Source organism: Adiantum capillus-veneris, chromosome 12 (genome assembly GCF_014529385.1).
Source record: "Adiantum capillus-veneris isolate H3 chromosome 12, ASM1452938v2, whole genome shotgun sequence".
In the NCBI taxonomy this organism is placed as follows: Eukaryota; Viridiplantae; Streptophyta; class Polypodiopsida; order Polypodiales; family Pteridaceae; genus Adiantum; species Adiantum capillus-veneris.
The window spans coordinates 128,927,677-128,999,765 of NC_140942.1; the positions used below are offsets into that span (position 1 = coordinate 128,927,677).

The 72,089-nt window shown below is 43.1% G+C and overlaps 3 protein-coding genes across 4 annotated transcripts; 2 read left to right on the top strand and 1 right to left on the bottom strand.

The window, feature by feature from the left end:
- Window positions 1-27,136: 27,136 nt before the first annotated feature.
- LOC147446499 (BTB/POZ domain-containing protein At1g01640-like) lies at window positions 27,137-30,010 on the bottom strand. Its single transcript, XM_086525717.1, has 3 exons — window positions 29,448-30,010; window positions 28,156-28,329; window positions 27,137-27,945 (listed from the first exon to the last, which is right to left on the bottom strand). Exons 1-3 carry the CDS (start codon window positions 29,670-29,672, stop codon window positions 27,469-27,471), a joined length of 876 nt encoding a protein of 291 aa, XP_086381843.1. The 5' UTR covers window positions 29,673-30,010; the 3' UTR covers window positions 27,137-27,468.
- Window positions 30,011-30,223: 213 nt separating this feature from the next.
- On the top strand, window positions 30,224-31,467 carry LOC147446500 (uncharacterized). Its single transcript, XM_086525718.1, has 2 exons — window positions 30,224-30,510; window positions 31,103-31,467. Exons 1-2 carry the CDS (start codon window positions 30,483-30,485, stop codon window positions 31,462-31,464), a joined length of 390 nt encoding a protein of 129 aa, XP_086381844.1. The 5' UTR covers window positions 30,224-30,482; the 3' UTR covers window positions 31,465-31,467.
- A 279-nt stretch (window positions 31,468-31,746) lies between these two features.
- LOC147446501 (uncharacterized) lies at window positions 31,747-32,471 on the top strand. Of its 2 annotated transcripts, none has more exons than XM_086525719.1 (2): window positions 31,747-31,901; window positions 31,995-32,471. In XM_086525719.1, exons 1-2 carry the CDS (start codon window positions 31,748-31,750, stop codon window positions 32,174-32,176), a joined length of 336 nt encoding a protein of 111 aa, XP_086381845.1. In that variant the 5' UTR covers window position 31,747; the 3' UTR covers window positions 32,177-32,471. The 2 variants fall into 2 exon arrangements, 1 of the variants encoding a protein (XP_086381845.1); XR_015189878.1 differs by having other exon boundaries at window positions 31,764-31,901; window positions 31,992-32,126.
- Window positions 32,472-72,089: the final 39,618 nt, after the last annotated feature.

Here is a 72,089-nt window from a genome sequence, read left to right on the forward strand (position 1 = left end):
CAAATTATAGGGAAGTTTGGTTACTAGTAAAGACTTAAATGACACAGATAAATCACATGTACAACAATCAAGGCTTTGTAATTACATGATACCAAAATTATGCCAACATCCCACTAAAAGCACCAATAGCCAACAATATCACTTACAAGTTTGGTGTTCACGTTTGATTTAGTTCTAGCGTTCTAGATCAAAGAGTGTTGGACGTTTCGGCGAAAGGGGAGTCCTTTTTGGGACATTTACCCTTACAAGTTTGCACCAACCGAGGACCACCTCCATGTATACTCTTCAGAAGAGATTCATATGTTAAGGGACTATCACAACAGTGGTCAGTATCTTTGCTTGCAGCTCTGCACTTGGATCTATAGAGGCATATAGAACCTCTAGAAGCACCACCCCAAAGGAGTTCACTCATTTCTTTGTGAGCTACTCCCTATAGAGGTACTCTTTGATCAAGTTATACATACGCTACCCTTCACTTTTGTGCTTGGCTTTAGTGGGTTCAAGAAATGACCTTGTCTTTGAAAGCCCAAATGAAGAATTTTCCAACCAAATCCACATGAGATAGAATGTTGGTTGTTTTGACATCATGATGAATAATTTTAGTTGTCGCACTAATATGCAAGCTCGTGGGGGTCACTTGCAACAAATCGCCTATATCAGGTGCGTTCAAAGGACATTAGGAGAACCCCTCTATTTACATGCTCTGAGGAAATAAAACAACCCTTAAAAAAAAAGAAACGTATGGATTTTCTCCCAAAATGTGATAGCAACCCCTTCTGTTAATGTAATTTTGTTCATTTTTAAGAATTTTACCCAACAAAAAACCCTTTATTTTGAGCTTGTGTGCTATCCTTACATTTTTGGGGGTGACACCCCCGAGTATGCACACAATATTTGCAACCTCTATTTCCAAGAAAGAGACGACACCAACACTGTAAAAATGACCTCGATTGTTAAGCCATGGAATCATACACCAAGATAGTCTCAAAGTGATCCTTACAAAAAACCTCCCAAAAAGTGTTGGGTTCAATGGGTGAGAGTGATAGCCAGCCCACCAAGAGGTGCTGAGTAGACGGAAGGGTAATTTAAGTCCTCAAAGAGATTGCCCTTTTACAGAAACGCACTTAGGTCTCGAGTGTTTGAAATAAATCTCCCCCCCCCCCCCCCCCCCGCCCAAAAAAAAAAAAAAAAAAAACCATCTCAAGGGACTAGTTGCGTATGTTGATAAGTGGATGTAAACAGCAAGGTTAATTTACAAATGTAGGTGACTTGCATCCAATATCCAACGTGTCGAATGTGTATGTGTCTGTGCACCATTGCTCTTTGCATTCACTCTCCGAGTCACCAAATGGGCCCTCTGCAATGTGCAACACACTTTGAGTCTATAGGCCAAATAATAATAAGGAAAAATTACCAAAATACCCCTCCAATTTGTGGAAATTCCCAAAACACCCTGTATCTATTTTTGTTGGATTGTTCAAGATTTTTAATCTTATTCCTTTTTGACAATTGAGATCCGTTTTTGAGTGCTTAGAATGTAATTTGTCACAAATTACCTCGCAAAAAAAGGCAATTATGTCAAAAAATAATGAAGCAATTCATCTCCAAGACCTATATAACCAACTCAAATTCTACTTTTACCATCTTGTATTGATAGATAATCGATTGTCTTAAAAAAAGCTACAATTTTTTTTTGGTTTTGGAAACATTGAATCTCACAACCAGGAGTATTTTGGGAATTTTCGAAATGAGAATTTACGACAAAATATTGGGGGTATTTACAAGATTTTTGAAATTTGAGGGGTATTTTGGGAATTTCCACAAATTAGAGGCTATTCTCGTAATTTTCCCTAATAATAAACATTGTTGTCGAGGAAAATATCGACAAAAGGGGTTTGTTGCCAAAAAGGTGTCCAAATCTGTACACTCAAACACTAACTTACACCGAGTTCTGGCCCCTGGGTCTCATCAAATCCCTTCTTGTGTGATTGATTTACAAGAGGCTCAAGCGTGCTTCCAACTAGGTGAAGCTAGAAAAGGAAATTTCACATATTTGAAAGAATCATTTTTCTTGTAGCCATGCCAGTATGTGACCTTGCATCTGACCAAAGATAATGCAAACTACACACTCTATCCATTGTGTCATGATGTATTGAGAGGTGAATGAGGTATAGATCTTGACCAAGAAACTACTCTAGTAACTACACTCTACTATCTCTTAGACGTTATGGTAAGATTATCCTTGAGAAAAAAGAACCAAACATGTCTTTCAATAGAAGTTTACAAGATGATAGAAATCTTTTTTTCTTGGTGCAAAACTCACAATTGTGAGTGGATAGTATTAAGAACAGAAATATACACCAATCCTCAAGCTCAGACCGAGCCTTGAGGGTCAAAGGATTACAAGTAATCTGCTTGGCAGAGAAACCACTCCTACTCCTCGGCTTTACTTATTACAATATGTTATGTATTGTTCTAGACCAGTCCTCTGAGGCTTGTTTGCATCCGATCATGTGGATCATCAATCTACTCTCTTGCGTGATTTCACGAAAGCTTGCCACAGCTAGATGATAGAAATCTTAAACATGGAAGTACAAGTTGCACTACCATAGCAGACCATGCATGCTTTGTGAAAAAATGAAAAGCACCACCTATCACAAAAGTGCGCATTTGCACCTCATACCATCAAAAGTGCATCAAACAAATAATACCTTGAACAATTCCTCTTGAGTCCAACTAGCTCATTCACTCACCATATTTGAAAAGATACCATTGTGTTTTAAAAAGTAATGCCTTCATAGAGAGGTGGGGCCCCAAAAATAGGGCGCTCACTCTCAAGGGCCCTTGCACAAGACGTTTTGGACAAATTCTCACAATATTTCCCACATTGTGACTTACCTCAACATCATGAGCTTCTGTGAGTGAGGTGCCGCATACCTAGCCAGGTACGATTGGGGGCAGGGGACCATCGCCCCGGTGGTGCCGCATACCTAGCTAGGTACGATTGGGGGCAGGGTCCCACCGAGCCGGTGGGGCAGGGGACCACCGGCCCCACCGGGCCGGTGGTCCCTTGCCCCCAATCGTACCTGGCTAGGTATGCGGTGCCTCTCGAGCAGAAGCTCATGATGTTATGCATTGTATGAAAAACACTGAGAAAGACTTTGTTTTCCTACATGAGAAAATTTCTAAATCTTCTTGTGTTGGTGCATCAGCCTAGTGATGGCATGTATGCATCGTAAGCAAGGAAAGAAGAACTCACATCTTTTGTCAAGAGCTATTTTGGCAACATGTGGAGAAGAGAAAAATGATCGTGGTCCTAGGGCTACCCATTCTTGTGCCATCCTTGTTCGCTTTAGTGCCCCACTTCCATGGCTCAATAGTGATCTCACCATGTGGGTGATGTGTGGCTCAACAGTGCCCATAGATGGCACCGACAACTAGCCTGTGTAGGAAACTGCACCATAGAAGAGGATATACCTCTGATACCATTGAAACGCATTGTGCAAGACCAAGCCTCCATTTTTTTTTTTTTTTTGCAAAACTCACAATTGTGAGTGAATTATATTGAGCAGCTGAAAAAATTACAAGGTTTTGTCATGCTCATGTTAAGCCATGACAACATTCAGGAATCATAATTACAACGGCTATAAGGGCAACCACTCCTACTGATGGCCAAGGTTTGCCCGCGGTATTCCGTCTGCTTACAACAAGGCACAAGTAGTCCTAGACCAGTCCTCCGAGTGATGCTTGCGCCCGAGTGCCCATATTAGCACTTTGCTTTCCTGTATGATTTCTGCGAAGCTTGCCACCTCAAATCCTCCTTCAAACACACGGTGGTTCCTTGTTTGCCATACATTAAGAAGTATCTAACAATTTGAGGTGCTGACGAGGAGTGTAGGACTACCTGAGTTTTTACCTCCAAAGCATAGGTCAGTCTTGAAAAAACTAATTTTCCATGTTCTCTGGACCCACTTGCATACTTTCCCTACGAGGCCTTTTATAGCTGGGCAGTCCATGAAAAGGTGGGCCAGATCTTCACTAGTCAACCTGCACCCCAAGCATCGATCTGACCCAATCCCTCTCTCCTGAATCTTCACCCCCGTCGGTAGAGCACCCCAAATAACCTTCCATAAGAAAACCTTCATGTATTGTGGAACCTTTGGTTTCAATATGTTCTCCATTACATGCTCCCACCTTTCCTCCGGCCATTGCTTTTTCCATAGCTTATTAAGGGGGCTAGACCAATTCTTCTTTTGCATCATCGTCTGATAAATGATTTTAGTATGGGGTTTCCACAAGAGACTGCTTCCGGGGCATTTCCATGCTTTCCAGTCCAACTCCGAGTCACAGATTGGCATCACTAGATTGTCAAGTTCTTTCATCACTTTGTGGACAAGCAAGACCTCCAAGCTATTGAGTTGGTACTGGGAAATCATAAGGTCAATGGTTTTCCAACTCTTGTTGACACTGTCCCAGAAGTGCTCAAGTCGGATCAGAACCTTATTATTCAGCTTCCTTGCTGTCTCAATCCAATAGGGATTTTGTGGTGGATCTACAACTTTGAAGAGCTAGGGGGACCAATGTAAGATGGAGTTCTTGAAGTATCTGGCTTCTTCCCCCCACTTTAAGACTCCTGCTACTCTATTGCATTTTCTTACCAATTCTCCTGAGCTGCCCCCCAGTCTTAAGGTAGACCACGCCGAGGCAAGCGCTTGTCATGAACCTCCACCCCTCTCCACTTTCCTCCCTTCAAGCCAAGTTTAGCTGCTTCTATCATATCTCTAATCATAACTACCCAAACTTGATCCTGTTTAGCCAAGGAAACCACAAATTTGGCGCAACAAGCTTCTGCATGGGTCACAGGGTTAAGAATCCCGAGGCCTCCTTGATTCCCCGGCCAAGCAACCGACTCCCAACTGGCCCATTGCCATGGCCTGGAAGATTTCGTGTTATTTTTCCATAAAAATGTTTTTACTGGTTGTAAGAACTCTTTCCAGTGACACTTAGCCATCTTGAGAAGCGGGCTAGTGAAGGCAATATAAGGCATCATGAAGGCATTCATCACTTTTATCCGACTTGGGAATGGGAGAAGAGCATACTCCCACCTACTCATTTTTGTTTTGATTTTTTCAAGCACCCACTCGAATCTTTGCTTGTGAGTTACATCCACCCCCAAGGGGACTCCCATATGTCTAAAGATCTTTCCTTTTGTGACAATCTCCCCTGACCAGACAGAAGGATCAAATGAGTCATTTTCTGATAGGAAAATCATCCTTAACTTCTCTATATTACACTGGGACCCCGAAACTACCGAGAACATTTGTATAATCTCTAGAGCTTCTGATGACTTGGGAGCACGCCTTCAAGAAGAGGAGAGAATCATCTGCAAAATTTTTTGCTAGAAGTTGTCTATTTCTTGGTAAAACAAAGACTTGCACCTCCCCGCGCTCAGCACTAGCTTCGAGCGTTGTGATTAGAGGATGTGATCCTATGGCTAAAAGTAGGGGGGCAAGAGACATCCCTGTTTAATAGACCTTTTAACCGCAAAAGAGACCACAATTCTACTGTTAAATAGGAGCTTTGACTGGCTTCCAGCCCCCATTACACGAACCATCCGATAGAGGTGCGGCCCAAAGCCTAGAGCTTCCATGATGGCTTCTATATATGTCCATGTTATTCTGTCATAGGCCTTGTCTAGGTCCAACTGCAGTAGAATGCACTCCTGCTTTGTGACAGTTGCGTATTCTATGCCCACCATTGCTGCCAATATATCGTATATGGATTCCTTTAATGAAACCATGTTGATGGGGGGAGATGATCTTGGTTAGTAAGGGGGCTAGTAAGAGGGCCACTGCTTTAGCTATAATTTTGTTGGGCACCGACATCATCGTTATAGGGCGCCAATGTTGTAGTTTAGAGCAGCAGATCTGTTTTGGGATGGGCTTGATAAGCCCTCTCTTCACACTTGTCTCCAACGACCCTTCGACCATGGCTTTATTGGCCAAACTTGTGATTGGGGCCTTGAGATCATCCCAAAATTCTCCATAGAATTCCACCATCATCCCATCCCAACCAGGGGACTTTTCCTTGCCAAGGGCTTGCAATGCTAGTGAACATTCGTCTTCAGAAAATGCCCGTTCCAAGTTATTAGCTTATGAGCAGGGAATTTCCTTTTTAACACTCTGTAGTAAGGTCCCTCTGGCTTCCTCCACTTCTTGGGACCGGGTCTCCGGCCGTCCAATGATTTGACTGAGATAGCTCAGCATCATACCAGCCATTTCATCCTGGTTATGAACTGCTGTCCCTTTCTCATCATCGAGTGAGCGGACGTGGCCCCGGCTCTTCTTGATTTTTAGAGCAGACCCAGCCTCCATTTTAACTACACACAAGTATCAAAACACACTAAAGCTCCACCCAACCAACTCCTATCGGCTAGCCTTGCTCCCTATATATAGGACCTTGCAATTTTTGGAAATAGGATGCCCTTAAATCCCATTGCCATAGGGTCCTAGCCTCTAGGGTCGTAGCCATAAGACCCGTGTCTTGTGCCGTGACAGTATGACACTTGACATGATACTAGCATACATGTCCTATCAAAATAGACAGAAGAAATGGAAACAAAGGCATCATGATGCTTGACATAGTTAAATATGCAAAATGGCATGAAAAAAGACTTCAGCAAAGAAATTCCAAATGTGTTTTTGGTTGAAGCCTTTTCTAAGGATTATTTGCGAAACTCAAAGTACCCGTTTATGGAATTCAATGTTTACAAGTGAGAGACTTATTCTTGAACTATAGGGAGAAAACGTGAGGATGTGGCCATATATGCTTGATGTCAAGGATGTGTATTAGGTCTCCAAACAAATCGAATGTTATAAACAATGCTTTTCCTTCTGCGTGGCATCTACTTTATTAAATTTAAATCTACTAACATAATATGACGAAAGGGGGAGTCCTTTACACGTGTCGTAATTTGCGACTTAAAGGTTAAAGTCTAAAACTAAAAAAAACCCCTTTGCACGCGATAAAGAGGGAGAGAGGGGAAAAGAGAAAGACCGCCGAAGGCGACCGACTGTACTAGTATAGAATAATGGTTTGAGTATTCCAAGTTATAGATGAATTTACGAAGTTTAGGTCGGCTATGTACAATCAATTCTGCAAATTGAGATGTAATAAGTAGGAGAATACATTGTTACTACCATCTTCGCATGTGTAGATGCAAAGGTGATAATTAAGTGCATAGATTGTCCATGCAAGGCTAGCTAAGAGGCCACTTTCTCTAACAAATAAAAGTCGTTCATTATAGTGCCCACGAAAAACCCATTTCAAACATAATTTGGCTTAATGATCATTTGCAACATATTCTGCAAGTTTTACTGTTTAGAAGAAGTTCTTACATACGATCATCTAACCAGCCATTACTTTTGTCCATGTCATACTGTGACAGCGTGGTGACCAATGGAGGTCAGGGGAGAGAAATATTCAGGGACCATTCCCGACCGTCAAGGCCCGCCCGGGGGGGGGGGGGGGGGGGGGGGGGGGGGGGTTGTGTGTGTTGACAAACTGCCGCGTGGCAGTAGTAGGTGGCTCAGTACTCGGCACAGATAGGGAGTCAGACATAGGAAATTTCGTCTGCTGAGGTGTCAAGTGCCGCTGGAATTCCTCCCGCTCACGTGTTGATTGCGATGTTGCTTCTCGTATATTTTATGCCGTTTGTTAACGTGGCTGCCATCCTGCAATGCTGCACCTCATTATGGTGTAGGGAATGGCTTGGTGACCATTCCCTGTAATACTGCAACCAGTGGAGGCCGGGAGCAATATTGCATGTGAATGGCCACTTGGTCACCATTCACGGCCGTCGTCAAGGTCTCCGGGGGGGGGGGGATGAAGAGAGGTACATGGTACAGGGATCAGAACTCTCCAACTGCTGATGTGTCGGCACCGGAGCTAAGGAGGCGTTTATGGATTCCTGTTGCTGACATGTCGGGGTGCTGATCACATTCCTACTGCTGAGGAATGTGTTCATACAGCTATTCCAAGTTGGTACTTACAACTAAAGATGTCAGATTTAGAACATTCTGATCGTTGGAAGACAAAACTGAAACTAGAAAGACAAGGCATCGTAACTGAGACTGGAATTGGAATTGTATTTCAGATATTCAGAGTACAACTGGAGAGCGTGGCTAGATTTGGAATTACAGAAGAAGAGAGAGCATACCAAATGATTACAAGAGCACAGATGGCTCAAGATGTAGACAAGTAAGGATTCTAGAGCGTCTGAAGTCCCATGAAATGAATAATGGGTCCTATTTATAGGCTGTCGGTGTCTGACTGACTGTACAATGTCAGGTACTGTGGTAACTCGCTGGTTATCGCTTCTGGAAGTTTCCTCTGTCCGGCAGACCTGCTAACGGCAATTCTTGCCTTCTACATTCTTCCTCTCCTTTCTTGAATTTTAATATATACCAAAATTTCCAGGTAGTGATTTTCATACTGTTTTCCAATTGTCCAATAACGGTGACAAAAAGGTTTCCTAGTTGCTTGTTGCTTCTTTTGTATTTGAACAACCGGCTCTTCTATGTCAGCATAGGACTCCAAAGGTTCTGGCTGAATTTTCCACTGGCTCACTAACAATTGAAATCTGCGGAGGTCATCTAGTAGCTCACTGGCATAGTCTTCTGCAGTGCATCTTGCACTACTCGATTCCATGCCAGCCATTCCATAGTCACCTCCTCATACCATGTTTGGAGTCCATCTCCTATCTCCAGATATTTGTTCTGTCTACTGGCTTAGTGTAAGGTGGATAAAGAGATGGAAAGAAGCGAGATAACTCAACTTCTTTGACTGGGATGGCATAAGAAAAGCTGGAGAGTCAGGAACAAATTCTAGAAAGTTCAACACCGTCTCATTCTCCTGCTGCATCATTTTCCTTGTGAGTCTGACCATGTCAAACAGACTCTTCAGATGTGCCTCCTGTTCTCCGAGAGTCATTCTGGTCTTGGGTCCTCTACTGCTAGCCTTATTGCGTTCTAACAATTCCTCGACCCTAGGATCTGTATAAGCACCTCCTTCAGTTGTCGCTTGATTTGCGTCATACAGGGTATTTAGGCTTGTTGCCTAGCAGCATTTCCACTTGAAGCCCAAGTGACCTGAGGTCTGCTGTGGTTAAGTCTGTAGCCTTTGGATGCACTATTTTGTCATTACTGGTAAGGTCCCATTCTGGAATTCTTTCCAATGCTTGAACACAGGCAGGATGTGAAGTTTAACTAACAAACTATCTGGTCGTGGTAACTGACTGACTTCCAATCTGCAACCATCCGTCTTGCTCCCACATAGAGCATCTGAAATCAATCCAGATCTAAGTAGACTGAATCATCATCCAAAAACTGCTCAATCTAAAGACTTTTGGCTCTCCCCAAACTCTTGTTCAGTGTTAACAACTCAGTAGAGTGAGTGTGGTCAGATTCGGAGTCAGTAATGAGTAACACAACTTTCCCTTTATTCTGACTTGAACCCGCTTGATCTTCCTAACCTCCAGTCTGCTGAGGTGGATGTGGGTTTTCTCTTGTTGGTGGTTCATGATGCTCTGCTGGGTTACTTAAAGTTTGATCAAAAGACGTACTCCCATTTATTGTCCCCCCATTTGCTGACCAGTGGTATGACCACTTGCTCCATCCTCATCATCATCATCATCATTATTAGGTTTCCTTTGGTGTTGCTGATCCTGGTCCTGATCTTTCTCCTCCTCTTCCTCATAATCATCATCCTTATATTTATGGCTCAATGTACTCAATGATAGCTTCATTGACCAATGTTGTGTTGTATTGTCCCGCTTTTCCTCTGAGTTCTGCCTGGATTATAACAATGAAGGTTTCAATATCAGATACATTACGGGTAAGGTCCCCATTCTTATTGACAATCTGTACTAGATTGTGGTAGATGTATTTCTGGGATATAACGTCCTTTTTCACTTGATGTGCCTTGAATAAACCCCTGTAATCTGATCTCTTAGCCTCCAGCAACGTTTGGTGGCGATCAACATTCCTCAGAGCATCTTCTTTTGATTCTTGTATGATCTAGTTTTCCTGGAGAAGTTTATGAATTTTCTTTTCTAGTCCCTCCTTCACCCTCTTGTGTTGATGTTCTTGTATCTGCATAGGCAAGTTTTTGGATGCCCAATTGGTCTTTTTCTCCCTTAACTTCTCCAGCTCCTCCTGGGCCTGTTAAAGTTCTTGTTGAAGTGGCACTGGAGGTGGAGGTTTGAGCCTCCATCATCTGAACAATGGCATTGACTATTGTGTTCCATCGAGACTGAATGGCTGCTGCACATCCTTGGGTGATTACGTCTGGATCAATGTTATGTGTTTCATAGGCTGTCACCGGGAATGGATATGGTAAGGCAGATCTATTTGGTTTCTTTATTACCAGCCTTCCCTTAAGAGGTGTTGTCTGCAACCTTTGCAGTCGATCCAATTTTGCCAGATTAGTGGCTTCTGGTAAAGAGCTACTACCCGAAACTTGGGTAGCTTCTACAGTTCTGGTGGCTTCAGTTCGTTGCTCAATTGTGTTGTTAGTTTGATCAGATGGTGTCTACCTTTCCTGTGTACTCTTCTCAGTAGTACTCTCCGTACTTACTGGTTAGCAGGGCGTTTCTCCCCAACTAACTCTTTGCCCTTGCCTTTGTCATCGAAGGGTTTTGCTGGACTTTCCTTCCTCTGTGAATCAATTCTTTGTGAGTCAGCTCTATCTGAACAAGTTTGGTCCTCTGTTTCCTCATTAGATGAATCTAAGTTGATTTATTTTTCTCTGGAAGAAGATACTCTGTCCCAAACTGTATGAATAGTGACAGGTATTGCAGGTAAACTTGCACAGTAGACAAACTTGCACAGTAGACAAACTCCCTTTCAGTATTTCTTTATATTGCATCAACACAATACAAGCCGGTACTCCAGACTCTGCACCTTTTCTAGGAAGAGTGCCAGAGAATGAGCCCTAATCTCATATTTAAAGGCCCTTGGCCTAAAAAGCAATTACAGTGAAAAGCCTGCAAACTCAAAAGCATATGGTCCAAAAGCAAAACCAAAAAGCTGCTAGCACAATTTACGAAAATCCGTACAGTTTTGCCATGTCATCAGCCAACGCAAAACGCGGAAATCCGTACAGCCTGCCACATCATCATGTCAATGCAATTTTCAAAAATCTACCACGTCATCAATTTGTTTGGTGTGTGTGTGTGTGCAGGTCCTGCTTTATTTTAATCCTTTGTCACTTGGGGCCCCATCGGATGGGGTCTCATAAGTTGGTAGGACTTCTTCTTCTGTTACTTGTTCTTCTTAGGGTTTAGGCCCCTCGGTCGACATCTACAAGTTGGGTTCCTTGTTCAGGGCTTTGACACGTCATCAGTTTGTTACATCTCCCCTTCTTGAAAGAGAGTAATCGTCCATAATTACAACATATTTCCAAAACAACTCAAGTTAGCTCAAAAATTTCCGAGGGTCATTCTGAGAGACATTCCGTTTGCTCTTTTTTTTTGTTTTTTTTGTTAAGGAGTTAGCTTCTCCTTTCTGCTCTTTTGATCAAGGAGTTAGCTTCTTCTTTCCGCTCTTTTGATCAAGGAGTTAGCTTCTCCTTTCGTCCAGATCGGAACTCTTGATATTCCGGCGTAGTAAAACTAGCCATCACACCCATACCGTACTGATCTTCCATGGGTGTCTTGATGCACTAAAATCACATGCCAAGGAAATCTCATCCAATTAGGAATATCTAGTGGTTCGGCACATCACAATGCAACACAAATGCTCACATATGCATGTTACAAAACACAGAAACATAGAGCCGCCGATGAACACTCCTCCCGCATAACCTAACAAGGTTCGGACCAGGAGATATTTAACGACTCCCTCATCACTCCTCCCGTATAACTTAGAAAGGTCCGGGCCGGGAGACTCTAGAGGCCTTTACAACCAAACGCCCCCCTGATCGCAGCCTGAGTCGTTTGGAGGTGCTGAGAGTAACCACTGCTCAGACTTCTTAATACTCCTCCCGCATAACCATCCAGGTCCGGGCCGGGAGTCACAACAACAATATTTTACAAGCATATAACTAAACACTCCCCAGGCATCGGCCTGCGTCGTTCAGAGGTTTTCAAACATACAACGAAACACTCCCCAGGCATCGGCTTGCGTCGTTCCGAGGTTCAAACAATACCAAAACAATATTTCTCACTTCTCTACATGGGAGTAAAATCACCAATCAATGAAACCAGTATTAAAATCAGAGTCAAACATTTCAAATCGGCACCAAGACATGTTCAAAACAGCTACCATCCATTTTAAACACATTCGAAACAGGATCATCAAACAAGTTCAAACAAAACTCAAACTTAAAAAGCAATCTCGACATCAGCCGAGCTCGAAAAGTCGATTGACTTTCCATCCTGAAACCTGCACCAAAAATTAGGGTTAGGTTCCTTCCATGAGGTTATATCCAAGCACAGCATGGTCCGTCAACTCTTGGACAAACAGTGTTGCTTTGCCGGCAATGGTAGTCCCAAGATAGTGTTGGGGTAAAGCCCCATGTGGCCGGTTAGGCGAGATGCCCGCTCACTATACTTATTCATTATGTACATAATAGAATAAGGGGGCTCACATGTAGAGACCGAGTTTTTTAGCCCCTGCAAACACAAGGTCTCCTCTTCTCCTCTCTTCTCCATTGCTGCACACACTCACATACGCTCCCGCTCGTGCACTTCAATTGGTATCAGAGCTCAAGGATTGGGAGCTCCATTGGAGCTCAGCGGGGAAGCAAACAGAGAAGCGGTAAAAACTGCAGCACGTTTTTGCAGATCTGTTTTGGCCTACCAAAACGTCTTCGTTCAAGCCGATCCTCCTCTTCAACTTTGTAGAATAAATTTTTTTCAAAATCTTCACCAATTTTGAGATATGTCACTTAGACAGCTTGTAGGTCGTGAAGTACAAGCTGCAGACTTTTACAGATATGTTTCGACCTATAAAAACAACACATTTCAGGTCCATTCCCGCTACTTTCAACCGTTTTTGCATGGTCTAGAACTTTGCAGAAGGAAGTTTCTGCAAATTCTGAGCGGTTTGGAAGTCGGCTGCAGGGTATTCAAAAAGTTGAAGATTATGTGTGCCTATTGTGGTGATTTTCTACATTCGGAGAGCTCAGATTGAGCTTTGTCATTCTCTTGTTTTGCGCGTTGATGCTTTTCTCTCAGTGAAGAGAGTGGGTTGAGATTCTCAACACATTTATGCGCATACGTTGGGAACACTTTTGGATGTATGCATTGTTCTTGACTCTCAGGAATCGAGAGTGGATTCATCACAGGTTATGTATATTGACTTGTGCGATTAAGCAGATTTCAAGAGTGTGGTGCACGGATTTGCAGAGAGATTGGCAAGCATTTTTAGCATGATTGTGAGCTGAATTTTCAGCTGATTCGGATGCTCATTTGATACACATTTGGTACATGCTTGATGCACGTTTATATTTCCATGTGGATGCACATGATGTGCGCTTTTCGGCGGATGAGATCCTTCGCCTTGCAATGGCATATGTGGGCTGATTTTTAACTATCTTAAGCATCTATTTGTGTCATATCTTGGTTGGTTTGCATCCAAGTTTATGCTACTATTTATATGCCTCGCTTATAGAGTGCGGTTGATGCACTTTGTGTTTTGGATTGCAGGATTGTTTTCCAAGTTTAGGGAGTTCAGACTTTGGGGCAGCTCATGTATGCTTTAGTGCGGATTTTGCCGCATGATTTGCTCATGGTTTTGCATGTATGGTTATTATGGTTAGATATCCAAATACTGCCGGATTTTTCTTGCAAGTTTATTTGTTTATGCGCATGGTTTGCAGTCGTGTTTTGATTGCATTTGGCACTCAACGGTTGCTTTGCCATAGTGTTTTGGCATCACATTGTGAGAGTGTTTGCTCACCGGATTATGTCATTTGACATACATGTGGTAATCTCTTCAGGAGGGAGATTGTTGATGATAGTTTCATCGATTACCACATAGTGCTCTTGGATTAGAGCGAGTATTTTGACATCATTTGAGCGGTTTTGCTCACTTGTCGTTACACTGATCGCCATATTTGTTGACACTTCTCTTAGACAGCTTATGTCAACTTATGTTGTATTTTGATAGTGCTCAGTGTATGAGTTAGCCAGGCTTTGGCTATTGTCAGTTGATCGATTTGTGCTTGGTCTTGTCACAGGTTATTGCCATGGATTTGGCATGTCCATCATTGTCAGGGTTTGTGCTTTTCCATACAAAGTTTGATGGTTCAAACTTTGAGCATGGGAAAGCAGGTATGCATGATGCATTGACTCACTTAGGCCAAGTGTTGCCACTACAGGGCATGGATGCTAGGCAAGAGTCTATGACTAATAATGAGTGGGAGGACTTGGATGAGCTTGCACGCTCGATGATCAGGTTACACCTTGGTGAGTCTGTCTATCGCATTGGTTTGGATGCATGTACAGCTAGAGAGTTATGGCAAAGATTGTGCAATGCTTTTGGCACAAATGAGTCTAGAGAGATGCCTACAGTCAAAGGACGATCTTGCAGACATAGAGATGTTGTGTGTTGGCATTGTGGTCATACAAGGCATGTACGTAGGGGTTGTTTTCGGCAGATGAGACAGTGCAAGAGACATCACAAGAGGGATGCTATCACTTTGGATGATGTGGGAGCAAATGTAGCGTATGTGGCTACGCATGACGGAGATATCGCCTTTGCTTGCATGTTTACTCTTGCCTTTCTTATGTCAGTTTTTGACGACACATTACCTTCGCACTGGATATTAGATGTGAGTGCTAGATTTCATGTCACGCCGAGTCGTGAGTGGTTTAGCACGTATGCTAGTGGTATGCTTGGACGTGTGTGTCTAGCTGATGGTTCAGTGCATGACATAGTTGGTGCAGGAGATGTCAGACTATTGTTGCCAAGTGGTGCATCATACGTGTTGCGAGATGTACGCCATGTACCAGGTTTGACACAGAGCTTGATCTCTGTGAGTCAGTTACGAGATAGTGGATGCCAGGTAGTGCTGGATAAGCACAGTTTCAGATTGCATCGTGGACAGCTAGTCATAGCTAGAGGTGCTAGTGTTGGCACGATTCATGTGATGCGAGTATGTCACGTACGAGATGACACAGTCTTTGTGAGTACGCAGCCATGCAGAGAGATGAGGCATGTCCTCTTGCAGATAGGTTGCATGATGCTCCAGTTTGTGAGCATGTTGAGCCAGTTGTGCAGACATTTCTGCAGCAGGGCATGTCATTTGTGGATATGATGACAGATATGGATGGCTTGAGTGCTGAGGATTCAGCCGTGATTCAGTCATTCATGGATATGCTTAGGCCAGAGGCTGATGTAAGTGAGTTAGAGCTAGGCATTGCTCTTATCACACAGGGTTCAGGACAGACAGATACTCTTGGTGCGCATGTGACATGCGATGGACACGAGGATGGATTCCAAGGATCGGAGTTCGGGTGTCAGGGTGATTTTCATAGTGGAGTTCTGAGCCACATTTGAATGGGATGGTCGGATTGGCAGATATTGCTAGGATTGCATCAGCATTCGGGAGTCTCATGTACTAGATACTCATCTCGAGACCCGAGATTGCATTTGCAGTAGGTGCATTTGTAGTGGAAGCAGTTAGTCGTGCAGTGACTGACGTTGGGCTTGAGCATAGGGGCACTTTGCAGCGTATGGTGAGATACCTGCAGGATGTGTGCGGCTTTGGTGAGGAGTATGGTGTCAATCGCTCTATACTTCCTCTATAATTAGAGCTGGATGCACACAGATTGAGTGAGCCAGTGGGCGTTGACTAAGGTCATACTTGTGATGGCCTTTAGGTGGGAGCTTGTTGGGGTAAAGCCCCATGTGGCTGGTTAGGCCAGGTGCCTGCCCACTATACTTATTCATTATGTACATAATAGAATAAGGGGGCTCACATGTAGAGAGTGAGTGCCCTTGGAAGTGTGCGGCTTGGTAGCTGTAGACATCAACATCTGCATTGCACTATCTCTGAGAAAAACAGCAGCTCGAAACAAATCCTGGATCCTTCTCTTGCAAGTGATCTTAATGGCTTATGCCCTGTAAGACATGAGCGGTGAAGACGAAAGCGCGCCCAATGCGCAATGAAGCAAGGGTGGGAGTGGCTAATAAGTCTTTGGTTTGCTCTGTCTGCTCTTTTGTGGGACCGGTATGCTTTTAGAAAAGCACACGCCTGATGCTCTGATACACTGTCACAAAACGGGCACCACGTGCCAATAGAAAAAAACAGACTGAACAGACTTTCAGCACTTCAATAGCAAGTGAACTAAGAGAGAGAGGGAGAGAGAGACGACACGCGACACAGAGTGGCGGAATTCCACCCCAGAGATTGTTGGCCCCAAACCTTGGCGCCCCTTTCGATATTTTTTTATATTGCATCGACATAGTACAAGCCGGTACTCCAGAATCTGCACGTTTTCCAGGAAGCATGCCAGAGAATGAGCCCTAACCTCATATTTAAAGGCCCTTGGCCTAAAAAGCAATTACAGTGAAAAGCCTTCAAACTCAAAAGCATCTGGTCCAAAAGCAAAGCCAAAAAACTGCCAATGCAATTTACGAAAATATCGTACAGTTCTGCCATGTCATCAGCCAACGCAAAACGCAAAAATCTGTACAACTTGCCATGTCATCATGTCAGTGCAATTTTCAAAAATCTGCCATATCATCAGTTTGTGTGTGTGTGTGTGCAGGTCCTGCTTTATTTTAATCCTTTGTCACTTGGGGCCCCATTGAACGGGTTCCTCATAAGTTGGTAGGACTTCTTCTTTTACTTGTTCTTCTTAGGGTTTAGGCCCCTCGGTCGACATCTACAAGTTGGCTCCCTTCTTTAGGGCTTTGACACGTCAGCAGTTCGTTACAGAACCCTTCGCACAGTTATACGTATCCTTGGCCCGCCCTTGATCTCTGCGCTCTACTTGTGACGTGTCGAATTGCATTGGCTTGTCCAATTAATCTTTACTACAGAGATTCGGGATTTGGTTCATTTGTTTATGGTTGAACTGATCGGATGATTGGTACTGGTGTTGGTTCATCTATTGGTTCCATAACTGAACTGACAAAGAACAAGTTCAGTAGTTCCCCTTTTGGTTCTAGTTCTAACTCAACTAGAACCCCTTCTGTTCTGGAATAATACAGCTTAATCTTGGCCCCATTGTATACTCCAGGCAGCAGTAGACCTGAAAAGCCTCTGAGTCTCACTGTTCCATTCGAGAATACCCAATCAATTTCATAGGCTCCTTACCATGCTATTTTCAAGTTTGGTTTCTTTGGTCCCAATTTGGACTGGTAGAGCAGAACTATGTCACCTCTCTGGAACTCTCTGACCTTGATCCTACTCTCATGCCACTTCTTCCTCCTCTATTGCACCACTTCTTGTTCTAATATAGCGCTCTGTCATATCTCATCCGGCTATAGTAGATCATCCAATCATTGCTTCAGGTTCTTATTAAAATTCATCCAATAGTCAACTGCCAGTCTTAAACTTGGAATGACAAATTCCATGGATACTACTACTTCTGTTCCATAATATGGTGTTGACTTTGTTTGTTTGACTGAAAACATTTCCATGAGAATTTCCATCGTATTGTCTTGGTCTGACACTATTTCAATAGGACATCCATAGCTACACATGATATTTTCATAGATAAATGAAGCAGTTGACTTAGCAGTATTATCTGGCAAAGCTTTAGCTTCCACCCTGCTGACATAGCATGCAACCATAATGATGTAATTCTTTGTAGGAGTGACCTTTTTGAAGGTCCCATGAAGTCATGTCCCCATTTAAAAAAAAACTCCCAATGGTAGAACTGGAGTTAGTGGTGCCATGTCAGCTTATGTAGGTCTACCCATCCTTTGACATATATCACAAGTCTTACAAAATGCTCTGACATCAGCTATCATCAACTGCCACCATGATCCAGCTTGAAGGATTTTCTTGTATGTGATATTGACTGAAAAGAGGGCGATCAACCCCCCATGACTACCATGAGTAGAAGACCCAATACACAATAAGTATGATGGAAGTGCCCAAGGGGAGGTAGGAAAAATGCCTAGAAAATACCCCCACGACCCAACAGGAAAATGATTTTCTTGTATGTGGTATTGACAAAAGTGGGCGCACGGATAGTGATGCAGTCTAAATGCATATTCGAAGGGTGGCCAGCCCGGAGGCACACTAGCCGTACATGCATCCCCTACACCTGTGAAGCAGCAGAGTGGTGTAAGTCTAACACCCCCTCCCAACACCTGATGTTGAACAAACCGCATGAAGCCCAAGATGTGAGGTAAATGATGAAGATGTCTATTGTAATGTCCACTGAAGGACAATAGTCTAGCGAAATCCGCAAGTGTGGCAAAAGTTTGAGGTGTCCCAACCGCTGAGAGATCTCCATCGTGTGATGCCGTCACAAGCAGTGTAGCAAACTTCTGTACTCCGCTAATGCAGTGTGAAGATGTCACAAGACGGGCACCACGTGCCAATAGAAAATAATAGACTGAACAGACTTTTAGCACTTCAATAACATTTGAATTGAAAGAGAGAGACGACACACGACACGGAGTGGCGGAATTCCACCCCAGAGAGTATTGGCCCCAAACCTTGGCGCCCCTTTCGATATTTCTTTATATTGCATCAACACGGTACTCTAGACTCTGCACCTTCGCTAGGAAGCATGCCAGAGAATGAGCCCTAGCCTCATATTTAAAGGCCCTTGGCTTAAAAAGCAATTACAGTAAAAAACCTTTAAAACTCAAAAGCTTCTGGTCCAAAAGCAAAGCCAAAAAGTTGTCAACCTAAATCACGGAAATTCGTACAGCCTGCCACGTCATCAACCAGCGCAAAATGCAAAAATCCGTACAGCTTGCCACGTCATCATGCCAGCACAATTTTTGGAAATCTCCCACATTGCCCTTAGGATTAGGGTTAGGGTTTCTAGAATTAGGTTTTGCAGGTTTTAGGGTTAGGGTTTCCAAAATTAGGGTTTCAACAATTAGGGTTTCTGACAGAATTTAGGGTTTTGCCACGTCAGTAGTTTGTTACATCTCCCCTTCTTGAAAGAGAGTAATCGTCCGCAATTACAACATATTTGCAAAACAACTCAAGTTAGCTAAAAAAAAATCCGAGGGACAATCAATTTGCTCTTTTTATCAAGGAGTTAGCTTCTCCTTTCGTCCAGATTGGAACTCTTGATATTCCGGCGTAGTAAAATTAGCCATCACACCCAGACCGTACTGATCTTCCACGGGTGCCGATGCACTAAAATTACATACCCAGGCAATCTCATCCAATTAGGAATATTTAGTAATTGGCACATCACAATGCAACACAAATGCTCACATATGCATGTTACAAGACATAGAAACATAAAGCCGCCGATGAACACTCCTCTCGCATAACCTAACAAGGTTCGGGGCGGGAGATATTCAACGACTCCCTCATCACTCCTCCTGCATAACCTAAAAAGGTCTGGGCCGGGAGATATAGAGGCCTTTTACAACCAAACGCCCCCTAGACCGCAGCCTGCGTCGTTTGGAGGTGCTGAGAGTAACCACTGCTTAGACTTCTTAATACTCCTCCCGCATAACCATCCAGATCCGGGCCGGGAGTCACAACAACAATTATTTTACAAGCATACAACCAAACGCTCCCTAGGCATCGGCCTCCGTCGTTCGGAGGTTTTCAAACATACAAGGAAACGCTCCCCAGGCATCGGCCTGTGTCGTTCCGAGGTTTAAACAATACCAAAACAATATTTCTCACTTCTTTACCCGGGAGTAAAATCACCAATCATTGAAACCAGTATTAAAACAAGAGTCAAACAATTCAAATTGGCACAAAGACAGGTTCAAAATAGATACCATCCATTTCAAACAAATTCCAAACAGGATCACCAAACAAGATCAAACAGAACTCAAACTTAAAAAGAAATCTCGACATTAGTCGAGCTCGAAAAGTCGGTTGACTTTCCATCCTGAAACCTGCACCAAAAATTTGGGTTAGGTTCCTTCCATGAAGTCGTAGCCGAGCACAACATGGTCCATCAGCTCTTAGACAAACAATGTTTCTTTGACGGCGATGGTAGTCCCAAGATAGCAATCGCACTGGACCTCCAAGGTCACCTTCTCGTGAAGAGACATCTACTGAGAGATGTCGAGAAATTTCAAGTTATAATCTTCTCGTGAAATTTCACCTTCTCGTGAAGAGACATCTACTGAGAGATTTCGAGAAATTCCAGCCATCGTTTCGTTGTATGTTTGAAAACCTCCGAACGACGCAGGCCAATGCCTGGGGAGCGTTTGGTTGTATGCTTGTAAAATAATTGTTGTTGTGACTCCTGGCCCGGACCTGGATGGTTATACGGGAGGAGTATTAAGAAGTCTGAGCAGTGGTTACTCAGCACCTCCAAACAACGCAGGCTGCGGTCTGGGGAGCGTTTGGTTGTAAAAGGCTTCTATATCTCCCACCCTGGACCTTTTAAGTTATGCGGGAGAAGTGATGAGGGAGTCGTTGAATATCTCCCGCCGGCCCGAACCTTGTTAGGTTATGCGGAAGGAATGTTCATCAGCGGCTTTATGTTTCTATGTCTTGTAACATGCATATGTAAGCATTTGTGTTGCATTGTGATGTGCCAACTACTGAATATTCCTAATTGGATGAGATTGCCTGGGTATGTATTTTAGTGCATCAAGACACCCGTGGAAGATCAGTACGGTCTGGGTGTGATGGCTAATTTTACTACACCGGAATATCAGAGTTCCGATTTGGATGAAAGGAGAAGCTAACTCCTTGATCAAAAGAGCAAAAGGAGAAGCTAACTCCTTAATAAAAAGAGCAAATTGATTGTCCCTCGGAAATTTCTGAGCTAACTTGAGTTGTTTTGCAGATATGCTGTAATCGCGGACGATTACTCTCTTTCAAGAAGGGGAGATGTAACAAACTGATGATGTGTCAAAGCCTAAAGAATGGAGTCAACTTACAGATGTGGTCGAGGGGCCTAAACCCTAATTTCTGCTAGAAACCCTAACTGTTGAAACCCTAATTTTGGAAACCCTAACCCTAAAACCTGCAAACCCTAACCCTAAAACTTGTAACCCCTAATTCTGGAAACCCTAACCCTAAAACCTACAAACCCTAATCTTGGAAACCCTAACCCTAAGGGCAGGAAGCAGATTTCCGTGTTTTGCGCTGGCTGATGACATGGCAGTTGTACGGATTTCCGTGATTTACGCTGGCAGCTTTTTGGCTTTGCTTTTGGACCAGACGCTTTTAAGTTTGAAGGTCTTTCACTGTAACGGCTTTTCAGGCCAAGGGCCTTTAAATATGAGGCTAGGGCTCATTCTCTGGCATTCTTCTTGGAGAAGGTGCAGAGTCTGAAGTACCAGCTTGTACTTTGATGATGCAATATAAAGAAATACCGAAAGGTGCGCCAAGGATTAGGGCCAATACTCTCTGGGGTGGAATTCCGCCACTCCGTGTCGCATGTCGTCTCTCTCTCTCTCTCTCTCTCTCTTTTAGTTCAGTTGTTATTGAAGTGCTAAAAGTCTGTTCAATCTGTTCTTTTCTATTGGCACGTGGTGCCCGTCTTGAGATAGAAATGGGGATTACTGCGAGGAAAATGCTCCAAACGTCGTCGCTTGCCTGGATTTTTGCTAATCTTTGGTTGATGTAAAAACGCTGGCCATTTCTTGCAAAAAACGTTGCTAATGCGATCGCTTGGGAAGAGTACCGATACCATGTGAGAGTGTGTGTGCGCGAGAGAGAGAGAGAGAGAGAGAGAGAGAGAGAGAGAGAGAGAGAGAGAGAGAGAGAGAGAGAGAGAGAGAGAGGGCGATCAGCCCCCCATGACTACCATGAGCAGAAGACCCAATACACAATAAGTATGATGGAAGTGGGTACCCCCCTGGCCCTATAAATAGGTGCCCTAGGGGAGGTAGGACAAATGCCTAGAAAATATTCCCATGACCCAACAAGAAAATGATATATGGAAGTATATGTGGGCACCCGGACAAAAGTGGATGGCCGATCTGGAGTGGGCGGCCAAACAATGATGCGGTCTAAATACATATGCAAAGGGTGGCCAACCCGGAGGCACACTAGCCGTACATGCATACCCTAGACCCGTGAAGCAGCAAAGTGGTGTAAGTCGAACAAATGTGACTTGTCTGGCTTTGTGGAAGATTTTGAATTCGAACTCCATTAGAAACATCATCCACATGATTAACCTTCCTTGTATGATCACTTTATTGATAAGAAATAATAAAGCCTGGTGATCAACATAAAAGTGGAATAACTTTCCCAGTAGATAATGTCTAAACTTGGTTGCACTAAACACTATCCTCAGTGCCTCTCTCTCTCTCTCTCGTTGAATAACCCTGTTCTGTTGAACTGAATTTGCGACTGGCGAAGTAGACTGGACAGTCTGTCTTCCCATCAGGCTGAGCGAGTATAGCCCCCATCGCCATTCCTGAAGCGTTAACATGCATGAAATATAATATCCAAGTTGGGCTGGCAAAGGACTAGCTTCTTGCTAATCGCATCTTTCAAGCATTGGAAACTTCTCACATTCTTTAATAAAATGTATTTGTTCCCTTTCTTTGTGAGCTCATATAGGGGTAAGGCTTTAGCTACAAACATATGAACAAATCTTTGATAAAAACTAATATACCCCAAGAATAAACTCGATTCTAAAACCATGGTTGGTGCTCTGGCTTGTTGAATACTCTTAATCTTATCTTCAACCATTTCAATGTCATTCCTTGAAACAATGTGTCCCAATATTTGACCTTTCTAAACCATGAAAACAGACTTAAATAGATTTAAGCAGATTCTCTTCTCCCTACACCTCTCAAAGACCATTTCCAAAAACAATTTGTGCATTTCTTCAGTGAAAAAGACCGTAAAGTCATCCACAAAGATGGCCAAAAAAATTGTGCAGAAACTCACTGAAGATTTCCATCATACACCACTGATGGAGCATTCCAAAGTCCAAATGGAATTACCAAATACATGAATGCAAATAAATGCATAGTTGTGTATAGCCCCAATAGTTTTGAGCCACCTTGAACATCTAACACCAAGAAACTGGTTTTGAATTTCTCTTTTCCCACCCTTATCTGCATGTTTTCGATGAGACCAGTGGATTGAACCACCCTATGATCTCCCATCCTTATTCTGATCGGAGCTAGCTTCATCTCAGTTATTCCTAGCTTTTGTCGAAGATGCTTGTCAAGAATATTCACCCTCGCTCCTCCATCCAGAATAACACCAGATAATGGTTCCCATTGTTTTCTGAGCTTATAGTCTATCTGGATTACTGGAACATCATCATCTTTGATGGCTACCAAGTCTATTGTTCTGGCCTCTGCATCAGCTCCTCTTTTGTCTGATAAATTTAGCCGCCTCGAGCAATGTGCATCGAATGTCGAACAATTCCACTGTTAATTTTTGAATCCGATCATAGACCGTAACATATATCTCGTTTTGCTCATTGCCCGAGCTCTTGTTGTTCGAACCAGAAGACTTCTCCTCTTGAGAATCTTCACAGTTCTATTCCATTGCTTTGCCTGTAGTTGATGGTTGGCTCCGTGATGAATCGACTTAATTCTTTCCCACGCCAGTATTTCTAGCCTCGATCAAGTCTGCTCTGACTTGCCTTGTTTCTTCTACCAAGCTCTGCACTACAGCAATCATAGACTCGTTTAGTCCATTTGCTGCCTTCTCCGGTTTTGGTTCTGAAGACTGAGGTGGTATTTTGTGAATGGTTCGAGCTTCTGAACTTTCTGGTTGTTCTGGCAGCTTCCTTGATAAATTTTCAATGATTTTTGCTGCAAGCTCCCTTTGTCCTTGCCATTCATCTACAATCTTTTCTGTACCCTTCACCTTCCACACCGTCCTCTGATGTTCCCACTTCTTCGCCATAGCATTTTGATTGTCTTCTTCAGTAGGGATCTCTTCAATCACTACTCCTTTGCTTCTGGTGGCCACTCTTATTGGTATTGGCTCTGACGGTTTCTGGTCGGCTACCTCTGGCTTCGGTGCATCTGGACACTGAGCTGCAAAAGTGGCCACAACCATAGCAATTCATGTTCCTTTTAGAGAAATCTCCTCTACCTCTACCCCTGCCAGCTCCATTTTGATGGCGTCTCCTGCCCCCTCTAGTGCTTGTATTGGTTAGCTTCATTCTCTCTAGTCCCACTGGCTCCATCGGCCTTGTGCGTTTCTGGATTGGTAAGGGTAATCATTGACAGGTCCTTTCCCTTCTTAAAGTGATGAATCCTAATTCCGCAATTGTTCCATACATGGCCAAAGGCCTTGCAATGTGTGCATCAGGAACACTCATTCGACATGTGGTCCTTTGATTTGCATTTAGAGCACCATATTTCTGCTTTCAGTACTAAGGTTCTTACCTTAGCTATCTCAACGATTTGCTTAGACATTTCTTCAATTTTGCTGGAACCTAGTTCACTTTTGGAAGAATTGGAACTGGATTCAAAACTTCCTTCAGTAGAGGATTCATATTCACTAGACTGTCTTCTCCTGTGTCCCTTCTCCTTTTTTGCATGCTGCTCCAACTTCAGTGCTCTCTATACCAGATCATTGAATTTCTTTGTCGGTGCTGATACCTCTTGCTCCTCAACTTCTTACTCTTAAAGCCATTCAGAAACCAAGCTCTCATCCTTTTCTTTGAGGGAGGTGTTTGGTTGGTTCTTTGATCTTTTCCACATAGCTTCTAACGAACAACTTGCCTTGCTTGATCTTATCAAGCTCACAGAGAATATCTTCATCCCTCCTATTGTTTGAATATTCCGACTTGATGGCTCTAATGAGCTTATGATACGATATGAGTAAGCATAATGGTAATACCATTTCCTAGCTGCATCCTTTAGTGTTTGAGGAAACTACTCCCCCCATTCATCCTCATCAATATCCTTCAGCTCAACATACTGCTCAAAGGCTTGTATGTGAACATTGGGGCCATCGCCCCCCCCCCCCCCCCTCTTTTGAATATCGGAAAGGAAATTTTCAAATCAGTGGAATACTCCTTAATCTTGCCGATTATGGTTCTATGTACTGGCTTCTTATCACGTTACTTTTTCTTGTCGTAGCGATCAGTGTCAACCTCACCGTTTTCAATCTCTCTCTCTCTCTCTCTCTCTCTTCTATTGTTTTCTTTCCTTGTGTGATGAGTGATGACTTTTTCGACTCCTATCACTCTCATCGGTTTGCTTTTGACTTTTGATCCTCGAGGCCAATTCCTTCTTGCAACCCTTTCAACTCTCTGACGCCTGGAATGACTGGAATGCTGTGAATCTCTTGATTTGTCAAGACCCCCTCCTGGAGCAACCTCAGTTTCATTCCCAGGTTGCGGATCAGTTTCAGAGCCTACTTCAATCTCTTCTGGAATGGGACCGACCCTCTTGGTTTTCTATAAAGCGGGTTGTTGGTCGACGACCTCTAGTGCTCAGACTAGGTGGCATTGTGGACATACAATAGCTGTAATCCCAGCTAAGAGATAGTTCGCCTGTCTTGGAGAAACTTAGCTCAAACCACCATGATCACCAAAATGGAATGAGCTAGATGTGTTCAGATAGCTATTCCAAGTTAATACTTAGAACTAAAGATGTCACATTCAAAATATTCAAAGATCACTGGAAGACAACTTGAAGGACAAGACACTGGAACTGGAATTGGAATTGTATTTCAGATATCCACGGTACAACTGGAGAGCATCCGATATACCAAATGTTGGCTTTGGAATTACAGAAAAAGAGAGAGCACAACAAATGATTACAAGAGCACAGATGGCTCAAGATGTAGACAACTAAGGATTCTAGAGCGTCAAAAGTCCCACAAAATGAATAATAGGTCCTATTTATAGGCTGTCGGTCTGACTGACTGTACAGTGTCAGTTACTGTGGTAACTCGCTGGTTATCGCTTCAAGAAGTTTCCTCTGTTTTGTCGGGCTTGTTAAGGGAAATTCCCGCCTTCTACACGATACTTGAGGTAAGGAGGTGTTGCTGGATTCCTGCTGCTGACATGTCGGGGCGCACGCTAAGATATGCATGGCGCTCTACATTCTAGCTGCTGAGCTGGTGTACATCCACCAACTGCAGCTTCAATTACAACAAACAATGCTACTAGCTTCGGCGGCTGAGATGACATCCCGCGCCCCCCCCCCCCCCCCCCCCCCCCCCAAATGCAGACCTTGACGGCTAGGAAGGATAACTGACCTGATGGTGCAGATCAGCTGCCCCCAATCCCCAACCTTGGCGGCTATTGCTGAGAGCAATTCCCACTTCAGCGTTCAATCAACTTTTTGCCTGATACATGTTACCTTGCAAAAGCCCCTTCCGTCAAGGTCAGGAGTTGGGGAGCAGGCCACCCTGGCCATCCATCCCGCCCCCATTCCTGAACAGAATCAGCCTGCATAGTTTCCAATGCATGACACCTCAGCTTTCAGAGTGTCAAGGGCGCAGTTGATAGTTTGTAGGCCAATGTACAGTGTCCAACTCAGCACCGGAAATCCCTTGCCAATCATTGCATGGCAACTCAGCACTTGAAATCATCACTTGTCTCCTCCGACCATGTCAGCGCATGTAATAGTTGCTCACTTGGAATCATTTCCCGTCTTCTACAACCATTGTAGACCAAGTGCGTGCACATAATAGTTGTGCGAATGTGGTTGCTAACTCAGCAGGCGGGTGATGAGCTCTCATCTTGTCAGAGAACGCTGCAGAGCCACCCAACCCTTAACGGCCTAAGGGACCATTCCCCACAATCCTCCTCCCCCATGGCTTTTGGCATCTGCCAGTTGCCAGGGGGTCCAAAGATTACGAGGAATGGTCCCCTACCCCTTCACCTAATAGCTTACCATGGTAACTGATTCAGAACTTAATTATCTACGGACTCGGTGATTCTTCAAGGTATAATCTACCCAACAACATCTTTGGCATACTTTCATTACCAGAGCAAGCTTTGCTGAATTCTTGATAAAATAAGAATCAATCCAACACACAAAGGTGCCAAACCTCACGCAGGCATCTTAAAACAAATGTAAAGGAAGTCTTTTAATGAAGGAACTCATTCACTAACTAAACAAAAGCGAACACAAATTGTAACCCTTTCTCCCTTCTCCTCTAGGGCATGTTTTAACATGCCAAACCAAAAGGAAAGGATTGAATGCAAAGGCATAAGAGAGCCTACTCAATGCCAAGTGTTTGATACGGTAGAGTCAGCAGACAATAAAATTCTATCAGGCTCCCCTACACCAGCTCATTCACATGCTTCACATAAATAATCAATTTGTAAGTTCGTTAGTACACAGCACATACCCATAACTAAGCATCTAAAGGTACATGTGACATAGTGCAAAAGAGAATCATCTATTGAGCACTTGCAGGCTTGAGGAATAGCCTGGACTTCAGCTGCTGCATCACCGATTGCGAAACTCTCACAGCCAAGAGTGGGTTCTTCATTGCAAAGTCCTCGTATTCTCGAGAAAACAAAATCGACTCTGAATTATGCACAATGGTGCTCATGGCTGCGTCTTTCAAAGCAGTAGCAGAGCTTAGCCTGGTTGCCACCTCCAAGACTTCAAGAGCATTTTTTGGGTTCATGGTATCGATGAGATAGGCCTCACAGATCTCTATTAAGAGTGGAACGTCATACTTGTCGGCAGAAAACATGAGCCCTGGAGAGTGGTCTTGTAGCGCCTCCAATCTCAGTTGCCCAGTATACATGAACTCAACAAGGTGCTTCAATTCAACATGACTAATGTCTGGAATGCGTACTCTCGAGTTTTTGGCCTCTTTGTAGGAGTCCATCTCCAGCATTGTTCTAAAAACTGACGATCGAGTAGCCTGTAATGCAAAAGGGACAGCTGTCACAGTAATTTAAAGCCTCGCAACACTCCACGCGCATGCACGCGTGTGCACACACACAAAGCACAACTACATTTATCTATACGGAATAGAATATGTAAACATATTTATAAAATTTGGATAAATTTTCACACACAGAGACTCTGAACAAATGTGCATGAACACGCATAACATGTGACAAACACTTACCATTATTACTTTGTGGACCTGTATGGAGAGCCCATCATCAGTTGCAAGCTCCAGATCAGCATGAAATCCCTCAGTAAATGCTTCCCCCAATGCTCCCAGATAGCTGATCTGCTTGGATGCTGTGCCCACAGCCTGCTCTAGCTGTTTAATGTGTTTGATTGCATCGGCAAGACCCTGCGTTCATGTAAACAGAAAGTTGAAACCTACGGATACATTTACACAAGTAGAAGCTCATGATTGATGTTGATTCAAGCTAGACAGTTCGGCGAGTTATCGAAATATAAAGCCCAAGCCATGGGTCTGATAATCTAAGGGCTACGCTTTTCTAGGGGTAGAGCTTCAACCCAAGTGGGTTAGCAACTCCTTTCTACAAGGGGCAGGTTGTTCCTACGACTAAGCTTCTTCCCTCCATGAGGAAATGTTCCCATTATTCACCACAACCCATGGGGGGGGCAGGCCCTGGCCAGGCTCTCCTCAAGTCCCTCTGCATCCGAAGTCTGTCTCCAAACCTCGGCATCCAAAACAGTGTGTCCTGAGTCCTCAGCAGGCTTGACGATGGTATCAGTATGATCATGAGTCATCAATAGTGAGACATCAATTGTGTGAAAGTTCAAATTCCTGTAGTGAAAAAGATGCCTACTGAAACGAAGAAAAGCGGAAAACAAAACCTAGCCCAAGTTTTCTGAACGGCATGAAGGAGCTGTGTGACCTCATTCGTCATTAGCATTCCGCAACCTCTTGCCAAGCTCACTTTTTGTAATAAGATTAAAAATGCTTGTAGCAAAATCTCATGTCTAGCCAAAATAAAAGAGGACATGGATGCATAATGTCTCTTTTGGCAATCCTTGAACAGCGTTATGGTCAGGCACAATTGCGAGCCGGCAGACTTCCATGGGCAGCAATGTGGACTGAACCAACAACTTTAGCAATATAACATGTAGGTGTCATTGTCAGACAATGTTAAATTGAAAGGGCCTTCTAAAAGACTTGACCCTCCCCAAAGCCTTGATTAAAACTAGGTTCCTCCTCATCAATCCCATGCACAGAATCAACGGTCACAAAACCACAGTGTGTGTACAAAGGAGTATAGAATGACCCTGATGCACCTACTTGGCCACATAATAAATCTGCATAACAAGAGTAAAATGCTTCTCACCATACACCACTGCTCTGCCTTCAATCAATGAGAATAGGTAGATCAAAGGGGGGGTCTATGCAAGTGTTGGACTTCTCCCCTTGGCTTTTGCTTTCCATTAACACAAGTCAGTCATATTGGGGGCATGGGAATGTACCTTGCCTTGGATGGGCTTGGTGAAAGTCTTCGACGTCGACTTCTTGTCATTCTTGAGTGAATCAGGTTGTGATGCTGCTATTTTGGCCTCTACCTCCGCTTCTTCTTCAAGGTCCAACCGACTTGCAAACTCCAAAATCTCCTTCGCCCCTTCAAAGCAGCTCATGCATATGCTGTTGCGAGGTCGAAAAAAGTGTGGAGATTGATCACACAGACAGCAATCCATTGCACCTGCTTGCAGCGAAGGCCTCTTTGCTCAAATGTCTACACAAAAAGCACCTTTCCTTGAAAATCCACAGAGAATCTTCTACGAAGGCACTACTTCCAACAGCCCCTTTGGCTACAATCTCCTTTCCTTAAAACAGAAGCTTGAAACAACAATCTTTGATCTTTCAAAGTCTTGCTTTATCTGCAAAATAGAAGTAGCGAGCCTTAAGCCGAGAGAGTACAGAAAAAGGTATGGAACGTGGAGAGGGTGAGGCATGTCGAGCGACGACGCAGAAGCCATGGCGTGCGGGCCTGTTAGTGCGGACATGAGCGGCGACCTGTAGAATGGTGCGTGCAAAATGGTCGCCGAGAGAGAGAGAGAGAGAGAGAGAGAGAGAGAGAGAGAGAGAGAGACCCAGGCTCGATTCCGTATCTAGGCACAAAGAATGGAGAGATATCCTCGGCACTAAGAGCCGAGTCTCGCTATGCTTTAAAAGTATTAAGGGTATTTAGAAAAACTTTTTAAAAGGTGCACACACACCCAACGTTCTCTTTTAGTAGCTTTAGTCCGTAATACACGTAGCGCAACAAATCCAGGTTTTTTCACTGGGATTTCGGTAGAGTATCCAATGAGAATTCAGGAGGAAATTATGGGCCTTCGTCTGAGCCTGTTGTTGCAGGTCAAGCCATACTGCCAACTGCAGGTCACCTTGTAGGTGAGCAGATTGTTGCAGACATTGCGATGAATTTATCCCATGAGCATGCTATGGGTCTTCAACATGAGGAGTTGCTCCTACATCTCGCTCACACAAAGCCACAAAGATTGTAGATGGCGCAAGAAGGCAACGTCCCCTCAGGTAAAGCCTCACTGCAGATGATCATTTCTCTCTAATGTTTCTTCTCGTATATAATTGTATACTTCCTTTACTTTGTAGGCCATTACAAGGAGAATTAACTTGTGTCCATATGTGTGTTTCTGTGTGTGTGTGTGTGTGAGAGAGAGAGAGAGAGAGAGAGAGAGAGAGAGAGAGAGAGAGAGATCACTGTGACCCACTCTTTAGGAGCAATGTGTCTCAGCTTGCCATTACGCCAGTCTGAGTTTCAAAAATGGTAGTTCAGGGGACTACATTTTCTACAAAACTTTGCTCTACTAGTTGAATTTAAAGGTTGCTCTTTACGAAATTTGTGAGCATGGCACATGCAAAGACATGAAAATAGCGTCCTTTCAAGAACTTGTGCATGTTACGATGCATGTAAAGCTATCGCATGATGTGCCGATGCTGTGTTTGCTTCTAGAATTTGAGAGAAAATGCTATTGCATGGATTGTGATATAGCGAGATTACGCTTCCATAGTTAATTCTCTTTGCTGCTACATGTGCCTGTTGAGTATGGCTATGACATTTTGTTCAAGAAGATGAACTGATTACTGATCTTTATGCATGTTGTAGGTTTTGGATCTTGCTTCCCTCCATTCAATTTTGTTGGGTCATCAAATGTTCGCATACCACCACCACAGAGATCAATGGTTGTTCCATTCGGATCCATGCCTACATCCACGTCCTTCCAATTGCAGCATCACTTTCTCATTGTCCCATTGAATGGGCCTACTAGGCCAGCCTCATTTGACGAAGAAGTGGTGTATGATTCTCAACCAGTTGTTAGCCATCCGCTTGACCTCAACTCTCAAGAGCCATCATCCACCCCCCAAGGAGAAAGGACTCGCAGGATGGACCGCCAAGTGATGCACCGCCAATTGTGTCAACTGCTCCATCAAAATGGAGAGGAAGGCCACCAGCAAGTGGCCAACTAAAAGACAAGCCTTCCCCTGGGCGATTTCACTGGGATACGCAAAACACCTCTGTTCTAATTGAGGCGAAAGCACAATATGATGATAGGAGATTTCATGCGGGGGTTGCTGAGAAATCCAAAACTATAGAAGAACAATGGGAAGAAATTGCTAATCTGTGTGTCCAACGACATTTTTATGTTGATTGGAAAGCCGCTTATGAGAAGTGGAGGCGACTATATCAAGCTACAAGGACATCAGCGATTGGGAGAGGAATCCACCATCCGGAAAGAGCAGTTACTGGGCCATGTCACCGAAAGAGAGGGTGTTAGAGAATAAATTTTCACACAACAACCTCAAGATAGAGTTGTACGAGCTCATGGAGAGATGTATGGGTTATGATCCAGTTCTTGATCCGCCAGCATCAATTCTGGATTCATCAAATGGTATTCAAACATATGGTATAATTTGTAATTGTTTATCATGCTAAAGCATTATGACACATTGATTGCGTTTTTGGGCTTTATTGTGTGTCCCATTTGTAATGTCAGTAGGAAGACGAAACCCTTCGTCAGCTCCAACGGAAAATGCTGCCAATTCCCCTCAACCAACATCCTTCACAGATGCAGGAGAAGAGACATCTCCAATCGAGAGGAAGTTGACCAATAGTGTAGTGCCTAAGAAGGCTAGGAAGAGAACACATCAGCTTGATGTTGGGCTTCGCGAGGCCACCTGATACATGACAAAGGTAATGGATGAGGCAAAGCGAGGAAAAAAAAGTGCGACATGATGATTCCTTGCAGGTGGCAAACTTATTTGTGCATGCAATGGATGGCATCTCACATGCATTGTCCAAGATAGCGGACAAAATTTAACAGCTTTTTCATTGATTTCCATTTGTATTGCCTAGGGGCATTCCATTCAATAATGCTCAATAAACGTTCTGTCATCCCTATAGTGATGGAATGGTGTTGCTTTCATTTCCTCAATTTTGTAATAAAAACATATAATATGGATGTCGAGCATTCTGCGTTTTACTTTGTCGCTAGTGTATCTATTGTGTATGCAAAGTCTTGGTGTGGTTTTAATCCTAATGGAAAGTCTTCAGATTTCGACGATTCAAATGTAAGGAAAATGTATTGCATGCTAATTTAATGATGCGGTTTTCGTGTTGATGCAACGTCTTCAGATTTTGACGATTTGAAGCATGCAAAATTGATTCTGTTCTGAGTGTTTTTTCTCTGTATGCATGGAATTTATTGATGTGGTTCAATGCAAGTTCAAAATGATCAACTGCACACACAAATCATATGTAGAAAATGCAAATTAAAACCAGATCACAAAAGATAGTTTGTAGACAATAGGAGACAGAGAGATAGTTTGTCGACAATAGGAGACAGGTTTCAAATTTTCATCAACAATAGTTCTATGCGGGATTCCATATGTATTCTTGGCATTGATGTTTGTTCTCTATGGTATTGCTCATGGATAGCCGTTCATGGCTTCTCGGAGATAGCCCTTAGATACAATTTTACACACACAAAGACGGTCACAGGTTCTCTTGACATAGCAGATCTGCGAGCATCTTTGATAGTGACTACCATTATAGTTCCAGTGAGAGTTTTGGATGCATATGGTTTATGTACTTGAGAGTTGCTTGTGATCTATTGAGAGTGTTTTACTCTGTGTAGGGAGCTAGTTTTGTGCTTCTTCTTGCATACTCATGGACCCCTATTTGAGCCCATGTCTTGTGGTTTTGTAGTGACAATTTTCCGTTTTGCATGTACCTTGTGTTGTGGATACTACCATTGCACATTGTTGTGGGGCTGATTTTGGCTTGTTTTGGCAGTCATGATCGTTTCTAGGACTCGGATCGGAAGAGCTCTTTTTGAGACTATGGCTAGTCGTGTCTACATAGCCTATTGTGAGGGTCGTTGCATGAGGTTTTTTGAAGCCAAGCATTGGGGGCCAGGTTACTCAGTGTGAGGTGGATTAGGTTGATGGAGATCCCCAATCGTGGCCTTGCCATAGGATATGTATAAACGTATGTAGGTGCTTTGATGCCAAGTTGGTAGTCTTTCAATAGTTTCTTTGAGCAGTATATGCCAGTTTATGCCTAGTCAACACTCTTTCTTGGTTTATGAATGTTCTTTTACTTAGGTGAAACCCCAAAGACATGGAAAACTCTACGAGTTTCCATCATGAAGCAATTCCTTGCAAGCGATGCAAAGGACAAAGTGCTCACCAAATGGTGCAGTTTGAAGCTTCTCTCTCATGAGTCTATCCACAAATACGTAGACAAGTTTTGGGACTTACATCTCAAGGCTACTATCTTCCAAAAGATGGACTTTGCTGAGCAAAAGCAACAATTTTGTGCAGGATTACCTAAAGAGATGGCCAAGTATGTCAACTCTCAATAGCTTGGTTCTATCACCGAAGTAATCCACCACACTATGGTTGCTTCGCACATCAATTTACAACAAGGGGCTAGACGGAATGTCAAGCCCATGGAAAACAAAGACAAAAATGATGCGAAAAGGAAAACCAATGCCAAAAATTCTTCCCAAGGCAATTCCAACAACAACAACAATTGGTCCAAGGAGAAGGGAGTTTACAAAGGTAAAAACAAACTCTCTCCTGAAGAGCTTGGAGCTTTTCACAAGGACCATAAGTGTTTTAAGTGTGGGGAGCAAGGACATGACTATCGTTCTTGCCCCAAGAAAAATGCTCGCAATGAGACTCCTAGAGCTTCCACCATCGAAGCTCCAAAAGAGGATGCGCATTGCAAAGGTTCACCTCTCTCCTATGCTTGCGGAAAGGTAAGGGAGCATGATGCCTTCATCTTGTTTGACCCTGGCTCTGCTCACAACTTCATATCAATGGAGTTGGCCACCAAGTTGGGCATTCAAGTTTTTGAGATGGGAGATATTGTATAACAGGTGACACAGCTTTCAAGGGACAACAAGCCTCCGTTACTCCCTTGATTGGGAAGTTGAGGCTTCATGTCCAAAGCTATGTCGACAAAGAAGACTTTTTCATCTCTCCTCTCCAACATGAGGATGCTATTCTAGGGGCTCCATGGTTTGACCGCATGGCTGCCAACATGAAGTTCCCTGAAAGAGAATTTACTTCACGTATAGGGAAAAGAACATGTATATAGATGCTCATGAGTCTGGTCAAACTATACCACTTGTAAATCCTCCTGCTTTTGATAAATCAATGAAGAGCTCAGCTTTCGCGTACATGACTTTTGTCAAAGAGTACCTAAAAGTTCCTAATGTTTCATCAAATGTAAATGGTAGGAATCAAGAAGAGTTAGACTTGTCTAATTTTCTAAAAGGATTCCAAGATGTGTTCATCGATGATATCCCTATAGACTTACCTCCAAAACGAGGGGATGATGACCATCGAATTGAGCTCCTAGCAAAAAGCTCACCGCCTAACAAGCCTCCTTATTGAGTTTCACAAGCTCAACAAGAGGAGATCATGAGGTAAGTACAAGACTTGGTAGACAAAGGGATGGTGAGGCCTAGCTCCACTCCCTTTTGTTCTCCAATAATTTTAGTGCAAAAGAAAGATGGTACATATCATACGTGTGTGGACTATTGAGCACTAAACCATATCACTATCAAAAACAGATTTCTCGTACCTCGGGTAGAAGATCTGTTTGATAAATTACAAGGCTCTACCTACTTCAGTAGGATTGGCCTTAAAAGTGGCTATCATTATATAAGGATAGTGGATGAAAATATCCTAAAGATCGGGTTTCGTACAACGTTTGGTCTTTATGAATATCTAGTCATGCCTTTTGTCTTGACTAATGCACCAGCCACGTTCAATCATCTAATGGAGAAATTTTTTAGACCCTACCACAAATTCACTAGAGTGTTCTTTGATGATATCGTCATCTACTCCAAGTCCTTGGAGGAACACAAGAAACATCTCCAAGTGATTTTTCAAGCATTGAGGGAGAACAAGCTTTTTCGCAACCAAAAGAAAAGCGAAATTTTCCTTCAAGAGATTCAATGCTCAGGTCATATTATCTCTCAAGATGGTATCTGCATGGATCCATCGAAGTTCGAGGTAATAAAAGCATGGCCTAATCCAAGGAATCTACATGAGCTAAGAAGCTTTATAGGTATGTATGCATACTATAGACGCTTCATAGCAAAATTTTCTCAAATAACAGGACCATTACATGACTTAACAAAGAAGAACATTAAGTATTTATGGATTGCTAAGGAACAAAATGCTTTTGACAAGCTCAAAGAGAAGCTTACCTCCCAACCAGTCCTCATGCTTCCGGATCTCTCAAAGACATTTGAGGTCCAATGTGATGCTTGTGGTGATTCCCTTGGAGCAGTCACTGATTAGGCAAAATTTGGACTCACAAAGGGGCCCTTTAACGAGTTTGACTTTACCTCTCTCTACCAAAATGGGCGCATGGATAAATTTTTGCAAAAAAACTCCAAAGTTGGCGGAGGTTTGACACTTAGAATGTCCTCTTTAAGCTCTATCTATTGATATATAGCACGCCATGAGATTCCTCATATTTTAGAAGATTCTTTTTTTTATTCACCTATGATGTGACAACTCTGTCGAAATCTAAGTGAATAAAAAAAAGAATCTTCTAAAATATGAGGAATTTCATGGCGTGCTATATATCAGTCGATAGAGCTTGAAGAGGACATTCTAACTGCCAAACCTCCGCCAACTTTGGAGTTTGTTTGCAAAAATTTATCCATGCAACCGTTTTGGTAGAGAGAAGTAAAGTCAAACTCCTTAAAGGGCCCCTTTGTGAGTCCAAATTTTGCCTAATAGGCTAACTTCAAGAAGGGCATGCCACAACATATGAGAGCCGATGGCTCAATACAAATGAACGTGTCTTAGGAATTTATGAGAAAGAGCTTTTAGATGTTCTACATGACCTAGACACATGGAAGCACTATTTATTGGGGACTCCATTCATTTTACGAACAGACCATCATAGTCTCAAGTATTTCATGACGCAAACCAAGCTTTCCGACAAACAAATGAGGTGGGCAAATTTTCTGTCGCAATTCAATTTTCATATTGCTCATATTGCTAGTAAGCACAATCAAGTGGCTGATGCACTTTCACGACGACCAAAAGTTAATGCGGTGTCTATAGCAACTCACAATGATCTATCTTCTATGATAGATGAGTATGCTATTGACCCTAACTTTAAAGAGGTAATGTCAGCCCTTGCTTTGGGGAAGAAAGAGGAACCATTCACTTTGCAAGATGGTTATCTTCTCCATGGAAATAGGCTATGTGTTACCCGCTCCCTTCGTGAGAAAGTCATGTATGAATCCCATGCTCCTCCCTATGTGGGACACAAAGGCATTCAACCTACTCTCCAAGGAGTAGAGATGTGTTTCTATTGGCCTACCATGAAAGTGGACATACAAGAGTATGTTTCAAAATGTGCGGTATGCCAAATAACTAAGTACCATAGAGGGACGCAACCTGGATTACTCCAGCCATTGCCTATCCCAAATTCACCATGGGAGAGTATATCTTGTGGGTCAGCTTGAGCCAAGGTGCTCTAACTCTCAGCTAGTAAGTGGCCTAGATGCCACTCCAATTAGTCTTCATCGGTTTCTCGATTGAACACTAATTTGTTATTGGCATAAGGGCGAAGAGCCACACAGGCTAAGAGCCATTGTCAGACCTAGGGTAAGACCCAATGTTGGTATTTCTTGGGTGATTGTTCTCCAGCTTGAGCAGATCTATCCCATAGAGTTCCCATTGATGTTAATGGCCAAGCAAGAGTCTTGCCATTACAGATCTTTTGGGTGTTCTGTACACACTACATATTTTTAGTGCGACGCTCAAATTGAGTTTCTTATAATCTTAAACTCACATCAGATGATCTCTACCACGGAGTATAGATGCAGCAATCAGTTGAGACAGCATGGCTGTCCATACGAGCTAGGCATGTCCCTTGTGTAGATATCTTGCTGTCTCTATAGCACTACGAGTGTCTATATGGCAGCACAGTTTGGGGGTAAGACCCAGCAGGTGATTTAGTTTGATCTATTTTCGTCATATTTTCAAGGAAAGAAGTCTGCAATAAACTACCACACGGTAGTGGAAAAATTCAACTCTTTAAGTTGATTCCAATCATTCTTTCCACGGTTGACTATGTTGGTTACCGTTACCTGCTCGTCGAGCAGTTTCTACAAAGGGTCTTACCAAGGGGTTGGACTTTGTATATTCTAATCAACGGGTTTGAGTTGCGAAGGCAACACCCAGGGTTTCTAGTGCAATGTTGCTTGGTTTTTTCTCAGGTGGGTGATGTGATCCTCTGCATTTGAATAGGGGTAAGTGCCATTAGGTTCAAATCTCCAGGTACGCATCTATTGATTTGGCGTTACTCCATTTTTTAGTATGCTTTGTTTGGTTTCTTCAAGTCGTATAAATCTGCTTGAATATTTCTGAGCCATGCCAAGGGCATGTCGGAACAAAGTATTTTGGGCCGTAGTGTCCAATATACATTATGCTGTTATGAACCCACTTGTCGGGTTTGATTTGTCACATGTTCTTGTTGGAATTAGGGTTGCAGAGAAACACACACATCTTGGAGAAGACAAAGGAAGCTCAAGGCACACAATAGAGAGTGTATTACTTAGTGTGCAATGGAAAGATAGATAGCCCTAGAGTGATGGGCATATATACAATGCACAGGGGGAAAAACCTTCTAAAGAGGGAAAAAATGCCCCGGCGGTCCTAGTGTGTTCACACACATCACTACCACATGTATATGGTAACAAATCCCCCCTGGAGTGATGCGGTGAATGAGAGCTAGCACATGAGTAAAGGGAAGTGCCATGCCCTGAGGACAGGATCAGTCCACAAAGGGGAGTAAGCCCAAAGCTTTGCGGAAAGCTTCAAGATTCTCACGAGACAATGCCTTTGTGAAAAGATCTGCAAGGTTGTCCTGTGTTGGCACATAAGCCAAGCTGATCTCTCCTACTGAGAGCCTCTCCCTGACATAGTGGTAATGCACCTCAATGTGCTTTGTGCGAGCATGAAAAACTGGGTTCCTCGCAACTGCCAATGCGCTCTGACTGTCAGTGTAGATAGTGTTGGCAATGTCCTATCCAACACCCAAATCATCCATAAGGCGTCTGAGCCATACACACTCAACCGTAGCTGTGAAGACTGCCCTGTACTCAGCCTCACAACTCGAAGTGGCCACAGTAGGTTGCTTCTTGCTCAACCATGATATAAATGAACTGCCAAGCATGAAACAAAAACCACTTGTGGACACTCGTGTGTCAAAACAACTAGCCCAATCTGAGTCCGAAAAAGCATGTAAGTCTGGCGGCAATGATCCCCCCTTGGGATAAAACAAGCCAAGATGTAAAGTGCCACTAACGTAGCGGAAAATCCTCTTGACAGCCTGCCAATGCTTAGACCCTAGGCTATGCATAAATCTACTGACCTGTGAGGCTGCAAACTGAATATCCGACCCCGTGTTGCATACATAAATGAGGCAGCCAACATCAGTTTCGTAAAGAGTGACATCAGCAGGATCGCCAGCATCATGTAGACTCAACTTCAAACCTGTTTCCATGGGAGTGGCAATAGGTTTGCAATCCTCAAGTCCAAACTTACATAGCAATGTCTCTATGTAACTTTTCTGACACAAGGCAATACCACCATCACACTGCTTAAACTGTATACCCAAGTAATGATGCAACAGCCCCAAATATTTCATCTTGAAAGTAGCATTCAAATCAGCCTTAAATTCAGCAATATGTCTCTCATTTGGTCCAGTGATCAGCAAATCATCAACATAAAGAACCACAATGAGAAGTACATCACCCTCACGCTTTACATACAATGTGCTTTCTGTTGGACTGTGACGAAAGCCTCGTTTAACCAAATGAGTGTCAGCTTTCTCATACCAAGCACGAGGAGATTGCTTCAACCCATACAAAGCCTTCTTACATCTGCACACTTTGTCCTCTTGTCCTTGTATGACAAAATCGCGAGGCTGCGTTACATAAACTTCCTCAAATATGTCACCATTCAAGAAAGCAGTAACAATATCTGATTGATGTACATCCCAACCAAAATGAGCTACCAATGCACATAGAAAACGTACAGTAGTCATACGACAAGTGCGAGCAAAAGTCTCTTCATAATCTATGCCTTTTTGTTGTGCATAACCTTTTGCAACAAGTCGAGCCTTATGGCGATCGATCTCACCATGCGGCTTGCGTTTCAACTTGTAAACCCACTTCGTACCAATGGACTTTTTGCCAGGAGGCAAATCACATAAAGTCCATGTGTCATTTTCTATGAGTGCATCATATTCTGATTTCATGGCAGCCATCCAATTTTCTGAATTCTGTGCTTCATCAAAAGACAGAGGCTCCTCAACATCATGTAAGCTAGACACAGCCAAAGCATAACAATCTGATGCATAAGATGCATGGCGAGAGCCTGAACGAGTACGACTAGACAAAGGTGCATCCAATTTACTGTCACGCAAAGTGTGCACCAGCCATTTTGGCATACCTCTAGCCTGCTCATTTTCCGCCCTTTCCTCATCAAGTACATCTGCATCAGTAATAGGCTGATCTAAAACATTTTCAGAAACCCCCATAGGTTGTACATGTGCCTCATTGGAACTTGCATTCGTATTTCCACCACTGAAAAGAGGCAACAAAGTGTCATAAATGTCCTGTGAGCTTACATTACTGTCTCTAGTACATGACAGCAAGGGTTGAACAGAATCTTCCACAAACACTACATCGCGTGAAACCAGAATACGTTTTGTTTGCGGATGATACAACCTGTAACCTTTGCTTTCAGCACTATAACCAACAAAAATACATTTGACAGCCTTATCATCCAGTTTTCTACGCTGCACTTGTGGCACCAAAGCATATGCCAAACAGCCAAAAACACGCATGTGCTCAATAGAAGGCTTTCTATCATGCCATGCTTCATATGGAGTAATAGACCGCAAAGCTTTCGTAGGACACCTGTTAAGTACATAAGTGGCACACATGATGGCCTCAAGCCAAAAAGAATGCGGCAAAGCTTGACTTTTGACCATTCATCATGCCATTTTCGTCAGTGACCTGTTTTTCCTCTCAGCAACACCATTTTGCTGAGGTGTATAAGGCACTGTACATTGGTGTTTTATCCCACGACTAGCCAGAAATGCATTAAATTCATGAGACATATACTCCCCCCCTCGATCGGAACGGACGGTGCCCATAGCACATTTCGAGACATTTTTCAGCCATAGCCAGAAATTGTTTGAAGCACATAAAAACTTCGGACTTCGCTTTAAACGGAAATACCCATGCATGCCTGGAGTAATCATCAATAAAAGTCACGAAGTAAAGGTAATTGCCCAAGGACGGAGTTTGCATGGGCCCACAAACATCACTATGCACAAGCTGCAATCTGCATGTGGCCCGAACTGAACCATCCTTTGGAAACTTAGAACGCTGCATCTTACCCAAAATACAGCCTTCACAAACATGTTTGACAGGCGCTTCAAGAGGCGGCAAAGAAGCAACCATATTAGATTTTTGCAAACGCAGCAAACTGGCAAAAGGTAGATGACCAAAACGTGCATGCCAAAGTTTTGCATCTGAAATAGCCCTTGAATCTGCAGCAACATTTGCAAAGTTTTTTCCACACTTGTCATATAAAGTGAGCTTATACAGCCCACGGCACAAAAGGCTAGATGCAACAAATTTATCACCAAAACTGAGATCATGAACTGTACATCTGTCATCCACAAATTTGACTACAGGTCCAAGTCTAGCAAGTGGAGATACAGACAACAGGTTCTTCTTGTTCCAGGTACATAAAGTGCATCAACAAGTGTGAAAGAACTGCCATTAGCAGCAGTGAGCACAATCTTTCCAACCCCCTGAACTGGATAAGAGGCATTGTTGGCACAAGTGACTGAATTCCCATGAGGGACAGACTCGAGAGAGGTAAACAATTCACGATGTGAGGTAATGTGCTTTGTAGCACCACTGTCGAAATACCACACATGCGAATCTGCAACAACTGACAAGCATGCATCATGGACAGCAGGATTTTAAGTGCACTCTGTGCTAAAAGCCCATTCTGCATCAACATCAGCAACACAGTCTCCTTTCATAGAAGACTCAACAATGGCTGCATTTATAGTGGAACCACCCTCTTTCTTCTTATCCTCTTTGGCCTTCAACGTAGGACACGACTTGATCAAGTGATCATTGGCTTTACAATAATGGAAACGCATCTTCTTTTTGCCCTTATCACCAGAATTGCCAGACGAAGTGCTGCCAGTTGAAGCATTGGGAACAGATGTTTTGCCACTTGCAGCAGAACCATAAGAAGTGGCTGCATTTCTATTACCACCCTTTCTTTGAGAACCAATAAAAGCCTGTTCAATTGCATGCTGTCTAGTCGTGTTTTTTTTGGAAAGTGACTCTTGCAATAGCAATGTGCAAAATGCATCAAACTTGACAACTTCTGGATTTCCTTGGGTCATAAGTCTCCAAGTACTAGCAAAACTCTGGTAAGAATGTGGTAAGGCATCAAGAACAGTCTGCACAAGGGAACTGTTTGAAATGACTTCACCTGCAGAAATAAGCTGCTCATTGATATCCTTGACACTAGCAAGGAAAGTGTCCATATCATCTTCCTCATGCATAATCTTCAACTCCAGCTCCTTACGCAGCAAAGCAATTTTAGCCTCATTGCGACTTGCATAAAGACCTGCTAGAATATCCCAAGCCTGTTTTGCAGATTTTGCTGAACGGATGTGAGGAACAATGGTGCGCTTCACAGACAACGCAATCAATGCATGAGCCTGCGCATCCTTAACATCCCAACGAGCTTGTTCTGCCGTAGGCAAAACAACTCTAACAGCTGCAATCCTTGCAGCAAGACCTGTAACATTCTCAACATCGCCTACATCCTCAGAACAAGGACGTACATCAATGCCCTGCACAATGTTCCAAACACCCTTTGACACAAGAACGTGTTGCATCATATAAGCCCACATAGGGTAGTTGTCCCCATCCAACCTGTCCTTAGGAGCAACAAACATCTTGAACACATCTGTGTTGTTGTTGTCAGCCATGGTAAATGCTGCACCTGATGTGAAAACTGCCTAAAAATAGGAGAAATGGAGCGGGAACAACCTGTGCTATATAGCACAAACCGTAGAAGACTATAAGGCACCTGTTATGCAGAAAACGGCACTGACAGAAATTCTGCACAAAATGACGAAATAGCCTGTGCAGTACTGCCTGTAGTGGAAACGGAGGCCGAAATTAGCCCAAATCAAAATTCTGAGTAGACCAAGCTCTTCGAGATGTCCCAAAATATTTGTCAACCTGTGAACGCTTGCCAAAGCTCACTGAAATCGGAGAAAGTGAGTAGGCGTGTGTTGGAGCAGCTGGCGACTAAGCCCGAGAGGACGTGACCTGCTCTGATACCAATTGTTGGAATTAGGGTTGTAGAGAAACACACACAGCTTGGAGAAGACGAAGGAAGCTCAAGGCACACAATAGAGTGTGTATTACTTAGTGTGCAATGGAAAGATAGATAGCCCTAGAGTGATTGGCATATATACAATGCACGCGGGAAAAAAACTCCTAAAGAGGGAAAAAATGCCGCGACGGTCGTAGTGTGTTCACACACATCACTACCACATGTATATGGTAACAGTTCTCACATGGGATACAACATGGTCTAGGAGCTCAAGGAGTTTAGTTTAGCCAATGTAGAGCAATGATAATGAGGGTCCCTCTCACTCTTGTCGTGGAGTGTTTTGCAGTTATTTCCACACACAAGTACATCTTGTACTTGATGGATGTCGCTTTTTCGGCCATCCTTATTTGAGACATATTCCACATGTGGAGAATATGAGTCTCTGGGACTGACACTGGCGCCAAATTCCTAATGATGTGTCGCGACGAGGTCCCTACGTGCTGATCGCATCCGTTTATTAGACCATTTGGAGCACACCGTATTAGGAACAATTTCAATGGCCAAAGAATTGTCGGGTACTAAGTACAAACTTGTTTCGATTACAAGTGCTGTGAAACCACCTTAACGGAGGGTTGTTTCTACATATAGCCAAGTATGCTATGTTCATGAGAATGTTTCATGGTTGGTACCTAGGTGTGACTGGGTTGTCACATTTTGTTATAGTCCAACTTTTGTTGCCAGGCGTTTTCGTGTGTACTGTGGAAAGTCTCGTCATGGAATTGCGGTTCGGATATGTTTGTGTTAAATGCATGCACACTAGGTGTTATAGGTCCTAGTGTTTAACACAAATTTATTTGGAACGGCATGCGAATTTGTGGACTTTATTCTTCTGCACCCTTTTGCACTGCCCGTGCAATCTCTCTTGCAATTTAGTATGCGTTTACACCCTGCCATGCAAGGCAATGGCTCAGTATGGATGCCTGGGGTTGGATAGTCTAAACTCTATGAGCTTACTCCACTCCAACCCGCTTTCAACCTAGTTGGTTGTCTCCATCCATATGGCTGGATACTCAATGGTTGAGTCCTAGTTTATCATCAGTCGTGGAAGACTGTCTGTAAGTGGTTCGGGAAAAGCACCTCACTCTTACTGATGCTATTTTTTGCTAAAGAATCTGCTACGAGCATACGTTAGCACAACGCATTTTGAATGGGCGATTACACTTGGCATGGATACAACATAGTGCACTGTTGCGTAAACTATGAGCTTATATCCATATGGTGCCAAAGATGTGTGTCATTATCAATCATCCGAAGTCAATCGATAAGACTATGGCACATAAGAGAAGTCGTGCTTCATATGAAGACAGGTAAAGCACTTTGGTTGTACAGTTGCTTCGTATGGAGTCTGCTGCCCAAGCACTTTGCTTTGCACAACAGAGAGATCTTTTCCAAAAAGAAAGGAAAACATAGGCAAAAACAAACATAGATTGAAAATTGAGTAACCTTGTCGCCCATTTGTGGCCAAGAGTTTGGTAAGGCAGTCGAAGCTGGCTCATAGCCATATGTACCGCCTGAGTGAACTAGCGAATGGAGCATATACATGCTCTTGTGATGTAAAAAAAAAACTGCAAACATCTCGACAAGTTTCCCCAAGTTCGTATGCTTCTAGCATAGTCCAAACATGGAAGTCTTGTCTTTGCATGATACTTCTCAGTAGACCCACTTTGGATGATACCTTGCCTCAGAGCTACAGATACTCTTGCTCATAGACAAATGTCATAGTAAAAGAAAGTCGACCTTGTCGAGCAGTCACAAATAATCGACCTTGTCGAATTGTACAATGTCTTGAAAAGCACAAAATAAAAATAAAAATTTCTTGCAAAGTAGAGACAAAGCCTTGCTCCAGTGATGTCTAGAAAAAAAACTTCTTGAAATGGTCGTTAATGGTTGGTCCTGTCAAGCACCTGCTGCCTCCTTCATCAAGATTAGCAATAGACCATGCCAATCTCCATGAGATTCTCCAGCACTACCATGCCCTAACCTTTGCCAGACATGGATAGAAGACTTGCTGGGAAACGAAACCATTTCTCACTCAAGCCTTGCTTGATGGTGAGTGGTTTGTGTGTATCGTGTGTACAAAAACAAAAACACCATGCTTGTAAGAATGCTCACAAGCATTGCTTGCACGGCACCATACATACCTCATTAAGTGCTCATGCTGTCCGGTCTTACCGTTGTACTAATTTAAGGAAGAAGAAAACCGAGAAACCATGATGTCCGATGTTGTCGCCTTCTGCTTGATCCGTGGTATCGTTGTTGATTGGGGCCCTACTTTGACCGATCTTAATTCATACTGAAGCTCTTTGATTGCTTTCAAATTTTCTGCTACCCATTCAACATGCCTTGCATGATTTGTGTGGTGGAGCCGCCATGATTTTTGAACCGGCTTATCCTCGGTGGGCTCTATCCTTGTTATTAACATTTCACATGTCACATGATCATGCATATCCATGATCATGCATGCAAAGCCATCTCACCAAATACACACTTTGTAGCCCTTTTGCATCCGTAGTTGTGCACTGGCCAAGGGATGCTAACACTGTGACTTCCCGGTGTGTGCCCGAGATGGACATGCAATCAGAACTTCTGCACTTTGTCTCAGTGCCTTGCTTCGGAACTTGACATGCATCATATTGCTTCCCCATTGCTCTTCGGCATGGGAAAAAGATCCTAAACGGGGGGGGGGGGGGGGGGGGGGTGCCCAAAATAGGGCTCCCCTTTTGACTTATGTGAACTCAAGGCCAGCCATGGTGGATTTCTGCCATCGACGCCTACGCAAGAAGAACCTGCTTGTAGCGCCCTTCGGGGTTGTCTTCTCCTCCTGCTGCTGCAGAGTCGAGAACGGTCCAGCTCGCAAGGGTGCTCCCTTTTGGGGCCAGTCATGTTGCAAACACCGTAGGTCGCTATGGCCGACCTTCCTTGCAAGCGGCCACTCCCACCGATCTCCGCCTTCAGCCACCGGCTTCACAACTCCGCTCTTGGAGAGCATGCCCACGTTGTTTCCTGCACAGACCCTCCATCTCCTGCTTAGGGCGCCTGCCCACGACCTTCAGATCCTCCCTTGCCAGAGGACTTGTCCACGACCTAGAGAGAGAGAGAGAGAGAGAGAGAGAGAGAGAGAGAGAGAGAGAGAGAGAGAGAGAGAGAGAGAGAGAGAGAGAGAGAGAGAGAGAGAGAAGACACATGCAAAGCCATGCGTGACCTCGTCCCCTTCTCCTTCCCTTCTCCATAGCTTCTCCCTTCCCCCTGAGCTCTGATACCAATATAAGACCTAGGAGACTGTGATACGAGATCCACCGCCCTACCACCCTATGTATAGACCGGCTCCTAGCCCTAGCCATCATATGGATCCCTAGTCCACACTAGTCCAGTTCGAGCCCCTGGCTCAGGTCCCTGACCCCCTACCCTAGGCTTAGGATCCTTGTCCTGACACTAACCGCTCAATGCTTCAGTCGTGAAGGATCCTGTGCTGCAAAGAAGAAGGAGCCACCATCCATGCCGTGCTCAACCGCCTCGCCACCACCGATGCTGCCACAATGCTCTATCACATACTCTCTCTCTCTCTCTCTCTCTCTCTCTCTCTCTCTCTCTCTCTCTCAAGCGCGCGCGCACACACACACACACACACACACACACACACACACACACACACACACACACACACACACACACACACACACACACACACACACACACACACACACACACACACACACACCTATGAGCACACGAAGGAGAAGGAGATAGAGATGGAGCAAGAGCACTTCTTAGCTTACACCTCAGAGAATGAGGATTTTTAGGTCTAATGGAACTTTTATAAGAGTATGGCCCATTCACACATGGGCGCCCACAGTGGTCGGTGGTTGCAAAACTACTTTAAAAATAAGATAAATGATGCGCCTCTCATCGGCGATCACCTACACACCTATTGTACCGACAAGCCCAATCCATGACTCAATCAAATAAATAATATGCATCCGTCAAAGGTGATAGGGTGTCCGTAAGGGTTAACATGCCCCCCTTCCTTATGTAGATTTTGTCCTCAGAAGCTATTGAGATGAAGCCCATTCGTTGAGATAGAAGAGCATTCGAGATTGAACGTCCTTAGGCTTCTTCAGTCACTGCAAAATCAATCAAAATTGGCACAGTAACTGAATTCTCATATACAATTAAAAAGCATATGCAGTTGTAGGTAGGCAAATTGATTAGTGACAAAATATTAATCAATTTGTCATCAATAAACTTTAAACTGTAATATAATCAAACACATAAACAATTGTAAACGTAAAAAACTAAACAAGTATGGGGTCGCTAATTTAACGATTGAAAGGCACTAGAGGTCAACTATTAATACCATGGACAAGCTTCTCAATTTTCTCTGGTCAATTAAGTTGTTTAATCACGAGAGCCAAGTATTTCATGTCTGAGGACTGACTAGAGGCTATACCTAGAAGACCTTGTAGTTAAGCTATGATAAAAGGAATTGCTCATGAAATCATCGTCTGACTTATTTCCTTTTCTTTGACCCCCCAAAATCTTTTCTCATTGATTCAATTTTGATATGGGTGCTTATTTTGTATGCCTTGAGTTTTTTGCTTTTCAAGGAAAAGCGCCCACAGTGGGAACCTCTAGGGCTCTAGTACCATAGGCAATACATCTGAGTGAAGTACCAAATCAAGTTGGGATTCTTTTCCAGCTTAAGATTTACATTGTGGCACTTTTGATTTTTTTGTTTGGTCTTTTTTAGCATTTTAATTTTGTAACTTTGGGGGGTCATATAACATTGTTACCCTCCCCGTGATCATCACACTAGTAAACTCCCTTTATAATACTTAAGCTAAAGGTCAATAAGGACTAAGCCCACTAGAAATCCCTAGTACATTGCACACAATGCTTCCTAAATTGGATTAAGAACCTAAAGTAACCATTGATTATTAGGAGGGCATTCCAAATGGTATTAAGAGAAGATCTCTAACTCCTAACTTGGTCAAACTAACTTAGTTAGATTGCTTGATTCTAAACCCTAGACAAGGGATTATGACAGAAAATTATATAGAATCTAATGTTTAATCTAAGCAAATGTGCATAATATTGTACTACCAATCACATTAAAAGCATACAAACATGGATGCAAAAACAAAGACCAGGGGAAATGCTAATGGTCAAGAAACACCTATTTGTGTTGATGATCGTGCTCCCTGATTTGAAGAGTGAACGAGAGAAAGATCCTACAAAGGTCCAAATCCTAACAACATCAACACCTTCCTGGACACACTAAGAAACACATAAGAATACCTCTAGGAGGCACATCAGTGGGAAGAGGCACCAACCCTTATTGAACACAATCAAACAACATAAGGAACCCTAACCTAACTATTTGCACCCCTCCCCCCCCCCCCCCCAGAGAATCAAGGGAACATGATATTGTAGAGATTGGGAGGTAACCCTAAGGCTAAATCTTTATCCTCATCATCATCGAAAAAAACGAAGTCATCATCCGTGAGACCATATGTGTCATCTGTGTAATCATGTAACTCTTCCTCATCATTAGAGGCACAAATGTTCACTAAGAACATCACTAGACGTATATAGTCATCTTGGTCAAGAGGGTAAGTTTATGAAATCAGAGAGACGTCCTCTACTAAGTATGGATTAGTCGGGGTCAAGAGACGTATCAACCATTCTAACTCCTCGAAATTCCTCTCACACGCTAGTGTATCTACCAAATCCCATTCACATGTAAGCACCGGGTAGACTACGTGAAACACTTGTGCAAAGTAAAGAGAGTACCTCTCACCCAAGGTAGGAGTGGATGACTCTATTGTACTAGCCATATTTGTACACACAAATAGATGATGGTTAGAGTACAAATTTATAAGGGTCGTGTCAAAAGGTGGTGTCCTTGTGTATAATGTGTTTTTATGATTTTGGGTCATGTATTAGAACTTGTAGGTTTCCAGATTTTTTTTTTATGGCTCTTGCTCTTTTACTTTTTGTTTTTGTTTTTGTGAGTATATGGCTATTTATATACGTTCCCTAAGATTGGGAGATTGAGAGGCCAGGGAGGAAGGTGAAGAGGGGAGTGAGTGAATGATGAATGTCAGCAAACACTCCCCCCTTCCTTGGGTAGATCATACCTGTTGGAATGATGCCGTCACCTTTTGAAACTAATTGTTCCAAGTTGTCATGGGTGAAGACTTTGACCAATAGTTGTTGACCACCCTAGGCATTTCATCTAGTTGCAAGGGTGGTAGGGTACTCTCCTATGATTTTATTTGCAACGTTGTTGTAGGTGGTGAGCATACAACGGGAGGTGAAAACTCTTTCTTGTTTGTATGGATATGTACAATGATAGGTGGAGGTTGTGTCGAAGCTTCTATTTTCGTATATGAACAACATAAAGAGCAAGAAGTTTCATTTGTTTTTTCTATGGTTGAGTTGAGCGAAACAAGTCTTTCTTGCTTGGGAACCCATACTAGCTCCGGATCTGATGTATAATGTTCTGTGATTTTTCCTTTCCCACGATCTTCCATTGGCTTTGTCGTCATAAGATTTGACTTACATGGGTCAGGTGACATGTAAGAACACAATTTATGTTTTGGCACCTAGATTTGATCATTTCCTTGATAGTAGCCTTGGGCTTCCAATAGATGTTTAAGAATCCAACGCCACGTTTTTTTACATTTCTGGGAGTGAGTGGGGCGTTTCTTAAAAGGCTCCTGTTTTTTAGCATCAGCCATGGTCGCTAAATAAGCTCTAGGGACCCACTTGTATGTTTTCTTCGCTATATTAGGACGCATCTCGTGTGTCTCAAGCTTGTTTCAACTATAGAAGTTGAAGCTCTAGAGAGTTGGGCTATAGGGACATATGGTTCAACCTCCTGGACATGCAACGTTTTGGGTTTTATTTCCTCAAGAGGAAATATCTCAGGGACTATGGCTTAGGTGGCAGGTCTAAGAGTTGGTTTCTACGTTGTAACACTCCCATTTGGTGGCTATCATCCACGTGCGTCCTAGGTTTATATTGCCTTCCATAGTTCTAGCAGGCAACAGGACCAAAAAGTCTTGAGCTACAACCCCGTTGTCATCACTGACAGAAGTGTGCCAGATTCCAAAAATCATAGTTTTTTTCTTATTGACACCCTTGATTTGGATTGTACTCTCAAATAGAGATGGATTTTCCAACTGACACCACACTCCATATGACAACAGATTATATTTAGCACTCGTGTCCAACAAGGCGTTATATAGCACTTTCCCATAGGTGCTATTTAGTTCAATAGGGTATCTTAGAGGTGTGTCAGAGTTCAACCAATTATCCTTTGTTTCAACGTGGAATGCATGTGTAACTCCAAGGTTGGCCTCTCGTTGACGTCTTATGCGTTGTTGTCTCTCCTTAGCCTCAACTTGAGCTTGTATCTTCTTCAACTCTGCTTGTGCCTTGGCTACCTTTTTTTGATGGATGGCATGTAGCTCCTCTTGGCTTAAAGGATCATAATATCTTTTAAATTTTCTCCCATTGAGGAATCCAATGGTTTCAACTCCATTAAGAGTATCCACACGAATGGTACCTTGTGAGGTGATTTCACATACTCTATATGGTCCTTTTCCCACATATTTTAACTTTTTCTTCTCGTTTTGCACTCCATACATAAGGACTTTATCACCAACATTGATATCTTTGTTCTTTATATGACAGTCAAACCATTTCTTCCTCCTATCTTTCTCCACAAGTGCATTTTGCACAGCCAATTGTCTTTCTTTATCTAACCTCTCAAGTATATATAAGCGCTCAACTAAAGGGTTACCATCCCAAACTTCTTGTGAAGCTACACGCAGACTAGGAATTACAAACTCCCATGGCATAACTTCTTCTTGGCCATATACCATTTTGAATGGTGTACAATTAATGGCCACTTTGTAAGTAGTATGATAAGCCCATAGAGTTGATGTCAGCTTCAAATCCCAATTTGTGCAATGAGCTTTCACTCTTTTGGTGAAGATAGAAATTAAGGTCTTGTTAGTGCTCTCAGCTTGGCCATTTGCTTGTGGATAATACGGCTGGACTTATGGTGGGCTATCATGAAGTTTTTCGTGAGTTCATTTATCACTCCATTTATAAAATGAGTACCATTGTTACTCACAATCTCAAAGGGACAACCAAATCTTGTAATAATGTTCTCAAAGAGAAACTTGGCAGTTGACCTTGCATCAGCTTTACATGTCACCCTGGCTTCTGCCCACTTTGTCACATAGTCAGTGGAAACGATAATATATCAAGATTGAGTGTTACGGGATGCCGGACTAATTGGGCCTACAAAGTCTAAACCCCATTTTTCAAATGGTTGAGTCACTTTAACAGGATGTAAGGGCATCTTAACCTTTCATTGTGTGATCTTGTAACATTGGCATTCATCACATCCTTTTGCAAAAAGTGATGCATCCTTGAATAATGTAGGCCACCAATAACCTGATTGCAATACCTTCCTAGCAGTTAGTTCCCCTGAGAAATGTCCTCCGGCTATATCCATGTGGGCTTCTTGCAGTATGTATAAATACTCATCCTCACGAGCACAACGTCTAAGAATATCATCCTTCCCTGGCTTGTAGAGAGTTCTTGCAATGAGAGAATAAGGTTCACATTATTTTAACAGTTTTTGAGTTATATCTTTACGAAGCTCCTTGGGTTGAAAACCATTAACTAGAAAGTTCACAATATTCTCACTCCATTCAGGCATGGTCTCAACTAGAAATAAGGAAGTTTCAGGCAATTTATAATCGACTCTAGTAGGGGCTTTTGGAATTGGGGCTGATCTCTTGAGACAGCTAATTCCAGTGTTAGAAGATTTCAGCTACTAGTGTGAGAAGAATTCAGACAACAGACTCGATAGAAATCAGAAACTAGACTGGAATTTGGATACTGGAATAAGAATTAGACTTATGTACTGGAAATAATGTTTAGATTCAGATTTAGATTCAGAATACTGGACGAGAAGTAAGTGTAACTGGAATATCTGCCATGATTGGGATTACAGATAAAGATTACAACGAATATGATTTACAAAAAGAGTACAGCCGACATTACTGCCAATGATTCTCAAGTACAAGTGTAGCCAAAGTGCTAAGCCAAATGATAACAATTGCCAACCCGATTACAATGTAATGGGCCCTATTTATACACTTTGGGTTTACTATAGTAATTACCATAGTAACTACTAAGTAATTCGCTGCCCATCTCCTAAGAGGACGTTCCCACATAGTGAACTATCCAAGCCGTCTACATCCTTCCCTTCTTTCTTGAATTTTGGCAAGATTCCAAAATTTCTGAAAAATTCCCTTGTCTGATTCTGATGTGAGACTGAAAAATCCACCGTCTGGTTCTGATGTTGGGAATCGGGCTTGACCACTGACAGATTGGTCATACAAAGATTGCGAGAGGCAGCTGAAAAGGCCAAGGTAGAGCTCTCACTAGGCCAAGGTAGAGCTCTCATCTCCACCTGTCCGCTGAAGAAGAAAAGTTTCCACTGAATTTTGAGATGGAACTACCCAGTATCCTTCCATTGGACCGTCTTCCGTTTGCCCTTTGACCTAGAGGGTGCCTGAGAAGTCCCAGTACCAGCCTTCTCCTTCTGAATCAGTTGGTAAATGGCCTCCTCCTCAAGCTGATCCCGGCTTTCGGTGGTCATCTCTACTTCATAAGGCGTGAGGGAATGATAGGTTTTGGTGTCAGGATCATAGAGTGTACGCCTGCCCTTGGTAATCCTGGTTCTAGCCAGCTTATGACAATGCGAAGCCGTATGGATCCATCCTTCTGGAAGAGGCTGATTAGTTTTGACTCGAGCTTCGAAAAGAATCTCAGCCATCTCCCTATATTGTGGTGCCAGACCCGCCTTTGCTGCAATATCCTTTTCAGGCAATTTAGAAGATTCGAGAGTAAGTTGCCGCAGCTGATTAGTAATCCTGGTCAAGCCTCTGATTTGAATCTTCCACTGGCCCATACACATCCGGATCCTATGCATCTCCTCTTTCAGTGCCTGAATATCATTGATTTGGAGAGCATCATTGAACAGCGTTTGCCAAGTCTTCCATTCCACAGTCGATCGCTCATACCAATCCTGAAGCTCATCAGTAATCTTGAAGTATGTAAGGCGATCAACTGGTTCTGGGTGTTGAGGATACAATGCTGGAAAGAATCTTGGAAGCTCTTTCTCTCTTGCTGGAAAGGCATACAAGAGAATAGGAGAATCAGGCACGAATTCTAAAAAATTGAGAACAGCCTGGTTCTCTTGCTGCATCATCTTTCTGGTGATTCTCACAAGCTGGAACAATTTTCGGAGAGCAGTTGCCTGTGCTCTTGCCTGTGCTCCGACTGACATTCTAGTCTGAGGTCCTTTGCTAGTGGCTGTCTGGTCCTCAAGAATGGCTCTGACTCTCTGATCCAAAACTCCTCTGGCAGTTTGCATTTGCACCAAAACTTCCTTTAGCTGTTCCCTAACATCCTTCATACATCTGTAAGTTGGTTTGTTTCCTAGCAGAAGTTCTAATTCCAGGGCAAGAGAACGACAATCTGCAGTAGACTGCCTTTGCAAGTGTGGATTTTTCACTCTCTCTTCAGCAGTGAGTATCCATTCAGGAACTCTTTCCAGCAGCAGCTGGACTGTACTGGGATGCGCAGGTAAACGGCAAGCTTCTTTATCATGGAAAGCTGCTGATTTCCAATGCTCCACCATTTCCCTGGATCCAACATACAGCCTTTGAAACCGTTCCAAATCAGACAGGAGATCATCATTCTCCAGATACTGTCTGGTTATGGAGGTCTGTTGATGTCTCAATTGCCTATTTAGGGTAATAAGCTGCAGTGAATGTTGATGATCAGCAGCTGATCCCTCATCCTGCACCTTCATTTTCCCTTTAACATCCCTACTGAGCTGGGACTGATCAGCTTGCTGATTCCCAGTGTGACTGGGCTGCTGTTCTTCAGTCTGCTGATTACCCGACTGGTGCACTTCATTCTTTCCTTCCTGTTGACCCTCATTCAGGTCTGGCTAGTTTGGCTGTGAACTGGCCTCCTTCAGTTGGCCCTGTACCACCAGTACCAGATCCTGGAGGTGGAGATGGTGGTGGGGCATCATCATCATCATTTGTATGCCCTTCTTCTTGGTCATCCTCCTCCTTATCAGCCTCATCATCCTTGTCTTCATCTTCCTTGTCTTCTTCTGCTTCATAGGGAGAATTCTACTGCTCAATATAATCCAATATGGCTTGATTCATCAGAGCAGTATTATACTCAGTCACTTTGTCCTGCAAATCACTCTGCATACTTTCCATCAAGGACTTCAAATTCTCTAAATAAAAAACAGCATTGTGTTACCATATACATGTGGTAGTGATGTGTGTGAACACACTAGGACCGCCGGGGCATTTTCTCCCTCTTTAGGACGTTTTTTCCCCCGTGCATTGTATATACGCCGATCACTCTAGGGTTATCTATCTTTCCATTGCACACTAAGTAATACACTCTCTATTGTGTGCCTTGAGCTTCCTTCGTCTTCTCCAAGCTGTGTGTGTTTCTCTGCAACCCTAATTCCAACAATTGGTATTAGAGCAGGTCACGTCCTCCCGGGCTTAGTCGCCAGCTGCTCCAGCACACGCCTGCTCACTTTCTCCGATTTCAGTGAGCTTTGGTGAGCGTTCGCAGGTCGACAAATACTTTGATTTCAGTGAGCTTTGGCGAGCGCTCAGAATTTTGATTTGGGCTCATTTCGGCCTCCGTTTCCACTACAGGCAGTACTGCACAGGCTATTTCATCATTTTGTGCAGAATTTTTGTCAGTGCCGTTTTCTGCATAACAGGTGCCTTACAGTCTTCTCCGGTTTGTGCTATATAGCACAGGTTGTTCCCGCTCCGTTTCTCCTATTTTGGGGAAGTTTTCACATCAGGTGCAGCATTTACCATGACTGACAACAACAACACAGATGTGTTCAAGATGTTTGCTGCTGAGGATAGGTTGGATGGGGACAACTACCCTATGTGGGCTTATATGATGCAACATGTTCTTGTGTCAAAGGGTGTCTGGAACATTGTGCAGGGCATTGATGTACGTCCTGGTTCTGAGGATGTAGGCGATGTTGAAGATGTTGCAGGTCTTACTGCAAGGATTGCAGCTGTTAGAGTTGTATTACCTACGGTAGAACAAGCTCTTTGGGATGTTAAGGATGCGCAGGCTCATGCATTGATTGCGTTGTCTGTGAAGCGCACCATTGTTCCTCACATCCGTTCAACAAAATCTGCAAAACAGGCTTGGGATATTTTAGCAGGTTTTTATGCAAGCCGCAATGAGGCTAAAATTGCCTTGCTGCGTAAAGAGCTCGAGTCGAAGATTATGCATGAGGAAGATGATATGGACACTTTCCTTGCTAGTGTCAAGGATATCAATGAGCAACTTATTTTTGCAGGTGAAGTCATTTCAGACAGTTCCCTTGTGCAGATTGTTCTTGATGCCTTACCAGATTCCTACCAGACTTTTGCTAGTACTTGGAGACTGATGACCCAAGGAAATCCTGAAGTTGTCAAGTTTGATGCATTATGCACATTGCTGTTGCAAGAGTCACTTTCTAGAAAAAACAGGACTAGGCAGCGTGCAGTTGAACAGGCTTTTATTGCTTCTCAAAGAAAGGGTGGTAATAGCAATGCAGCCACTTCTTATGGTTCTGCTGCGAGTGGCAAAAATTCTGTTCCTAATGCTTATGCTGGCAGTACTTTGTCTGGCAATTCTGGTGATAAGGGCAAAAAGAAGATGCGTTGCCATTATTGTAAAGCCAATGATCACTTGATCAAGTCATGTCCTAAGTTGAAGGCCAAAGAGGCTAAGAAGAAAGAGGGTGGTTCCACTGCAAATGCTGGATCCACTACAAATGCAGCCATTGTTGAGTCTTCTGTGAAAGGAGACTAGTCGTGTTGCTGATGTTGATGCAGAATAGGCATTTAGCGCAGAGTGCACTTACAATCCTACTGTCCATGATGCATGCTTATCAGTTGCTGCAGAGTCACATGTGTGGTATTTTGACAATAGTGCTACAAAGCACATTACCTCACATCGTGAATTGTTTACCTCTCTCGATTCTGTCCCTCATGGGAATTCAGTCACTTGTGCCAACAACGCCTCTTATCCAGTTCAGGGAGTTGGAAAGATTGTGCTTACTGCTGCTAATGGCAGTTCCTTCACACTTGTTGATGCACTTTATGTACCTGGGATCAAGAAGAATCTCTTGTCTGTATCTGCACTTGCTAGACTTGGACTTGTAGTAAAATTTGTGGATGACAGATGTACAGTTCATGATCTCAGTTTTGGTGATGAAATTGTTGCATCTGGGCTTTTGTGCCGTGGGTTGTATAAGCTCAATTTATATGACAAGTGTGGATAAAATTTTGCAAATGCTGTTGCAGATTCAAGGGCTATTTCAGATGCAAAACTTTGGCATGCACGTTTTGGTCATCTGAATTTTGCCAGTTTGCTGCGTTTGCAAAAATCTGATATGGTTGCTTCTTTGCCGCCTCTTGAAGCACCTGTCAAACATGTTTGTGAAGGCTGTATTTTGGGTAAGATGCAGCGTTCTAAATTTCCAAAGGATGGTTCAGTTCGGGCCACATGCAGATTGCAGCTTGTGCATAGTGATGTTTGTGGGCCCATGCAAACTCCGTCCTTGGGCAATTACCTGTACTTCGTGACTTTCATTGATGATTACTCCATGCATGCATGGGTATTTCCGCTTAAAGCGAAGTCCGAAGTTTTTATGTGCTTCAAACAATTTCTGGCTATGGCTGAAAATGTCTCGAAATGTACTATGGGCACCCTCCGTTCCGATCGAGGGGGGGAGTATATGTCTCATGAATTTAATGCATTTCTGGCTAGTCGTGGGATAAAACACCAATGTACAGTGCCTTATACACCTCAACAAAATGGTGCTACTGAGAGGAAAAACAGGTCACTGACGGAAATGGCATGATGTATGGTCAAAAGTCAAGCTTTACCGCATTCTTTTTGGCTTGAGGCCATCATGTGTGCCACTTATGTACTTAACAGGTGTCCTACAAAAGCTTTGCAGTCTATTACTCCATATGAAGCATGGCATGATAGAAAGACTTCTATTGAGCACATGCGTGTTTTTGGCTGTTTGGCATATGCTTTGGTGCCACAAGTGCAGCGCAAAAAACTGGATGATAAGGCTGTCAAATGTATTTTTGTTGGTTATAGTGCTGAAAGCAAAGGTTACAGGTTGTATCATCCGCAAACAAAACGTATTCTGGTTTCTTGGGATGTAGTGTTTGTGGAAGATTCTGTTCAGCCCTTGCTGTCATGTACTAGAGACAGTAATGTAAGCTCACAGGACATTTATGACACTTTGTTGCCTCTTTTCAGTGGTGGAAATACGAATGCAAGTTCCAATGAGGCACATGTACAACCTATGGGGGTTTCTGAAAATGTTTTAGATCAGCCTATTACTGATGTAGATGTACTTGATGAGGAAAGGGCGAAAAATGAGCAGGCTAGAGGTATGCCAAAATGGCTAGTGCACACTTTGCGTGACAGTAAATTGGATGCACCTTTGTCTAGTTGTACTCGTTCAGTCTCTCGCCATGCATCTTATGCATCAGATTGTTATGCTTTGGCTGTGTCTAGTTTACATGATGTTGAGGAGCCTCTAACTTTTGATGAAGCACATAATTCACAAAATTGGATGGCTGCCATGCAATCTGAATATGATGCACTTATAGAAAATGACCCATGGACTTTATGTGATTTGCCTCCTGGCAAAAAGGCCATTGGTACGAAGTGGGTTTACAAGTTAAAACGCAAGCCGGATGGTGAGATCGATCGCCATAAGGCTCGACTTGTTGCAAAGGGGTATGCACAGCAAAAAGGCATAGATTATGAAGAGACTTTTGCTGCCACTTGTCGTATGACTACTGTGCGTTTTCTATGTGCATTGGCAGCTCATTTTGGTTGGGATGTACATCAATCAGACATTGTTACTGCTTTCTTGAATGGTGACATATTTGAGGAAGTTTATGTAACGCAGCCTCGCGGTTTTGCTATAAAAGGACAAGAGGACAAAGTGTGCAAATGTAACAAGGCTTTGTATGGGTTGAAGCAATCTCCTTGTGCTTGGTATGAGAAAGCTGACACTCATTTGGTCAAACAAGGCTTTCATAACAGTCCAACAGAAAGCACATTGTATGTAAAGCATGAGGGTGATGTATTTCTCATCGTGGTTCTTTATGTTGATGATTTGCTGATCACTGGACCAAATGAGAGACATATTGCTGAATTTAAGGCTGATTTGAATGCTACTTTCAAGATGAAAGATTTGGGGATGTTGCATCATTATTTGGGCATACAGTTTAAGCAGTGTGATGGTGGTATTGCCTTGTGTCAGAAAAGTTACATAGAGACATTGCTATGTAAGTTTGTACTTGAGGATTGCAAACCTATTGCCACTCCCATGGAAACAGGTTTGAAGTTGAGTCTACATGATGCTGGTGATCCTGTTGATGTCACTCTTTACCAAACTGCTGTTGGCTGCCTCATTTATGTATGCAACACGAGGCCAGATATTCAGTTTGCAGTCTCACAGGTCAGCAGATTTATGCATAGCCCAGGGTCTAAGCATTGGCAGGCTGTCAAGAGGATTTTCCGCTACCTTAGTGGCACTTTACATCTTGGCTTGTTTTATCCCAAGGGGGGATCATTGCCGCTAGACTTACATGCTTTTTCGGACTCAGATTGGGCTGGTTGTTTTGACACGCGAGTGTCCACAAGTGGTTTTTGTTTCATGCTTGGCAATTCATGTATATCATGGTTGAGCAAGAAGCAACCTACTGTGGCCACTTCGAGTTGTGAGGTTGAGTACAGGGCAGTCTTCACAGCTACGGTTGAGTGTGTATGGATCAGACGCCTTATGGCTGATTTGGGTGTTGGACAGGACATTGCCAACCCTATCTACACTGACAGTCAGAGCACATTGGCAGTTGCGAGGAACCCAATTTTTCATGCTCGCACAAAGCACATTGAGGTGCATTACCACTATGTCAGGGAGAGGCTCTCAGCAGGAGAGATCAGCTTGGCTTATGTGCCAACACAGGACAACCTTGCAGATCTTTTCACAAAGGCATTGTCTCGTGAGAATCTTGAAGCTTTCCGCAAAGCTTTGGGCTTACTCCCCTTTGTGGATTGATCCTGTCCTCAGGGCATGGCACTTCCCTTTACTCATGTGCCAGCTCTCGTTCACCGCATCACTCTAGGGGGGATTTGTTACCATATACATGTGGTAGTGATGTGTGTGAACACACTAGGACCGCCGGGGCATTTTTTCCCTCTTTAGGAGGTTTTTTCCCCCGTGCATTGTATATACGCCCATCACTCTAGGGTTATCTATCTTTCCATTGCACACTAAGTAATACACTCTCTATTGTGTGCCTTGAGCTTCCTTCGTCTTCTCCAAGCTGTGTGTGTTTCTCTGCAACCCTAATTCCAACACATTGCCTGTTGGATTTAGAATTTCAGCCAAGGTATTATAAATGTATCTTTCAGTAAGAGAAGCCTTCAGAGCTGTATGGCGAATGAACAGGGAGTTGAATTCCACCCGCTTCATTTTGAGCATTGTTTCAGCCCGTTCTGCAGCTCTCAGTGCTTCATTCCTTTGATTCTTGATGATCATTATCTCAGATTCAGTCTTAGCTAGCTTCTTGTTTAATAACTCATTAACCCTTTCTGAATGAGCTTCCAGTACCCTGTGTTGTATGTTTTTCTCTTCTCGTGCTTTTTGGAGATTTTGAATCTGATCTTCAGCCTCCTTCAAATCAGCTTTAATCTTTTTCACTTCATCTTCTGACCCAGCAGCCTCCACCAGTTGTCCCATACAACTGACAATAGTATTCCAAGAAGACTGTATGAGAACTGAACATTTGTCCTTAACTGTAGCTGGATCAGAATCAGTAGGCTCATATATTGTCACTGGAGCCATGTAAGGTAAAGTTTCATAATCAGCTTTGCGTAGCAGAAGATTCCCTTTCAATTGATGGGTCTGAATTTGCTGCAACTTGTCCTGTTTCACCAGGTGTAGAATGTGTTCAGTATTTGGAGTAGAAACTCTCCCTGGAAGAGTCAAAGAAGCTGGGCCTTTGTCTTTGTCCACGTGGCCCTGGACTTTGTCCAATGACCGGTCTACTATCTTCTCAGAAGTTGCTGCCTTGGCCTGATCTTTTCCAGAACCAGTAGCAACTGCACTTTGTCCTAGTGACTGGCTAGGCACAGTCTTCTGAGTAGGTTGCTTCTCTGTTTGGATCACTATAGCTTTCTCAGTATTCACTGTCTTGACTTGGCTTTCTATCTGCCTCAAAAACGCACTGCTCTTTGTCAGTGTAGTCTTTGGCTTCTTTGAACTGCCAGTCTGTTCTTCAGCTGCTTTCCTTTTCAGGTCTGTTGAAGTAGTCTGACTGTCCGTTGCTTTGTTGTCTGAGGAAAACTCAATGTTCTTGGGCTCAAAAACCGGCTTCTCACTCCAAGCCTTTTTTACCTGCTCATGAGCATCTGCAGCAGTGGCCCAATACAGAAATTGCAAAACATACTGATAGCCGTTTTTCGGCTTTCCATAATTGCCATAGTAAGCTACCTCACCCTATCAAATCACTCAAACATTTTGGTTATCTCTACCATTTCACTATACATAGGCGTGTGTGAGTTAGGGGACTTTCCCTATATTTTCTTAAAAACCCTTAATTAGCTAGTCACTGGGCTCGTTGAGCCAAAAAATTTTAAAAAATAAAATTATAAGTATATTATGGCCCATTTGTGTGTAAATATTTCATTGTATATAGGGCCCAAATAAAAGGATTTTTCATAATTATTTTGGTATTTATTTAAATATTTCTACCTATGGTGTGTTATTTATGCTATGTACATTGACTCACCATTACCATATTTTTTCTTACTATTTTGCATACTCTTTATTCCATATAAAAATAATTTCATGCAAGCTTCTCTTATTTTTGGTGTAACTCCATCCCAACAAAAATCCAAAAAAACTAGTTTTATTTATGTGTATATTTTTTCACTATTGTGATTTTTCTTTCCTACATCTATTCTCTTTTACTCTCATAAATTAGAACACCAAAAATATTCATCTTTTTATGGTAGAATTATAATGAGAGAGATTTATTTTGACCCCTTTATATTTTTTCCACCTATATTATTTATATTTGACATGTACATATTTTTTTAGACCCCTCAATATTTGATTTTCTTAGTTGTACTATTCACTTATATCATGATCTCAACAATATCTTCAATTATAGACCTACCAAATAAGGTCAAGGGTATGTGGCATGCATGCATGCACCATGGGGAGCTCACTCTTGGAGGTATTCAAAAGAATCATCCAAAGAAGGACCTCACAAGGACCTTGTGCAGTGGAAAAAACAGTCGGTTTTGCTGAATTTTTAAAGATCAGATGCTCCCCGAATTTGAAAAGGTGATACAAACAAAAGTTGTAGCTTGTGAGCTGAACTTTCACCTCAAATTTTTTCATATTTTTTTGAGCTACGAGCTGTAAGCTATGATTTTATTGGTGGACCCCAGTTTGCCCATGCTATGCAGCCACACTCCCTCTTCCACTTTATCATTTTCCTCTTTCACACACACTCCTCCCTCTCCTTCCCACTCCCAAACCTGCAACTCCCATGTCTTAATTCACCCTCTTCACCATTGCCACTTCTCTCACACCTCCATAGCCTTCATCCTCCATTTCTACACCCTAGGTGTCCCCCTTTCTCTCTACATATATGTCCATATTACCATACTCTCTTCAGCTTTGTAAAGAACTTCAAAAAATCAGCAAAAATCCAAGGAATGCACCCTCTACTAGAGTAGGCACTCCCCAATTATTCACTCAATCCTCTCTCCTTTCATCCTCAATAATTCTCTTCCCTTGAGCCCACATCCATGTGACTCAAAGGACAAGAGAAACCCACCCTCATAAAAAAATAAAAATATGCATAATCTTTTATTCCTTCAAATAAACTTGATTAGGCCTAATCCTAATTGGGGCTTCTAAAACCTATAAATAGAGCCCTTCTCTCCCTTGTAAAACAACACATGATCACACTACACCACACCATTCTCAACACATAACACACCACTCTTCAAGCCTAGTTGTGTAGAGTGTGCGCATTGTGAGTGCTCTATTCCATCACTACTCATAGGTGCATGGAGAAGCTTGAAGTTAGTTATGCCATCTAGAGGAGTGGAGTGTATGCCATACTCTTCACCACACTTGTAGCCTACTCTTGTGCATAAATAAGATTTATAGTTTTGGGTGCAATTGTATGCTGCAACTACGACTCTTCTCTCCAAATTGACTGGATAAGTTGGCTAATCAGGTGGTTGAAGGTGTATTGTCCTTGAAGTTTGTTGTGCCATTTCATGCTTGGTGGTTTGAGGGCTTGTTGAATTGTTTGCCTAAAAGGTCAATTGTAAGAGGGTGCTCGGTGAGAGGGCTCCCGTGACCCTAAGACAATTTGTGTATTGGCAACAAGGTCAAGTTTTGTGTTGTCTCTCTATTTCTCATCAAGCTTTGTGTGCATCTAGTCTTTAAGGCTAAGACTGAGTTGCTCAAGTTGATTTGTGCTCTTTACCTCTCTCTGGCATGGTGAATGTTTTTGTTTGGTGTGTGTGGCTATCTTGCATTCCCCTCTCTTTGTGCGTTTGAGTACAAGGAGATATCATGTGTGTCCTAGTTCGCATCTACAACTAGGTGGTGCCCCTTTTCTTGTTTGGTTTCTGGCTATGGGTTGTTGTTGTCTCTGATTGTGCTTGCCCTAGCCCCAATTGAGCAGCACGGGAGCCTCGAAGGGTGTTTAGAGGCCGCTCTTCTTGTTGCCCACCCCGGACCGCCTCAATACCAAGCTTTAAAAACATTTTGGGATTTTAGCTTGGCAGTTTGCTGGAGCACATTGTGTGACAGGATTTGACAAAGGTTAATAGGAACCTTTGGATCCAATATCTTGGGCAATAGCATAGCAAAAAGTTTCTCGGATACGTACGTTGGGTTGTTCTTAAGGCTTATTGATTCAGCTACAAACCTGTAAGAAGTGGAAGCTTCCAATCCTGCTACTGGAACACCTTGACCACTTGCCTTGTGCTTACATTTAGTCGCTTCATCCTCCTTCAGGGCTATACTTATCTGCTGTGGAGTTGCCACAGATGGTTTGGGCTCGTTGGACATTGTGAATGCAAAAGCTATGGTCTCTGATGTCACCGACACCTTTCTACCATTTACCATGACACTGCCATTGTCAGCGTTGAAAGAATCAAGAACTTGCTTGATGATGTCTGCGTCAAAAGCAATTCTTGTAGCTTGCAACACAACTCGGAGATCCCATAGTTGTAGCAGAGTCATTTCTTGGTCAGTGAATACATAACGCTGGATTTTACTGTACGGTATGATGGGAAGGCTTGCCTTTGCAGCAACAACTATGGCTTGGGTTTCCTCAAGAGACTCCTGCATCTTGTCTGAGCGTTTCCTTCTACCCATACATTGTGAAGACGATGAAATAGGCGAAGTAGAAGAAGACTTACTTGACGTTTCAAAGCCGTACCCTGGTGTCGCTGGCAAGGCTAGCTGACAGTTAACTGTCTCTTTAGAGGTCGAGGTTTGCGGCTGTAGCGAAGAAACCTCGGAGCTTGGCGATGGCGAATGATTAACAGGAGGAAAGCATCGCGTAGGGGATTTGTGAGGAAAAATGCCAACTCTCCTGACTGTTACGTGTTCGCGCCATAAAAGCTCCACCACTCGCCGTTCCTAGACTTGTGTTCGTTGCTGCTGTCGTGGCAGACATGCATTGGACAAGACTGCGACCCATCCTTAAAATGATTACTACTGGCGTGCCATATGATCGTTGGCCGCTTAAACATTGAAAAGTGTGTCCCCACTGATACTGGACTGGTTTCCAGTCTGGCTTGATCATACTGGTACTGATTCTAAGATCAGTCTGATCTTGTTCTTCTGGTACTGGTTTTGAAATTGGAACTGGTTGCACATGAAAAAGCCCAAAAATATCTGATTATGGTATCTCTTGATCAGCAAGTCCCAGTTCCTTAGTACCTTGTTCTTGCCCATTTTCTCTAGCCTCTGAATAATAAAGCTTGATCTTTGCACCATTATATACTCCTGGCAACAATAATCCAGATAAATCTTTCAGTCTGACTGTGCCATTGGAGAAGATCCAGTCTACCTCAAATGGTCCTGCCCATGCAATCTTCAGGTTTGGCTTCTTTGGACCCAGTCTAGACTGATATAGAAGCACCAAATCTCCTTTCTGAAATTCCCAAAATTTAATTCGACGATCATGCCAGTGCTTCCTTTGTTGTTGAACAATTTCTTGTTCCAACATAGCCCGTTGCCTGAGTTCATCTAACTGCATCAGTTCATCTAGCCGTTTTTTAAGATTGTGGTTGAAGTCTAAGCCATACTTCACAACCATTCTCAGACTTGGGATCACAAACTCCATAGGAACCACAGCTTCAATGCCATACACCATTCTGAATGGTGTCATTCCAATAGTGACCTTATAAGATGTCCTATAAGCCCATAGAGCAGTCTGGAGTTTCAAATCCCACTGGTCTGGTTTCTTTTGCACCACCTTAGTGAGAAGTGTCTTTATTGTCTTGTTGCTACTTTCAGCCCGTCCATTGCATCTGGGATAGTAAGGAGTAGATTTCCGATGCTTGACTGAAAGCATATCCAATAGGATTTCCATAGTGTCATTGATAAATGTGTTCCTTGATCTGACACAATCTCTATTGGACATCCATATCGGCAGACAATATTCTCAAATAGAAACCTTGCAGTTGACTTGGCTGTGTTGTCAGGAAGAGCCTTAGCTTCAACCCACTTGGTTACATAACAAGTAGCCATTACTATGTACTTGTTCTTCCTGGGGGTAACCTTCTTAAAAGGTCCCATAAAATCTAGTCCCCATTTCATGAACACTCCCAGTGGTTGTACTGGAATCAAAGGAGTCATATCTGCAGATGTTGGTCGACCCATTCTTTGGCATATGTCACAAGTTTTACAAAAACTTCTGACATCAACAATCAGTGTTTGCCACCATAGACCAGCTTGCAGAATCTTCTTGTAGGTTACTTCGTTAGAAAAGTGTCCACCAGATTCACCATTATGTGCTTCTGAAATCACTTGCATTCTTCCTTCCATAGGGACACAACGTTGAAGTATACCATCAACACCCAGTCGATAAAGTAATCCTCCGATGATAGTAAATTTCAGGCTTTTTATGATCAGAGCTTTCTTCTGGTTCTGCTTCCAATCCTCTAGAAAGGCACCTTGGGAAAGAAATTGATAAATATCGTACCATTCAGGATCAACTGATTCTTCTCCCTCTAACTGAATAAGTCAGCGTCCATTGGTTCATCTCTCAAGGGTGATTCTGAATAACCTTCCGTACTTCTTGAGAGAAAATCAGCTCCACAATGGTTTTTGCCGGGCTTATGGAAAATTTTGAATTCAAAATCCATTAGGAACATCATCCATCTTATCAGCCTGCCTTGAATAATGACTTTATTAATCAGAAACAGAAGAGCCTGATGGTCCACATAAAAATGGAATAACTTCAGGTAATGCCTGAACTTTGTAGCACTGAAAACCATTCCAAGGGCTTCTCTCTCAGTAGTTGTATAGCCTTGTTCAGCCTGACTGAATCTGCGACTGTCAAAATAAACCGGATAATCAGTTCTTCCGTCTGGCTGAGCTAATATTGCCCCCATTGCCAATCCCGAAGCATCTACATGTACATGGAAAATAATATCCCAGTTTGGCTGCCTAAGGACTGGTTTACTGATAATGGCTTTTTTCAGATTCTGGAAGCTCTCCTCACATTCAACAGTCCAGTTGAACTTACTGGTCTTCTTTGTAAGCTCATATAGTGGTACTGCTTGAGAAGCAAACTTATGTACAAATCTTCTATAGAAATTCACATAACCCAAGAAAGAGCTCAACTCTGAAGTAGTTCTGGGTGCTTTAGCTTGCTGAACACACTGAATTTTGTCATTGGCCATCTCTATTCCATTTCGGGAAACCACATGTCCCAGTAGCTGTCCCTTTTAGACTAGAAAAACAGATTTGAATGGATTCAAACAAATCCGCTTCTCCTGACAGTGTTTGAAAACCATGTCTAGGAATAGTAGGTGTTGTTCCTCATCTGAATAGACAGTAAAGTCATCCATGAAAATGGCAAGGAACCGATGAAGGAATTCATTAAACATCTCCCTCATACACCGCTGAAAGGTAGCTGGTGCATTGCACAGGCCAAAAGGCATCACCAGATACATGAAAGCTCCCCACTCAGTGATGAAAGTGGTCTTGGCTCTATCTTTAGGAGCGATCTGTAACTGGTTATAGCCACTGTAACCATCCATGAAGCTATACATTTCATATCCTGCGATCTCATCAAGCAACATGTCAGTAAAAGGCAAGGGAAATGGATCTTTGATAGTTTGGGCGTTTAGTTTCCTATAGTCGACACAAACTCTTAATTTCCCATTCTTCTTGGGAACGACGACTATGGGAAATAGCCAACCACTATTGGCCACCTCTGTGATGAACCCAGCCTTGAGAAGATTATCAATCTCCTCCTTGACCTTCTTTGCATAGTTGGGGTTCATCCGGTATCTTTGCAGTCGTATTGGCCTAGCATCTGGCTTCAGCGGTATTCGGTGCTGACATACTTTAGGATCCACTCCCTTCAGATCTGTATGTTCCCAGGCAAACACATCTTTATAGTTCTCGAACATCTTACGTGCCTTCTCCTTCATTGCCGGGTTGAGGTGCTTGTTGACCTTGATCATCCTAGGATTATCCTCCGATCCTAGGTTCCACTCTTCCACTTCTTGGTCGTCTGGAAGCAACCAATTAGGCCCGCCTCCTTTTTGTTTGGTCGACTCTTCAGCGTAATCCCAGGATGGTCCATTCATTTGTGAATCAGTATTCTGATCCACTGGGTACTCTTCATAACGTACCGGTTCCTCTACCATACCAGTATCAACTGGTTCCACCATCCTTCCAGTTAGCTGAATTGTTCTTTCCCCTGTGTTGATTTCAGTAAACTGATCAGGGAATTGTCTTTTCTTCTTGTCAGCCTGCTCTTTATTCAGCAAGACTGCATTCAAGTCAATCTCTGCCAAAGGGAATATGTTCATGGCCGCTAGCATTCGCTCGATCTTCTTGGCCCTGTACTTCTGACATAACTCCTTCGGCCTAAGTTCCTTTCTCCAGCTCCTAGTATTGCTTGTCTGGATTTGGATTCTGCCACTGGCCCCTTCTATGGTTAATGTTTGGTTTGCATAGTCATGAACATCATGTGCTGTTCTCAACCATGGGCGCCTTAGTAGCATCCCATATGCCCCTTGCACATCGAGAACTAAGAAATTGGTTTTGAATTTCTCCCTCCCAACTCTTATCTGCATATTTTCAATCATACCCATCGCCTGTACCACTCTATGATCTGCCATTCGTACTTTGAATGGTGCTGGTTTCATATTAGTGATACCCATTCTCTGCTGGAGATGAACTCCCATTATGTTGACTCCTGCTCCTCCATCCAAGATAACACTTGAGAGAGGTTCCCACTACTTCCTAACCTTGTAGTCCACCTGAATAAGTGGAACTTCATAATCTCGGACGGCCATCAAGTCCACTATTCTGGCCTCCGCCTCAGCTTTCCTCCGCTGTATGATAAAGTTGGCCACTTCAGGAAAGGTTTTTATGATATCCTCCAGCTCTACAGTCAGCTTCTGAATTCTATCACAAATTTTCACATGAATTTCTTCTCTTTCTTAGTCAGACTGATTGTCAGAGCTTGAAGAACTGGTATCTTCACACTGCCATTCCTCTTTTGCACTGCTTCCACTCTTTCCATCAACTCTTAGTTCATCAGCTAGTCCATGTACCGCAGCCAGCATGGTCTCAGTTATGGCCGGTTTACTGACTGATCTTTATCAGTCGATTGGGCCAGTATCCTCTGAATAACTCTAGCTTCAAAACTTTATGGCTGCTCTGGCAGCTTCTTGGCTAAATCCTCCGTGATTTTAGCCGCTAGTTCCCTCTGCTCTTGCCACTCATCTACCACCTTCTCTATACCTTTGGCCTTTCAAATTTCTCTTTGTTGAGCCCACTGGCTGCTGGTAGGATTGATTGGTGCTTCTGAAGTGTTTGGAATTTCTTCAATGACTACACCCTTGCTTCTAGTAACTACCCTTACTGGGACTGGCTCTGGTGCCTTAGCCTCAGTAGTAGTAGTTGCAGGTGCATCTGGGCATTGGGTTGCAAAATGGCCATACTTCCCACAAGTGTAGCAATTCATGCTCCTATTCTAGAAGCTTCCACGTCCTTTGCCTCTACCCATACCTAGTTGGAATCGTCCACGTCCCTGATCAGTACCACTGGTACCTGGTCTCTCCTCTTGAGCTACTTTGACTGGTTCACCTTCACTGGTTCAGTGTAGGCAACCACTGACAGATATTTGCATTTCTTAAAGTGGTGGATCCTGATGCCACAATTGTTCCATAGATGACCAAAAGCTTTACAGTAGGTACATTGTGGACATTCATTGGAGATATGGTCCTTGGATTTTCATTTCAAACACCAAGTCTCCATTCCGAACTGGCTGTCTTGTGTGGCTAATTTTGGAAATTTGTCTAGCCATTTCTTCAATTTTCTTGGTCCAAGATCCCTTCTTTGACTTCTCCTTGGCTCGTTCATTAGAGCTGCTCTCGGAGCTACTGGACACCTCACTGGAATCAGAACTTTCAGCAATAGCAGAGCTACTGCTACTAGTCCTTTGCTTCTTGTGGCTCTTTTTCTTCTTGGCCTGCTGTTCCAGCTTTAATGCCCTTTGGACGAGATCATTGAATTTCTTGGTAGGGGATAGTACTTCTTGTTCCCTAAGCTTTTTGCTTCTGAACCCATTCAGAAACCATGCCCTCAACCTCTTCTCAGATGGAAGTTCCTGCAACTGCCTGGTTAGCTCCTTGATCTTTTCCACATAACTGCGGACTGATAAATTTCTCTGTTTGATCTTATCTAGTTCACATAGAATATATTCATCCCCTCTGTTGTCAGAATATTCCAACCTGAAGGCTTTAAGCAATTTTTTGTATGATTTGAGATGGCAGGCAGGGTAATGGTAATACCATTTCCTCACTGCCTCCTTCAAGGTTTGTGGAAAATATTCCCCCCAATCATCTTCATCAATATTTTTCAGTTCAACATACTGCTCGAAAGCCTGTATGTGAACGTCTGGATCATCCTTCTTACCTCCCTTGAATATTGGAAAATAAATTTTCAGGGAAGCTGTGTAATCATTTCGATTACCACTGATCCTACCACTTCTCTTCTTGGATTCAGAATGGCGCTTGGGAGTCTTCTTGCAATTGTCAGTGTCAGCATCCCAATCAATCTCTGTCTCAGTCTCAGTTTCAGTGTCTTCTTTGGTTTTTTTTCTAGAAGTACGGTGACTATCTTTACTTCCCTTGGTACCCTCATTCCCCTACCGGGACCGAGTACTCTTGGAACTCTTAGCTTTTTGTGCTTCCCGTTCTGCCCGTCGGCGTCGAGAATGACTGGAGTGCTGTGAGTCCTGCGCCTCATCAGCGTGACTATGCTCCTCCTGAGCCTTAGTGTCAGTCATCTTCTCTTGCTTGGGGTCAGACTCTCTTCCTGACTCCTCAGAAATGGGATCAACATGAATGGTGGATTTTCGGCCACGACTGGATTTAGGTGCCATTGCTGAAAACTTCCAACTGGGAGAAGAGTCTTTCAGTCAACGAGCTTCAGCTCGAGCCACCGTGATCGCCAAAATGGAATTGGGGCTGATCTCTTGAGACAACTAATTCCACTGTTAGAAGATTTCAGCTACTAGTGTGAGAAGAATTCAGACAGCAGACTGGATAGAAATCAGGAACTAGACTGGAATTTGGATACTGGAATAAGAATCAGACTTATGTACTGGAAATAATGTTCAGATTCAGATTCAGATTCAGATTCAGAATACTGGACGAGAAGTAAGTGTAACTAGAATATCTGCCATGATTGGGATTATAGATAAAGATTATAGCGAATATGATTTACAAAAAGAGTACAGCCGACAATACTGCCAATGATTCTCAAGTACAAGTGTAGCCAAAGTGCTAACCCAAATGATAACAATTGCCAACCCGATTACAATGTAATGGGCCCTATTTATACACTTCGGGTTTACTGTAGTAATTACCATAGTAACTACTAAGTAATTCGCTGCCCATCTCCTAAGAGGACATTCCCACATAGTGAACTATCCAGCCATCTACAGCTTCACCATTGGGTATGCGAGACAAATGATCTACCATGACATGTCTTTTACCATGTCTCACCACAACGGTGAAATCAAACTCAAGAAGAATTAACAACCATCGTGTAATTCTTCCCGTGGAACAAGGTTTATTTACTAGATACAACAAGGCTTGGTGATCCACATAGAAAACAAACTTGTTGGCAAGAAGGTAGTAGCGAAATTGCTTCACTGCATAAATCATAGCTAAACCTTCCCGCTCTGTAGTGGTGTAGTTTCTCTCGGCATCATTCAATTGACGACTTGCAAAGCTAATGGGATAGTCCAATATATGTTCTCCTGGTTGAGCTAGAACACACCAATAGCAAAATTTGATGCATCAATATGCACATGGAAAATTTAATTCCAATTGGGTATAGAATGGGAGTGGTTGTCAAGGTCTTTTTCAATGACTCATAAGCATGGTCGCACTCTACGGTCCAGTGGAACTCAATAAGAAGCTTATACAAAGGACGAGCTATCGTAGTAAGTTTAAAATAAACCATCGGTAATAACCAACATGGCCCATGAACCTTTGAACTCCTTTATAGTTTGTGGGTGGTGGTAATTCAGCAATGGCTTTGATTTTGCTCTCGTATGTGGAAATCCTATTTTTGGACACTATATGCCCTAAAATGACTCCATGTTTAACCCAAAATTGGCATTTAAAAGGGTTTAAGGAGATGCAATACAATCTGCACTTCTCAAACAGTTTTTGTAAACATGATAGATGTTCTTTCCAAGAAGAATAAACACAAAGGTCATCTAAGAAAGCTTCACAAAAATCCCTAAAATATTCTCTAAAAGTGGTTTTTATTAATCTTTGGAAGATAATAGGAGCATTAATTAATCCAAAAGCCATAACACAAAATGTGAACACTCCGAATTCGGTTATAAAAGCCATTTTAGCCTGGTCCTCTAGTGCAATTGTGATTTGATTGTATCCAGAGTACCCATCTAAAAAGCTATAAGCTTCCTTTCCTGCAACTCTTTCAAGCACATGCTCTGAATATGGCAAGGGGTAATGGTCCCTCCTAGTGGTGGCAGTGACCTTCTTGAGATCCACACACACTTTGAGTTTCCCATTTTTTTTCGGCATAATCACTATTGAAGACACCCATTCTGAGTGCTCAATAGGGTATATAAATCCGCATTTGACAAACATTTCAATCTCTTCTTGAACAATCTTTGCATACTTAGGATTCATTGGGTAGGGTCATTGCTAAACTGGTTCAGCCATGCTGTTCATGGGAATTGTGTGTTGCACCACAAGGTGGAGCACCTTTCATATCATGATATGTCCAAGAAAATATATCCCTGAATTCCTTGAGAAGTACTTTAAGTACATACTCCTCAGTCTCTGTCAGATCTTGGGCAATGAAAACAGGTTTGGACTCTTCTCCTGGGTCTGCTAACTCTATTTCCTTAACTATCACTAGATCTTCATAGACTCCATTACTTCCATCGTTAGGTGTCCTTTGTGCCTTTGTATACACAACCTTATCCTCCTCCGTGGTGTAGGATTTGAAATGATCGGGTGCAGGGTGTAAGTCTGTGGGGTCTTGTTGTTCTGTGGACTGTGATTTTCCTTCCGCTTCCTTTTGTTGTTGAGCTAACTCTTGATTTTGTCATCTCCTTATGATACGGCTCAACTTTGGCTTCTCT

Bases quoted from the DNA above. Each gene is read 5' to 3' on its own strand.
- LOC147446499 (XM_086525717.1), bottom strand. From the start codon at position 29,672: ATGGATTGCTGTCTGTGTGATCAATCTCCACACTTTTTTCGACCTCGC. The intron at 28,330-29,447 runs GTACATTCCCAT...ACATGAACGCAG, and splicing joins CCAAGCCCATCCAAGGCAAG to GGTCTTGCCGATGCAATCAA. The intron at 27,946-28,155 runs GTAAGTGTTTGT...TTTGCATTACAG, and splicing joins AGGTCCACAAAGTAATAATG to GCTACTCGATCGTCAGTTTT.
- LOC147446500 (XM_086525718.1), top strand. From the start codon at position 30,483: ATGGCGCAAGAAGGCAACGTCCCCTCAG. The intron at 30,511-31,102 runs GTAAAGCCTCAC...TGCATGTTGTAG, and splicing joins AGAAGGCAACGTCCCCTCAG to GTTTTGGATCTTGCTTCCCT.
- LOC147446501 (XM_086525719.1), top strand. From the start codon at position 31,748: ATGTCACCGAAAGAGAGGGTGTTAGAGAATAAATTTTCACACAACAAC. The intron at 31,902-31,994 runs GTATAATTTGTA...TAATGTCAGTAG, and splicing joins AAATGGTATTCAAACATATG to GAAGACGAAACCCTTCGTCA.